Source organism: Arachis ipaensis, chromosome B2 (genome assembly GCF_059453495.1).
Source record: "Arachis ipaensis isolate K30076 ecotype BB chromosome B2, ASM5945349v1, whole genome shotgun sequence".
Taxonomy (NCBI): domain Eukaryota; kingdom Viridiplantae; phylum Streptophyta; class Magnoliopsida; order Fabales; family Fabaceae; genus Arachis; species Arachis ipaensis.
Window position 1 is genome coordinate 79,915,838 of NC_142437.1, and position 72,089 is coordinate 79,987,926.

At 35.7% G+C, this 72,089-nt stretch overlaps 4 protein-coding genes and 2 non-coding genes across 6 annotated transcripts; 1 reads left to right on the plus strand and 5 right to left on the minus strand.

The window, feature by feature from the left end:
- Positions 1-21,972: 21,972 nt before the first annotated feature.
- LOC148574546 (small nucleolar RNA R71) lies at positions 21,973-22,080 on the plus strand. The gene has a single exon (XR_015905956.1). It is a non-coding gene; the product is annotated as a small nucleolar RNA R71 (small nucleolar RNA).
- Positions 22,081-30,549: 8,469 nt separating this feature from the next.
- LOC148574547 (small nucleolar RNA R71) lies at positions 30,550-30,657 on the minus strand. Its single transcript, XR_015906457.1, has one exon. It is a non-coding gene; the product is annotated as a small nucleolar RNA R71 (small nucleolar RNA).
- A 7,627-nt stretch (positions 30,658-38,284) lies between these two features.
- LOC110268881 (uncharacterized) lies at positions 38,285-40,353 on the minus strand. The gene is made up of 4 exons (XM_021115931.2): positions 40,220-40,353; positions 40,033-40,123; positions 39,747-39,946; positions 38,285-39,648 (listed from the first exon to the last, which is right to left on the minus strand). Exons 2-4 carry the CDS (start codon positions 40,072-40,074, stop codon positions 39,330-39,332), a joined length of 561 nt encoding a protein of 186 aa, XP_020971590.1. The 5' UTR covers positions 40,075-40,123; positions 40,220-40,353; the 3' UTR covers positions 38,285-39,329.
- LOC148574548 (serine/threonine-protein phosphatase 7 long form homolog) lies at positions 40,279-40,674 on the minus strand. The gene has a single exon (XM_088505912.1). It carries the CDS (start codon positions 40,672-40,674, stop codon positions 40,279-40,281), a length of 396 nt encoding a protein of 131 aa, XP_088362038.1.
- Positions 40,675-40,687: 13 nt separating this feature from the next.
- LOC107625431 (protein MIZU-KUSSEI 1) lies at positions 40,688-43,436 on the minus strand. Its single transcript, XM_088503692.1, has 3 exons — positions 42,411-43,436; positions 41,276-41,343; positions 40,688-40,968 (listed from the first exon to the last, which is right to left on the minus strand). The coding sequence occupies exons 1-3, from the start codon at positions 43,246-43,248 to the stop codon at positions 40,816-40,818; spliced, it is 1,059 nt and encodes a 352-aa protein (XP_088359818.1). The 5' UTR covers positions 43,249-43,436; the 3' UTR covers positions 40,688-40,815.
- Positions 43,437-47,162: 3,726 nt separating this feature from the next.
- Positions 47,163-49,460, minus strand: LOC107625432 (calmodulin-like). The gene is made up of 5 exons (XM_021115929.2): positions 49,388-49,460; positions 48,959-49,014; positions 48,234-48,324; positions 47,980-48,137; positions 47,163-47,240 (listed from the first exon to the last, which is right to left on the minus strand). The coding sequence occupies exons 1-5, from the start codon at positions 49,458-49,460 to the stop codon at positions 47,163-47,165; spliced, it is 456 nt and encodes a 151-aa protein (XP_020971588.1).
- Positions 49,461-72,089: the final 22,629 nt, after the last annotated feature.

The window sequence follows — 72,089 nt, forward strand, 5'->3', positions numbered from 1 at the left end:
GGAACATAGAATTTAAGCGTTGAACCCTCACTGGAAGTGTATATCACTCTAATCTCTCAAGTGTATAGGGTAATTCACTCTACTCTTCTCTAGTCATGCTTTCTAAACCTTGTTCTTCATCTAACCAATCAACAAAAATTTAATGTACCAATGCAAACATCATGAGGTCTTTTCAAGGTTGTAATGGGGCTAAGGTAAGAGTGAAGGTATATATATATATATAAGGCTAAGTGAGCTAACAAAGTGAATCCTTGATTAGTCTAAGATCTCACCTAACATATACATACTTTATATAATTTAAAAATACTTTACCTAGCTACCCAAAATTTTTCCACTTTTATATTACATGCTCATGTATCAAACTTATTTTTGAATTTTGTCCCATGTGCATTGATTTTTTTTATTTTGCATTTGGGGTATTTTTTTTTCATTTTTCTTTTCTTCTTTTTTTTTTCTCTTTTTTTTTTTTGTATCCCCTTATTTAATTACTTAATATATTTTTCTTCAATGCACATGGTAATTTAATTATTTTGATTTCACATGAGCATGCTTCCCAAATTTTCAAATAACTTATTCAATTTAATTTCCTACTTTTTCATATCATCCCATGTTCCCATAAAATTTCCCACACTTAAATTTTACACAATATCTATCTTAAGCTAACCAAGGATTCAACTTGGGATTCTTATTTTGTTTTTCTGCTTAAGGCTAGTAATGTGGTTATAAAAATAAAGGGGATTTAAAAGCTCAAGGGGGCTAACAAGGGTGATGTAAAAGGTAGGCTAATTTTGGGATAAGTGAGCTAAAATCAAACAATGGCCTCAATCATATGCAAACATGTAAATACACTAAATAATGGACATATAGATTGGAACAAAATATAGATTACAATTATAGAGAAGTAAACACACAAAAATAAAATATTTATGGTTAAATAATGTAACCATATAAATAAGCTCAAAATCTCACAGGTTGTGTGTTCTTTGGCTCAAAAACCATGTTTCAAATACAACTTCAAACAAGTTTTAACATAAATTTTTCAATTTAAATTAGTAAAATTTTTCAAAAATAGAGTCCTAAAAAGAAATTTATTACTTTAGCCAAGTAGTAACTAAATGCATAAAAATCAAACAAACATGCAAATGCAACAACTAACAAGGAAAATAAACCATTGGTGTTGATATAGAAGAGTGACTAACCCATGGAGATCGGTATCGACCTCCCCACACTTAAAGATTGCACCGTCCTCGGTGCATGCTGAGATGTGCAGGTGGACGGGTTGTTTCAACTGTTGCTTTTCTCTAAGGATTGTGCAGATGGACTTGTGTGTCTCTCCCATCCAAACGTCTTCCGGTTCTCTTCCTGGTGGCCATCCTGAAAGAAAAAGGGAAGGAAAGTAACCCAAAGCAAAGATAGAAAACAAATAAAACATGGGTTGGTTAATGCCAAAATTGAGGGTCTCAATTACATGGTAGCTACAACATGCAAATGAGAAAACAATAGAAGCCATGGCATACCAGTGGTGCAAAATTTGCAACCATGGAAAAAAAGGTGGGTAATGAAAGACAATGTAAATTCATGTCAATGCAAAAGAAATATCAGTAATATAAAAATTAGCATTGATTTAAATAATATTACCCAATCAGAATAAAACAAGTCATGAAGCACCAAGAAAATACCAGAAAAGATGTAACAGTTTGAATAAGAACATTTGAACACCAATAATAAATTTAGAAAAAAATAAAAATAAAAATATGCAATGAATGAGAGTATGTAAATAAATTAAATAAAATAAAATGAAAGTGAAAAAGGATGAGAAGAAGAAAAAGAAAGTGAGAAAGGAGAGAGAAGGAAGAAATTAGGATTAGAGAAGAAAAGATAAGAAAATTGGCACTAATCTGGATAGGTTGTGCGACGCTGGCGACGCGGTCGCGTGGGTGACGCGGTCGCATGGTGCGCAATAAGGTTAGGCGACGCGGACGCGTGGGGCACGCGATCGCGTGACTTGATTTGTGCTAGTGGCGCGAGTGCAGCCTCGCGGTCGCACAACTCTCTGTTCAAAACTTAGTATTGCCAAAATCCTGGGTGACGCGATCGCGTGGGGGACGCGATCGCGTGAGTGGCCATCATGGGGATATGACGCGGACGCGTGGGGCACGCGTTCGCGTGGTGAGGCTTGGGCTTTCAGCACGATTCCAGCCCAACTCCAGCTCAACTTTCGGCCATGCACCTTTTGACGTCGAAATCCAGGTCACGCGGCCGCGTGGGGCACGCGATCGCGTGGGAGGCTAGTGTTCCCCTGCGACGTGGACGCGTCAGCGATGCAGTTGCGTGGGACGAATTGTGCCACTGGCACACCTCCAGCCTTGCTCCAGCGTGACTCTCTGTTCGTTTTTATTTTCTCTTCTCTCCTTGCGACGCGGACGCGTCGCTGATGCGGTCGCGTCGCGTGCTCGCTCTTTTTTTTTCTGAAAAATGCAGAATGCAGTGTTAATATGAATGTGATGCAAAGCTCCAGGTTTAATATAACAAAATAAAATAAAATTCAAAAACAAATAAAACTAAATAAAAATGAAAAATGAACGATCATACCATGGTGGGTTGTCTCCCACCTAGCACTTTTAGTTAAAGTCCTTAAGTTGGACATTTGATGAGCTTCCTGTTACGGTGGCTTATGCATGTATTCATCCAGGAATCTCCACCAATGTTTGTATCTCCAGTAACCTCCGGGGTCCCAAACTAGGCGTAGAAAGCCTTCAAGTAAGTTAAAGCAAGTGACTAGGCCCCAATAGTGGTGATTGATAGAATGGATTCCGGGGTCCCAGACCTTGCCTTTGCACCCGTTCTTGTCTCGATCTGCACTTTTCCAGCCGGGTGAAAGGTGATCTGAATTCTCACTGCAGCGACCAAACAGCTTCCTAGACCCATTCAGTTGAGCTTTATACCAACCTTTGCGTTTAAACTTAAAGCTTCCAACCATGATGAACCTTGCTTGACAATTCTTATCACTGGCCATCTTCCTCTTACTCTTAATGCCATAAAAAGCTCTAAGTTGACCATCCGTCTCCAGTAGCCCATATTCAAGTGGGATTAGAAAGCTATGGGATATGAATTTTACCCACTTGAATGTTGTGAAGGATGATGGCAACTTAGGGGGAGGTGTTTTTAATGAAATTGCAAGCTCCACTCCCTTGTGCTCTTCTCTAATAATTACCACCTCTTTGCAAGCTTCTTCAATTTTAACCTCTTCCTCTTGGTAGCTTTCTTTCCATTCAATCTCCTCTTCATTGCTTTCCAAGGGCATGGGAGGTTGTGCTTCTTCTTCTTGAATCTCCATCTCTTGATCAACCTCTTCCAAGTCTTCAACTATGATATGCTTTGGAGGTTGTACACCCTCCTCAGCATCAATTACAACCGTCTTGGAAGGAGGCTCTATGTCTTGACTTTCCCATGGAGGTTCTGCATCTCCTAAGTCTTCAACCACTTCTTCTTCTTCTTGAACAATGACAGTTTCTTCTATTTGTTCTAGTACGAATTCATTCTCTGTCTTGTCCACTGGGGTTTTTGGTATCTCCTTCATGCTATGCTCTTCACTAGACTGTCCACATGGGGCTGTGGCTGATCCTTGTGTATTTAAGCGTCTAGAAGCCCATTGAATTAATACTTGCCCCAGTTGTTGAACGGTTGCCTGAAATTTAATTACTATTTTCCTTAGGCGATCCTCTGCTTCTCGGGTTGCCGAACTTAGACATGCTACAAAAGAAAGTGGTGGTGGTTGGGAGTGATTGGATTGGAATTGGGGTGGTTCTATATATGGTTCATATGGCTCATAAGGTGGTTGGTATGGTGGTTGAGGGTTAGGGTCATATGGAGGTGAATGGTGGTAGTTGGCTTGTGAGTTTGGTGGTCCAAAGTTATATTGAGGAAAGGGTTCATAGGCATATGGTGGTGGTTGTTGATAGTCCATTGGAGGTGGTTGTTGCCATGAGGGTTGATCAAATCCTTGTGGCTCCTCCCATCTTTGATTGTTCCAACCTTGATGCCTGTTCTCATTGTAATTTCTTCTTCCTGCAACATAATTGTAACCAGACTCATAGTCAAAGGGGTGAGAGTTCATAGTAGTAAAATAAAAATTAAAAATGAAAATAAAAATAAATTTAAATTAAAAGGTTATTTAAATTTTGAATTTGAAAATTAAATTTTGAAATTTGAAATTTGAAATTTTGAAATTTGAATTTTTAGTTTTGAATTTTAAAATTTTGAAATTTGAATTTTTGAAATTTGAAATTTGAAAATTTTTAAATTTAAATTTTGAAAATTTTTAAATTTGAATTTTGAAATTTTGATTTTTTAAATAAGATAAGATAAGATAAAAATTTTAAAATTTTTTTTTTCGAAAATATTAATTAAAAATATTTTTGAATTTAATGAGGAAAGAGAAAAACAATAAAATGACACCAAATTTCAAATTTTTAGATCAAAACGAAGAAAACAACTAAGAACAGCTTGAAGGTCAAGATGAACGCGAAGAACAAACTTTTGAAAAAATTTTTGTAATAACTAAATAAAAACCAATAACCTCTTAATTTATGAAAAAGCAAAAATAAAAACAAAAATAGAAACAAATAAACAAGTAAAAAGCAAATATTTACAATAACCAATAATAAGGCACACGTTTGCAATTCCCCGGCAACGGCGCCATTTTGACGTTAGGATTTTTGCCAGTAAAGAATGTCATAAAAACAGTCACGTTGTAGATATAGTCTCTAAACCGACAAAAATCCCTTCGTACAAACGTTTTGGTTGTCACAAGTAACAAACCCCTTTGAAATTGATAACCGAGTATTCAAACATCGGGTCGTCTTCTCAAGGAATTGCAGGGAAGTATGTTCTTATTATTGGTTATGAAGATTGTAAATTGGGGGTTTTGGAAGTAAGGAAGCAATATGTTGCACAAAAAGAATAAAATAAAATAGTAATAATAAAATAGACTCTTGGCAAGGTATGAAGAATTGGAGGTCCTATCCTAGTTATCCTTATCAATTGTGATGAGAATTGGATTCTTCCCCCACCTTATTAACCTCTAACTATGAAGGTAAGTTAAGTGGACAAATTAATTCCAATTTTCAATCAACAATGAGTTTGATAACTCAAGAGTTACCAATGTCTCAACCAAAGCCAAAAGAGAAAAATCCAAATTATTTATATAATAAAAAGGGGCAATCATAAGTCTGAAATACCTCAAGAAATATATTAAATAGAAAATTAATCTAAACATAGAGAGTCATAAACAAAATTGAGAAAAGCAATAAAAGAACATTGAACCTGGGATTGAGAGTCACTCTAAAACTAAGAGAAATCCTAAATCCTAATCCTAAGAGAGAGGATAGAACCTCTCTCTCTAAAAACTACATCTACTCCTAAAATTGTGAATATGAGAGCCTTCTCATAAATGGATGCATTCCTCCACTTTATAGCCACTAATCTGTGTTTTTTGGGCCGCAAACTGGGTCAGAAACAGCCCAGAATTCGCTGGTTGCGAATTCAGATTCGCTGATTTTCGTCACTTGCGACGCGGCCGCATGGAGCACGCGGTCGCGTCGCCTAGCGTCAGAGCAACTATGGCATATTATATATCAAATCAAATCTCCGGATGTTAGCTTTCCAACGCAACTGGAACCGCGTCATTTGGACCTCTGTAGCAAAAGTTATAGCCGTTTGAGTGTGAAGAGGTCAGGCTGGACAGCTTAGCAATTTCTCCAACTTCTTGTATTCCTTCCACTTTTGCATGCTTCCTTTCTATCCTCCAAGCCATTCCTGCCTTATAATATCTGAAAACACTTAACACACATATCTAGGCATCTAATGGTAATAAGAGAGGATTAATAATAAGCAAATATAAGATCAAAGAAGCATGTTTTCAATCAAAGCACATAATTAGGAAGGCAAATATAAAACCATGCAAATAGTATGAATAAGTGGGTAAAGTGTTGATAAAAACCACTCAGTTGAGCACAAGATAAACCATGAAATAGTGGTTTATCAATATTTAACGGTAATTTTTATCGTAATTAGAATAAAAATATTAAATGTGTATTAAAATTAGTCATTATATATTTATAAATAAATATATATTAGTTAATTTATTTTTAATATATATTGTATATCTTAACATATATTTTATATTAATAATTAATTTTAATAGTTGCTTTTAGTATAAATCTAACATAGCCAATTCTATAATACTTATGAATTAGTGTCAAAATACAAAAAATTCATCGAATACCATCGGATTTACCAGCAGATTTAGTGGTGAAATAAATGTGTCGGTATAAACCTCACCGGAAAATACTTACCGGCAGATTTTTAGAGTCTGACACTAATTTCTATCGGAATTAGTGACGGAATATAGGTGGTAGTATAACACAATCTGTTGAAAGTTGCCATTGGATTAATCTAACAGTCATGTTGGCGCCATGTTATAAGTATTTGCACCATTTTACCGTCAAATTAATCCGATAGAAATGCCAACGGAAAGTTTTTTGGAGTTTTTTTCTAAAATAGGTTGTTACCCTCGGTAAATTTCGATGGTAACGCCAACGAAAGTATTTTTTATTTTTTTAAAATAGTCATTTTCCATCCATTTGTAGCGTAACCTAATAACAAACATAATTGAAACAGTGCTTTAAACCTAAAGTGAAATATCAAGTATACAACGTAAAAATACGGAATGATGATAATTGATATATCTGAAACAATGTTAATTACATTACATTTTTCTCAAAATTTGGTAAAGAATTTTAAATATCATAGAACTATATTTACATTAACTCTATTCAAATTCATCATCTTCTTCCTGTGGTTCACCATCTTCCTCTTCCGAGGTAGATTCTTGATCATCAAACTCGTCTTCCTCTTCTTCATCTATGTCGACTCCATCTTCTTCTTGAAGATCGTTATCCTATTGTGGTAGTGCGTTGTCATGTAATCATGGTCAACGATATAATCATTCGTAACAGTCGAGCTGAGGATAATCAGCTCACCGATATCAACCACCGTTTTTGAAGGAGTTGGGTCATCAATCTTGTAAGGTTCCTGACCCTCTATCCTATCATGAGACTCGATACGGCCTCTTAGTTTAGTCTTAACCACAACCACCCAACTAGACTTTCATGAACCCGGATAAGGCAAAAAGTACATCTATCATGCATTTTAAGGTAGAATAAAAGGATTGTAGTGCTTATATTTCTTGGTTAAATTAACTTCATTGATATCGTAGTCCTTATGAACATGAACTAGGATAACACCATTCACATTTAAACACCACACCTTGTACGTAGTGCGAAAGAAATATTCTAATTTAATTATGTTGTACAACACACCAAACCAATTAGAATGACCACCACCTGACTTCCTACGAACCCAAACTCTAGTATTGTATGTTTTCTTCAATATCGACCACTGTAAGGTATGGAACTGATATCTGTTAATATCGGGTAGCTAGTGCCCTTATTCATTGAGCCCCAACTAAGTGCACCTAGTTCTGAATCTGTTGTGTCTGATAAATGCACGCTAACGTATTCTCTTATCCAATGTGGAAAGTTGTTCGATGAGGTATCAGGATTTGCCTCTTGAAATAACCTATATGATAGAATAGGATAAAGAAATTTTGGTTAGATTAAGAAGTTATAATGTTATTGATTACAATATTTACGAGGACTTAATAAACTCACATGAGGTATGGTAAAATCTAGTCACAGTTAAGCAACACATGCATATGTGCAGTATCGACTTCCTTTTGCTCAAACCAGTAGTCACTGTCCGCATCAATTACAGCTCCTTTCGGAGCAAAGATTGGGTATGTTCCACCCGACAATGATTTTTCCCTCTCATTGTTCCTTGCAACCCTTGTTCTACGTGACTCAACATAAGGCTGAAATAGAATGAGCAAAATGCGGATGTTTCCTTAACTAGGAATGCCAATTTGCAGATACTGCCCTCAATTCGAGTCATGTTCTTCACAATGCACTTGAATGAATCAATCATCCTCTCAAATGGGTACATCCACTGAAATTGGACCGGCCCACACAGTAGTGCTTTGAATAATAGGTGGATTGTTAAGTGTTCCAAAACATCAAAAAAGGATGGAGGGAATATCTTTTCTAGCTTACAAAGTATGATGGAAATGTTCTTATCCAAGACTGTGAGATCATTAATGCTAAGTTTGGTAGCACATAACTCTCTAAAGAACTCACTTATTTCTGTGTTGGGTTTCTGAATGTTGGTTGAAAATTCTCTGAACATGACCGGAAGCAAAGGCTCCATGAAAATGTGACAATCATGACTCTTAAACCCAACAAGCCTATCTTGTGACACGTTTACACACTTGCTCAAGTTAGAGGCATAACTATTAGGAAACCTCAATCTCCTAATCCACCTACAAACATTTTGCCTTTGATCATTTGTTAGAGCAAACACCGCCTTTAATTTAGCCCACCGCCTGTTATTAAGTCTCTTTTAAGTTTAGATATGGCCGCCTGTAAATATCCATCAAGTCTAACCGTGTCTTATCATTATCCTTTGTTCCTCATCATCCATTACTATGTGTATGATATTATCGAACACGTGTTCCTCAATGTGCATCACATCAAGACAATGTCGAACCAAGTTATCTCTCCAATAAGGGAACTCCCAAAATATACTCTGTTTAGTCCAATTATGCTCCTTGCCATATCCGGAAGGTCTCAGACCTGCCCTGTTTTCGACGATCTTTGGGATTCTACTGATACGATGCCAAACTTTCCTACCACTCAACTTTGCAGGTGCCTCTTGGTGTTCAGTTATATTCTTTTTGAACAAGTCCTTGTTGTGCCAAAAAGGATGATCCATGTCGAGGAATCTTCGATGGTAATCAAACTATGAATTCTTACCACCATTCGACAACCAAAATGCCTTTGTATTCTCCATACAAATGGGACATGCCAGTCTGCCCTGAGTGGACTAACCTGACAACATCCCGTACGCAAAAAAATTGTTAATGGTCCACATCAACGCAACACACAGTTGGAAGTTTGTCTTTGTCGAAATATCAAATATTTTGACACCATGGATCCATATGTCCTTTAACTCATCCACCAAATGCTGCAAAAAGATATCTATTTTGGCCTTTGGATTGTTGGGACCAAGTATGATACAAGTTAAGAACATTTACAATCCTTTATGCATATTTTGGGACTCATGTTATACGGTGTCACAAGAGTACGCGTTGCCGAAATTGAAACTCAGTGCGAACCCGTCAGAGCACAAAACTTGTCTAACATTTCTCGGCTCGCTCGTAAATGTAGGATGGACCTGATCAAAATGCTTCCAGGCTTGTTTGTGAGATGGGTACATCACGATTTCTTCATCTTTCTTGTTACTATGCCAGGTCATGTGAGGGGCCTAACTCATTGATGCATACAATCATTTCATCCTAGAGATCAAGGACAAGTAGTGCATCTGTTTTATTAAAACTCTCTTTAGTCAGCATTTACTAATCTGTTCTTTCTCGACTTGGAACCTTAGTGATTTACAAAATCTATATTCAGTTAGGTCTGCATCCCTCTTGTAATTCAGCATACATCCATTCAAACAACAATCAATTTTCAACAAATTCAGACCTAATTTTAAAACTAACTTCTTTGCTGTGTAGTGGTTGCGAGGGATGCCAAAGGTCCCGACAGATACTAGTTCGTTGCAGAGGGTGGCCCACTTATCAAAAGACTCTTGCAAATAATTTGTCTCTGACTTAATAGTCATTATTTTAACACATGCAAACAACTGCGAATGAACGCAACCCTCAAACAACGGTCTCATAGCAGATTCTAACGGATGATAAAAATATATTTGCCTTCGGGTTAAGCTCTTGTTTAGACTTTTCTAATTCCGTAACACTTGTTGCATAAAATACCATCATGTTGTATCTCTCTTGGTTATCCTCCCAAGTCATGTCTTCCATGTTTAGTTCTCTTTCTACCCGAACTCTCGTTGATCGATAGCCGGACCTATTCAAATTCGAGGCAGACCTATTAATTCCTTGTTCATCCACCTCTCCATGCTCTGTCCACATCCAATACTCATCATTGTACCCATTACGGTAAAGGTAAAGCATAATATCCGCAGGTTCTAACCACTTAGTCAGCCAACACTTTTCACATGGACACCTAGATACCCCCTTCAGACCTAAACGGTTCCATGCTAAATACATGTTCAACAAACATGTCAACGCCTTCAACCAATTCAAGTTTTAATCCCCCCCGGTCCACTGTAATCCCTATCATACATACATAGACGATGACTTTGAATCATATTGAATCATACACCCTAGAATTTGACGAACAAGACAAAATTATTACATTTTTTACAAAATATAGTAGAGCATACCCTATAATTAGAATCTTCTGTAAACCAAGAAAGTTTTAAAATAAATCACACAAAATTTTGGCAGAACTTTTTCTTAATTCAGAGACATCCATCAAATAAATATAATAATTTTCACGGTAAAAACAACTGCAAGGATATATTAGAACAAACATAAATTCAATAACATATCAAATCCTAACCATTATAGTGTGCAACCCGTTATAACCACAATTTTCCAACAAACAAGGGTTTCGAGAAGGCGCCTCTACGCAATCTTCTCCCACTTCTGTCTTAAAATACTATTCTAGAAAAAGTAAGTCGAACATAAAACTTAGACAATTAATTATAATTAGAGATAGAAAACTTACCTGAAACACAGATGCATAGAATACGAAAGAAGCAAAATCTAATTAATCTCAGAGAAATACCACCGTCCTAATAAAAAAGAAAATTTATTAAACTCACAAAGTGAAACTAACTACTTCAACAAACTACACAAAGTCATCCACCAACAATGTCGACCACCCTTAATCTCATCCTACTTAACCTACATTAACTTAATTATAATGTCTATTTATGATAAATTAACATAAGAAATCCTAATCACAAACTTCATTACCCTATTTTAATCAATAATTTGATAATAAATTACAAAACAAAATCCTAGACTCACAAAAAGAATTTGAAAAAAATAAAAATCACAATCCAAACCCTAATCACAAACTCCATTACCATAATATAATCAATAATTTCGTAAAATACCTAACCAAACCCTAAAGTCACACAAAAAATCTGAAAAATAGTAAAAAAAAAATATTTCAAATTATAATCACAAACTTCATTACACTAATTTAATCAATAATTTCATAAACTATTTAGCAAGAACTCTAAACTCACATAAAAATATTAATAAAATTAAAAAACTATGTTAAAATTATCTTTGATAGTGGCTGCAGGATGCTGGAAGCGTGGTGGTACTCGTAGTGACTGTGACACCGATGGCAATGGCCACCGAAAACAGCGGTGGCGTTCCCAACTTTCCCAAAAGTGACCAACAGCTCCAGCGGCGAAAACGTCTAGTGGCGGCGGCACTAGAGGCTTTGGCAAGTGATGGCAATGCTGACAGTACCTCCTCCAACAAGAAAACACGAGAGGAGAGAGAGTCAACTCGGACAAGTAAGGGTGGAAGGTTCGCGTTTGAATTTTAAACCAGTCTTGTCGTTAGAATACTCTGACGGTAAATTAGTCAAACGCAGTATTTTACTAAAGCGATTTACTGTCAAAAATATTCGACGGTAAAGTTGGCACCAAAAAATTATATTTCGTGCCACTAATCACCGTCGGATTTAGCGTTAGAATATAAAATTCGATGGTAAATAAACATTTTGGGAAATCCAACCTGCCTTGTATCCGACGCAAAACCTGACGCTAAATCCGCCAGTAATCATTGCCGCTAAATCCGATGGTAACTCCAACGGTACTCAGCATTTTTCTTGTAGTAAGGACAGTGTACTCAAGATACGTATATTATTTAATAATTTAACTACAATATTACGTACTCATATTATTCTACTCGTACGATTAATTTAATATTTAATTTAAAAATATAGTTTGTAAGTATAAAAATATAATTTTTAAAATAATAAAAAATTAATAATTTTATTTGAATTGATTTAAAAATAAAAATTAATATATTTTGTTAATTGTTAGTATGTGCGTGATTTGAAATCACTAATTTTAAATTAGTGGAAGACACAATTTACATCGATATAATGGTATTTATAAATATAAAATATTTAATCCCAAAATAAAAAAATATTTATAAATAATTTAGATCAATTTATAAAATAAAAATTGGTATAATTTATTATTATTTATATTGAAATAGATCGATTTATCTGTAATTTTTTTCTATTACTACTTATGAATCATCAGAACCTTTTATTTTATCTGACTGACTTACGTTCCTAACATGAGTTAAAAGTGTACACGTTGAAAAGTAGTGGATAATTGGAATTAGAAAAAGGCGTTATCAATTTCACCTTAATTCTAAGTGCTAACGGTTTGGAGTAGAATTCGTTAATACTAAACCAATTCAAATTTTAACTGTCTATTAATTTTAATATTTTTAAAATTAATATAATTTATTATGATTTAAATAGTATTCATTTAATTTTATTTATCAATTTAATTAATTTTTATTCAAAAATATCAATTTAAAATTATTTTTGTATTTGGTCTAATTTAAAATTTAAGGTAATTTACATAAATAAATTGTTTGGCTCCTAAATTTACACAATTACAACTTTATAAAGAAGAAGACGCAAATACATTTTTTCATATCTCTATAGAAATTACTACTGGCAGTAGCGGTTTACAGAGATATGTAATCCGCTACAGGTAGCCGCAGATTATGTGGTTGGAGTGCAATACAGAAACCGGTAGAGGCAGTAGCGATTTGTGTGTGTGAGATGCGTGCGTAAACCGGCAGTAGCGGTTTACAGAGATACGTAATCCGCTACAGGTAGCCGCAGATTACGTGGTTAGAGTACAATACAGAAACTGCTAGAGGCAGTAGCGGTTTATGTGTGTGGGGATGCGTGCGTAAACCGCTGGAGGCAGCAGCGGTTTACGTTGAGTATGTGTGAGCGTGGCTGCCTATATAAACCCCTCAAATGCATTGAGGTGGAGGAAGAGTGTTATTTCTCACAAATGGATGGTGAGAAAAGTTTTGTGGCTCTAGTGCATCGCTCTGGAAAAATTCAGAAGAGCAAAAGGCATGGTGTAAAATTTACGGATAGAGAACCGCTTAGTATTTTTATCCGGTCGTCGAGTACGTTGGCAGAGATTAAGCTCAGCATATTATGGAAGCTCGGTGCGTGTGGGACGAAGTGGGTAAAAAAGTTGTATTACAAAATTTTCATTGTCGTTATGTCAGCTGGTGTGAGATATGAGACCTTTGTGATAGGGTCTGATGAAGACTTGCAGGTCTTGTTTCACTACGTGCGGAGTTTTTCCGAGGTCAGAATACCCGAGCTGCTTGTGAAGTTGGAAGATGGTGTCGACAGCTCCGAGGCATCGGCGCCGAATCCTCAGTCGACGATGATCGGTGGTGCCTCGACATCGATGCCTGTGGTAGCAGCGACAGTTCTGATTCTTGATCCTCAACGTGTGCGGTTGTCCATGTTGATGTGCCTCCTGGTGTTCCTGATTTTGAATTTGAGGCTGGACCGGATCGAGTTGAGAATGCATCGATACAACCTTTCCAAAGCGGCCGACCCCCAGCTATACCTCCCCATGTCATCAAGATTCGCCAAATATGGCAACCACTGTATATGTACCCGGTTCGCACTCTTGTCCCCAAATAACTGAGTGGATAACAGCATCATGATGTAGGCACGTGCGTAAATACGAACAGTGTCCTCGGTCGCATCTGCTGGTAACATTCTAAACCTCTCATGGAACAATATAAAGTGGACTGTCATCTGCTTGACCTTATTCGATGGTGGAAGCTCACCGAATAGATCCTGAAACCACTCCTGCGCTGGTCGGCCACCCTCTATGAATTTCTCAAACTCTCCAAGGCAACCACTCAAGGCCTCCCCATCGACAGGTAACCCAATCTGAAACACCACATCTTGCAATGTCACTATGCACTCTCCAAAAGGCATATTAAAGGTGTGCGTCTCAGGGCGCCACCTCTCAATGAATGCACTGACCAAGGACTCGTCCAACAAGAACCAGTGACTGTTTAACCTGGCCAAGTGGTACAATCCAGCCCTCTCTAAATACAGGATGATCCTGTGATGCATGGACATATTTTGTTGCCGTCTCACACTATAGATACACCTAGTTGGCTGCACACAATATGAAAGATATACACGAAACAATTAAATTCTACTATCTATAACAAATCCCCCTATCTAATAACAACAAATTGCTTATACCATCACCAAACAAGGAAACAAATTAAACAATTAAACAATTAAACTATTAACCTATTAGTCAATCGTCAAATCAAATTGCGAAAAACATCTTTTTTTGGACTAATACAAAAACAGGTTGCACAATTAGATTAGCAGTTTCCGGTCCCCAAAATCGGTTGCTTTTAAAGAAGCCTTTCACGAAAATCGATTTAACCCAAAAAGAATGTAAAAAAAATTCTTATAAAAGTTAACATTCGGAAATTAACGGAACAAAAATTGCGATTCAAACCGATTCTCAAGTACAGCCCCACTACATTCTACATCCTAACATGCAAGGTCTAATTTCAAACTATAACGGTTAAATTATAAATTCTAATTCCTCTACCCTACATACCATTTTTCTAATTAATAAATGATAATTTTAAAAAAATAAAATAAAATATAACTGACCTCATCGGCAATGGCACCGGCAATATGGGCAACACCGTTCAGTCGGTACAAGCTCCGTTCTTCTGCCATGATATCCAGCTAGAGGTCACACTCAGATACCTCGGACTCACTCTCAAATTGCTCTGCCGAAGCTCTAGAATTTACTCTCTCTAGCCAAACGCAAGATCCACTCCAAATGAGGAATCCACGGTTGCCTTCCACAGTTTATATAGGCAACCACGCTCAACGTAAACCGCTGCTGCCTCCAGCGATTTACACACGCATCCCCACACACACAAACCGTTATTACCAGTAGCGGTTTATGCACAAGCGACCTTCAACAAAAGTCGCTACTGCCTCTAGCGGTCACTCCAACAATGTAATCCGCGGATACCTGTAGCGGATTACGTATCTCTGTAAAAATATATTTGTGTCTTATTCTTTGTAAAGTTGTAATTGTGTAAATTTGGGAGCCAAACAATTTATTTATATAAATTTTCCTAAAATTTAGGTGAAATTGTGTCCCACCACTAATTTAAAATTAGTGATTTAAAATTGCATACGTATTATTAAATAATAGTAACAAAATATATCCACTTTTATTTTTTAAATTGGTCTAAATAAAATTATTAATTTATATTATTTTTATAAATTAAATTTTTATACTTTTAAATTATATTTTTAAATTAAATATTTAATTAATCATACAAGTAGAATAACACAAATACATAATATTATAGTTAAATCGCTAAATAAAATACGTATCCGGACTACACTAACATTAAATGCATTTTGGTTATATCTCGATTATTGAGTATTCGTTTTATGCACAACTGCGGTGACTAAGTACCCAAGATAAATTGTTTAATGTAATTTAGATACAGTACTCCATATATATAAAATTATGTACATCAATAAATATTATGTGTATTACGAATTTTAGTAAATAACATATTGAATTCATTTAAATAAAAAAAATTTCCTAATTTTTGATTAACTTATCTGTTATAATAAAATTTTAAATATTTAATAATTATTTATTTTATATTTTACATTAAATATTAATTTTCAATCTTTTTTATAGGATAGACACCACTTTTTTAAGAATTAAAACATGTAAAAACTCTTCATATGAAATTAGGATTTTTTATTTAAATAAATAAAATAAAATTAATAATTTTCGAAATAAATATTTTTAAAAATATTTATCGATTTGCATTTTCCAGTCATATCTCATTTATACTGTAAACGAGATGTATCTCGTTTACAGTATAAATAAGATATGACACATCAGCTGTAACATGGCTATTTCGTTTACACTGTAAATGAGATACATGTAATGTCCATTTCGTTTACAGTGTAAACAAGATACATGGAGTGTTATCCCAACAGCTATAAAAGGATGTGTAACCTTTGGTATTCTTCACAAACTTTTTTTTTTCTTTTTGTGTCTCTTATTTCTCACAAATATAAGTCATTAATGGCCAGTAGTCCATACATAGTTGTGCTTGTTTATCCCAACTATCGTTGAGAAACGGCGACAACGGGTGACATTTGAGTGTGAGTGATATGCGAAATTGTTACTCTGAGGTTGTAACATTTGTTGTTCGTTCTCTCCCTGGCAATGGCGCCAATAACTGGTGCACAATACCATGGTCCAAACATAACTTCACAACTTCGCACAACTAACCAGTAAGTGCAATGGGTCATCCAAGTAATAAAACCTTACGTGAGTAAGGGTCGATCCCACGGAGATTGTTGGTATGAAGCAAGCTATGGTCACCTTGTAAATCTCAGTCAGGTGGATATCAAATGGTTATAGTATTTTCGAATAATAATAATAAATAAACAGAAAATAAAGATAAAAAGACTTATGTAAATCATTGGTGAGAATTTCAGATAAGCGTATAGAGATGCTTTCGTTCCTCTGAATCTCTGCTTTCCCGCTGTCTTCATTCAATCAGTCTTACTCCTTTCCATGACAAGCTTTCTGTAAGGGCATCACCGTTGTCAATGGCTACATCCCATCCTCTCTGTGAAAATGGTCCAAATGCTCTGTCACGGCATGGCTAATCATCTGGAGGTTCTCGATCATGCTGGAATAGGATTTACTATCCTTTTGCATCTGTCACTATGCCCAGCACTCGCGAGTTTGAAGTTCGTCACAGCCATCCCTTCCCAGATCCTACTCGAAATACCACAGACAAGGTTTAGACTTTCCGGATCTCAGGAATGGCCATCCATGGGTTCTAACTTATACCACGAAGATACTAATAACTTGGACTCGGTCCCCTGTATTAGATATCTAAGAGATACTCATTCTAGCTTGGTTGCATGTAGAACGGAAGTGTTTGTCAGGCACGCGTTCATAAGTGAGAATGATGATGAGCATCACATAATCATCACATTCATCATGTTCTTGGGTGCGAATGGATATCTTAGAAGCGGAATAAGTTGAATTGAATAGAAAATAGTAGTATTTTGCATTAAATCATGAGGAATAGCAGAGCTCCACACCTTAATCTATGGAGTGCATAAACTCTACCGTTTGAAAATACATAAGTGATAATGGTCCAGGCATGGCCGAATGGCCAGCCCCATGAAAGTCTATGATAGCATAAAACTGATCAAAGATGATCCAAAGATGTAAATACAATAGTAAAAAGTCCTATTTATACTAAACTAGTTACTAGGGTTTACAGAAGTAAGTAATTGATGCATAAATCCACTTCCGGGGCCCACTTGGTGTGTGCTTGGGCTGAGCTTGAAGTTTACACGTGCAGAGGCTTCTTTTGGAGTTGAACGCCAAGTTGTAACGTGTTTTTGGCGTTCAACTCTGGTTCGTGACGTGTTTCTGCCGTTTAACTCCAGACTGCAGCGTAGAACTGGCGTTCAACGCCCTTTTGCGTCATCTAAACTCGGGCAAAGTATAGACTATTATTCATTTCTGGAAAGCTCGGGATGTCTACTTTCCAACGCAATTGGAAGCGCGCCATTTGGAGTTCTGTAGCTCTAGAAAATCCACTTTGAGTGCAGGGAGGTTAGAATCCAACAGCATCAGCAGTCTTTCTTCAACCTCTGAATCTGATTTTTGCTCAAGTCCCTCAATTTCAGCCAGAAAATACCTGAAATCACAGAAAAATACACAAACTCATAGTAAAGTCCAGAAATGTGAATTTAACATAAAAACTAATAAAAACATCCCTAAAAGTAACTAGATCCTACTAAAAACATACTAAAAACAATGCCAAAAAGCGTATAAATTATCGGCTCATCACAACACCAAACTTAAATTGTTGCTTGTCCCCAAGCAACTGAAAATCAAATAGGATAAAAAAGAAGAGAATATACTATAAATTCCAAAATATCAATGAAACATAGCTCCAATCAGATGAGCGGGACTTGTAGCTTTTTGCCTCTTGAATAGTTTTGGCATCTCACTTTATCCATTGAGGTTCAGAATGATTGGCATCTATAGGAACTCATAGTTCAGATAGTGTTATTGATTCTCCTAGTTCAGTATGTTGATTCTTGAACACAGCTACTTTATGAGTCTTGGCCGTGGCCCTAAGCACTTTGTTTTCCAATAGTACCACCGGATACATAAATGCCACAGACACATAATTGAGTGAACCTTTTCAGATTGTGACTCAGCTTTGCTAAAGTCCCCAATTAGAGGTGTCCAGGGTTCTTAAGCACACTCTTCTTTTGCTTTGGACCTTGACTTTAACCGCTCAGTCTCAAGTTTTCACTTGACACCTTCACGCCACAAGCACATGGTTAGGGACAGCTTGGTTTAGCCGCTTAGGCCAGGATTTTATTCCTTTAGGCCCTCCTATCCACTGATACTCAAAGCCTTGGGATCCTTTTTATTTATCCTTGCCTTTTGGTTTTAAGGGTTATTGGCTTTTTGCTCTTGCCTTTTGGTTTTAAGAGCTTTTGGTTTTTTCTGCTTGCTTTTTTTTTTCTTTTTTTTGCCATTTTTTTTTTCTGCAAGCTTTTGTATTCACTGCTTTTTCTTGCTTCAAGAATCATTTTTATGATTTTTTAGATTATCAAATAACATGTCTCCTGTTCATCATTCTTTCAAGAGCCAACATATTTAACATTCTAAAACATCAACTTCAAAAGACATATGCACTGTTCAAGTATTCATTCAGAAAACAAAAAGTATTGTCTCCACATCAAAATAATTAAACTAAGTTCAAGGATAAATTCGAAACTCATGTACTTCTTGTTCTTTTGAATTAAAAACATTTTTCATTTAAGAGAGGTGATGGATTCATATTCACTACTTTAAGGCATAGACACTTAGACACTAATGATCATGTAATAAAGACACAAACATAGATAAACATTTAATAGAAAGAAAATGAAAAACAGAAAATTTGAGAACAAGGAATGAGTCCACCTTAGTGATGGTGGTGTTTTCTTCTTGAGGAACCAATGATGTCCTTGAGCTCTTCTATGTCTCTTCCTTGTCTTTGTTGCTCCTCCCTCATAGCTCTTTGATCTTCTCTAATTTCATGGAGGATGATGGAGTGCCCTTGATGTTCCACCCTTAGTTGCTCCCAATAATTGTGTGGAGGAAAATGTATCCCCTGAGGTGTCTCAGGGATCTCTTGATTTGCAGTCAAATGTTCTACCACTGAGCTATAGACCCTTGATGGAAGCTTTTGTCTTCCCTTTCCTCTTTCTAGAGGTTTCTCTGGCTTTAGGTGCCATCAGTGGTTATGGAAAAATAAAAAAAGCAATGCTTTTTCCACACCAAACTTAGAATGTTTGCTCGCCCTCGAGCAAAAGAAGAAAGAATAGTAGAAGAAGAAGAAGATATGGAGGTGAGTTGATGGTTTGAATTTGAGTGGGTGGGTGTAGGTGGGTTGTATGATGGTTTTAGGGGAGTAATGGATGTGAGTGGTGAAGGGTTCTTGGGAAAGGGTGATATAGGATTATGAGGAGGTAAGGTGAGTGGAGGTATGTGGGGATCCTGTGGGGTCCACAGATCCTGACGTGTCAAGGATTTGCATCCCTGCACCAATTAGGCATGTAAAACACCTTTGCATGCAATTCTGGCATTTAAACGCCGAACTGATGCTTGTTCTGGGCGTTCAGCGCCCAGAGGCAGCATGTTTCTGGCGTTGAACGCCAGTTCTATGCTTGTTTCTGGCGTTCAGCGCCAGCTTTCCTCAGTGTGCATTCCTAGCGTCTGAACGCCAGGATGCTGCTTGTTTTGGGCGTTCAACGCCATATCCATGCTCTGTTCTGGCGTTGAACGCCAGCCAGATGCTCCTTACTGGCGTTTAAACGCCAGTAAGTCCTTCCTCCAGGGTGTGATTTTTCTTCTGCTGTTTTTGATTCTGTTTTTTATTTTTCTATTTATTTTGTGACTCCACATGATCATGAACCTAATAAAACATGAAAGAACAATAAAAATAAAAATAAAATTAGATAAATAAAAATTGAGTTGCCTCCCAACAAGCGCTTCTTTAATGTCAATAGCTTGACAGTGGGCTCTCATGGAGCCACACAGGTGATCAGGTCAATTTTATAGACTCCCAACACCAAACTTAGAGTTTGGATATGGGAGTTCAAAACCAAACTTAGAGTTTGGTTGTGGCCTCCCAACACCAAACTTAGAGTTTGATTGTGGGGGCTCTGTATGACTCTGTACTGAGAGAAGCTTACTGTGCCTCTTTTCCATGTTTACAGAAGGATGACCTTGAGTTTTAAACACAAGGGAGTCCTCGTTCAATTGAAGGACTAGTTCACCTCTGTCAACATCAATCACAACTCTTGCTGTGGCTAGGAAGGGTCTTCCAAGAATGACGGATTCATCCTCATCCTTCCCAGTATCCAGGATTATGAAATCAGCAGGAATGTAAAGGCCTTCAACCTTTACTAACACGTCCTCTACTTGTCCATAAGCCTCCTTTCTTGAGTTGTCTGCCATCTCTAATGAGATTTTAGTAGCTTGCACCTCAAAGATTCCCAGTTTCTCCATTACAGAGAGTGGCATGAGGTTTCTTCCTGATCCAAGGTCACATAGAGCCTTCTCAAAGGTTATGGTGCCTATGGTGCAAGGTATTAGGAACTTTCCAAGATCCTGTTTCTTCTGAGGCAATCTTAGTTGATCCAATGCATTTAGTTCATTGGTGAACAGGGGAGGTTCATCTCCCCAAGTTTTATTACCAAATAAATTGGCATTCAGCTTCATGATTGCACCAAGGAACTTGGCAACTTGCTCTTTAGTAACATCCTCATTCTTTTCAGAAGAAGAATACTCATCAGAGCTCATGAAGGGCATAAGGAGGTTCAATGGAATCTCTATGATCTCTAGATGAGTCTCAGATTCCTTTGGTTCCTCAGAGGGAAACTCCTTGTTGATCACTGGACGTCCCAGAAGGTCTTCCTCCTTGGGATTCACGTCCTCCCCTTCCTCCTTGGATTCGGCCATGATGGTTATATCAATGGCCTTGCACTTTCCTTTTGGATTTTCTTCTGTATTGCTTGGGAGAGTACTAGGAGGGATTTCAGTGATCTTCTTACTCAGCTAGCCTACTTGTGCCTCCAAATTTCTAATGGATGACCTTGTTTCAATCATGAAACTCAGAGTGGCCTTAGATAGATCAGAGACTAAGTTTGCTAAATTAGAGGTATTTTGCTCAGAGTTTTCTGTCTGTTGCTGAGTGGATGATAGAAAAGGCTTGCTATTGCTAAACCTGTTTCTTCCACCATTATTAAAGCCTTGTTGAGGCTTTTGTTGATCCTTCCATGAGAAATTTGGGTGATTTCTCCATGAGGGGTTATAGGTGTTTCCATAAGGTTCACCCATATAATTTGCCTCTGATATTGCAGGGTTCTCAGGATCATAAGCTTCTTCTTCAGAAGATGCCTCTTTAGTACTGTTGGATGCAGCTTGCATTCCATTCAGACTCTGAGAAATCATATTGACTTGCTGAGTCAATATTTTATTCTGAGCCAATATAGCATTCAGAGTATCAATTTCAAGAACTCCCTTCTTCTGAGGCGTCCCATTATTCACAGGATTCCTCTCAGAAGTGTACATGAACTGGTTGTTAGCAACCATGTCAATGAGTTCTTGAGCTTCTGCTGGCGTTTTCTTTAGGTGAATGGATCCACCTGCAGAAGTATCCAATGACATCTTAGCTAATTCAGACAGACCATCATAGAATATATCCAGGATGGTCCATTCTGAAAGCATGTCAGAAGGACACTTTTTGGTCAGTTCCTTGTATCTCTCCCAAACTTTATAGAGGGATTCACCTTCTTTCTGTCTGAAGGTTTGAACATCCACTCTAAGCTTACTCAGCTTTTGAGGAGGAAAGAACTTGGCTAAGAAAGTCTTAACCAGCTTATCCCAAGAGTTCAAGCTATCCTTAGGTTGAGAGTCCAACTATATTCTAGCTTTGTCTCTCACAGCAAAAGGGAAAAGCATGAGCCTGTAGACTTCAAGATCTACTCTATTAGTCTTAACAGTATCATATATCTGCAAGAATTCAGTTAAGAACTGAAAGGGATCTTCAGATGAAAGTCCATGAAACTTGCAGTTTTGTTGTCAGAGAAACTAATTGAGTTTTAAGCTCAAAATTATTTGCTCCAATGGTGGGGATGGAGATGCTTCTTCCATGTAAATTAGAATTAGGTGCAGTAAAGTCACCAAGCATCCTCCTTGCATTATTATTATTTTCGGCTGCCATCTCCTCTTCTTATTCGAAAATTCCTGTAAGGTTGTCTCTGGATTGTTGTATTTTAGCTTCTCTTAGTTTCTTTTTCAGAGTCCTTTTAGGTTCAGGATCTGCTTCAACAAGAATGTTCTTGTCCTTGCTCCTGCTCAATTGACAAAGAAGGGGATAACGAAGAAAATATGGAATCCTCTATGTCACAATATAGAGATTCTTTTGGGTGAGTAGAAGAAGGAAAGAATGTAATGTAAGGAAAGAGAAGGGAGGAGAATCCAAACACAAGGGTGAGGATAACAGAGATATGAGATGAAGAGAAGTATAAGTAAGTAATGAATAAATAGAAGGAGATGGGAGAGAGGGAATTTCGAAAATTGATTTTGAAAAATAGTTAATGATTTTCGAAAATTAAAGAAAAATTGAAATTAAAATTAAAATTTAAACAATTAATTAATTAAAAAGAATTTTTGAAAAAGAGGGAGGTATTTTCAAAAATTAGAGAGGCGTAGTTAGTTAGGTAGTTTTGAAAGAGATAAGAAACAAACAAAAAGTTAATTAGTTAGTTGAAACAAATTTGAAAATCAATTTTTAGAAGATAAGAAGATAAGAAGTTAGAAAAGATATTTGAAAAAGATAAGATAAAAAGATATTTTTGAAAAGATATGATTGAAATTAGTTTTGAAAAACATTTGATTTTTAAAATCACAATTAACGACTTGATTCACAAGAAATCACAAGATATGATTCTAGAACTTAAAGCTTGAATCTTTCTTAACAAGTAAGTAACAAACTTGAAATTTTTGAATCAAAACATTAATTGTTGATGATATTTTCGAAAATTATGAGATAAAATTAAGAAAAAGATTTTTTTTGAAAAATATTTTTAAAATTTTTGAAAATAAATAAGAAAAATGAAAAAGATTTGATTTTTGAAAATGATTTTTAGAAAGATAAGATTTTTAAATTGAAAATTTGATTTGACTCATAAGAAACAATTGAATTTTAAAAATTTTTGAAAAAGTCAATCCAAATTTTCGAAATTTATGAGAGAAAAAAGGAAAGATATTTTTTTATTTTTGAATTTTTAATGATGAGAGAGAAAAACATGAAAAATGATGCAATGCATGAAAATTTTAGATCAAAACATGTGATGCATGCAAGAACACTATGAATGTCAAGATGAACACCAAGAACACTTTGAATGTCAAGATGAACATCAAGAACTTATTTTTGAAAAATTTTCAAGAAAAGAAAATATGCAAGACACCAAACTTAGAAAATTTTCATGTATAGACACTATAAATGCAAGAATGCATATGAAAAACAAGAAAAGACACAAAACACGAAAATATGAAGATCAAACAAGAAGACTGGCCAAGAACAACTTGAAGATCGTGAAGAACACTATGAATGCATGAATTTTCGAAAAATGCATAAATTTTTTAGAAAAAAATGCAATTGACACCAAACTTAAAAATTGACTCAAGACTCAAACAAGAAACACAATATTTTTTATTTTTATGATTTTATAAATTTTTTGTATTTTCTTTTAGATTTTTTTTTCAAAAAACATATAGGAAAAAGAAAATAAGAAATTCAAAATTTTTAATAAGAATCCCAGGAATCTTTCAATGTTGGCCTAAAGATCCAATCCATGGGTTGGGCATGGCTTAATAGCCAGCCAGCTTTAGGATATAAATCAGGCATGCAACAGCTGATATTCCAATTAACTTGCCTCTATGCTGATGGTTGGAAGCCACAGTCCAAAAGAATTAGACATGGCTTTACAGCCAGCCAGGCTTCAACATGCTTCATGAAACACTAGAATTCATTCTTAAAAATTTAGAATAATTTTTTGAAAATAGATGAGAAATTTTTGAAAGATTTTTGAAAAATTTTTGAAGAAATATTTTTTTTTCGAATATTAATTGGGAAAAACGAAAAAGAAGAAAATATTTTTGAAAAATTTTTGAAAATTTTTTGAAAATAAGAAGAAAATTACCCAATCTGGGCAACACGATGAACCGTCAGTTGTCCAAACTCGAACAAACCCCGGCAACGGTGCCAAAAACTTGTTATGCGAAATTGTTACTCTGAGGTTGTAAAATTTGTTGTTCGTTCTCTCCCTGGCAATGGCGCCAATAACTGGTGCACAATACCATGGTCCAAACATAACTTCACAACTTCGCACAACTAACCAGCAAGTGCATTGGGTCGTCCAAGTAATAAAACCTTACGTGAGTAAGGGTCGATCCCACGGAGATTGTTGGTATGAAGCAAGCTATGGCCACCTTGTAAATCTCAGTCAGGCGGATATCAAATGGTTATAGTATTTTCGAATAATAATAATAAATAAACAGAAAATAAAGATAAAAAGACTTATGTAAATCATTGGTGAGAATTTCAGATAAGCGTATAGAGATGCTTTCGTTCCTCTGAATCTCTGCTTTTCCGCTGTCTTCATTCAATCAGTCTTACTCCTTTCCATGGCAAGCTTTCTGTAAGGGCATCACCGTTGTCAATGGCTACATCCCATCCTCTCTGTGAAAATGGTCCAAATACTCTGTCACGGCATGGCTAATCATCTGGAGGTTCTCGATCATACTGGAATAGGATTTACTATCCTTTTGCATCTGTCACTACGCCCAGCACTCGCGAGTTTGAAGTTCGTCACAGTCATCCCTTCCCAGATCCTACTCGGAATACCACAGAAAAGGTTTAGACTTTTCGGATCTCAGGAATGGCCATCCATGGGTTCTAACTTATACCACGAAGATACTAATAACTCGGACTCGGTCCCCTGTATTAGATATCTAAGAGATACTCATTCTAGCTTGGTTGCATCTAGAACGGAAGTGTTTGTCAGGCACGCGTTCATAAGTGAGAATGATGATGAGCGTCACATAATCATCACATTCATCATGTTCTTGGGTGCGAATGGATATCTTAGAAGCGGAATAAGTTGAATTGAATAGAAAATAGTAGTATTTTGCATTAAATCATGAGGAATAGCAGAGCTCCACACCTTAATCTATGGAGTGCAGAAACTCTACCGTTTGAAAATACATAAGTGATAATGGTCCATGCATGGCCGAATTGCCAGCCCCCATGAAAGTCTATGATAGCATAAAACTGATCAAAGATGATCCAAAGATGTAAATACAATAGTAAAAAGTCCTATTTATACTAAACTAGTTACTAGGGTTTACAAAAGTAAGTAATTGATGCATAAATCCACTTCCGGGGCCCACTTGGTGTGTGCTTGGGCTGAGCTTGAAGTTTACACGTGCAGAGGCTTCTTTTGGAGTTGAACGCCAAGTTGTAACGTGTTTTTGGCGTTCAACTTTGGTTCGTGACGTGTTTCTAGCGTTTAACTCCAGACTGCAGTGTAGAACTGGCGTTCAACGCCCTTTTGCGTCATCTAAACTCGGGCAAAGTATGGACTATTATATATTTCTGAAAAGTCCTGGATGTCTACTTTCCAACGCAATTGGAAGCGCGCCATTTGAAGTTCTGTAGCTCCAGAAAATCCACTTTGAGTGCAGGGAGGTCAGAATCCAACAGCATCAGCAGTCCTTCTTCAACCTCTGAATCTGATTTTTGCTCAAGTCTCTCAATTTCAGCCAGAAAATATCTGAAATCACAGAAAAACACACAAACTCATAGTAAAGTCCAGAAATGTGAATTTAACATAAAAACTAATATAAATATCCTTAAAAGTAACTAGATCCTACTAAAAACAATGCCAAAAAGCGTATAAATTATCCGCTCATCAGTGAGGATCCGATATTGTTTCGCACTCAGTGTGTGGAGACGTTGTCCGATTTGAGGAGTTTGATATTGAGCAAACTCGGTGGTACAGAAACGAGGGAAATCGGAAGGGTGGCATATAGGTTGCTGGCACCCATGGGTAACGGAGTCTTCCGGTTTCGACTATTCCAACTTCTAGGGGACGAGCATGTGCAAGTGATGTTCGACATCCATGGGAGGATCATGGTGGAGCAAGTAATGGATCTTTTTGCAGAGGTGGGACACGGTGGCGGTGGTCCTTCTATACACTCGACCTATGTGCAGGACGACCGATCCCTCGCACCACCGCCCATTCATGTCGCCATTCCAGTGGATGAGGCAGAGGAGGGCGAGGAGGAGTCGGACGAGGATTGCGTGAGGAACAGTGGTGACAGCGACTTGTTTGATAGTGGGGATGAAGATAAGTGTGTTCTGGAGACATCCAAAGTGGATTTTCTGGAGCTACAGGAGTCCAAATGGCGCGCTCTCAATTGCGTTGGAAAGTAGACATCCAGGGCTTTCCAGCAATATATAATAGTCCATACTTTTCCCGAGTTTAGATGAAGTAAACTGGCATTCAACGCCAGCTTTCTGCCATATTCTGGAGTTAAACGCCAGAAACAGGTTGCAAAGCAGAGTTAAACACCAGAAATAGGTTACAAACTGGCGTTCAACTCCAAGAGAAGCCTCTACACGTGTAAAACTCAATGCTCAGCCCAAGCACACACTAAGTGGGCCCCGGAAATGGATTTCTGTATCATTTACTCATTTCTGTAAACCCTAGTAACTAGTCTGATATAAATAGGACCTTTTACTATTGTATTAGACATCTTTGATCAGTTTTATGCTATCTTAGACCTTTATGGGGGCTGGCCATTCGGCCATGCCTGGACCATTATCACTTATGTATTTTCAACGGTAGAGTTTCTACACACCATAGATTAAGGTGTGGAGCTCTGCTATTCCTCATGAATTAATGCGAAGTACTATTGTTTTTCTATACACTTGTTCTTCAACTTGAGGAAGGTGATGATCTATGACACTCATCATCATTCTCACCTATGAACGCGTGCCTGACAACCACTACCGTTCTACTTGCAATCGCTTAAGTGCATATCTCTTAGCCTCATGGTTCATGACGCATGGTTGCCTCGCCTGACAACCGAGCCTTCCATTCCATGAGATCAGAGTCTTCGTGGTATAGGCTAGAATTATTGGCGGCCATTCTTGAGATCCGAAAAGTCTAAACCTTGTCTGTGGTATTCCGAGTAGGATCTGGGAAGGGATGGCTGTGACGAGCTTCAAACTCGCGAGTGCTGGGCGTAGTGATAGACGCAAAAGGATTACTGAATCCTATTCCAGTATGATCGAGAACCGACAGATGAATAGCCGTGCGGTGACAGCGCATTTTGGACCATTTTCACTGTGAGGATGGGATGTAGCCATTGACGATTGTGATGCGCTACATAACGCTTGCCATGGAAAGGAGTAGGAATGATTGGATGAAGACAGCAGGAAAGCAGAGGTTCAGGAGGAACAAAAGCATCTCCATACGCTTATCTGAAATTCTCACCAATGAATTACATAAGTATTTCTATCTTATTTTATGTTTTATTTATCTTTTAATTATTAAAACTCTATAACCATTTGAATCTGCCTGACTGAGATTTACAAGGTGACCATAGCTTGCTTCAAGCCGACAATCTCCGTGGGATCGACCCTTACTCACGTAAGGTTTATTACTTGGACGACCCAGTGCACTTGCTGGTTAGTTGTGCAAAGTTGTGACAAAGAATTAAGATTATGAACGTGCGTATAAAGTTTTTGACGCCGTTACCAAGGAATGAACGATCACGATTTTGCATACCAAGTTTTTGGCGCCGTTGCCGGGGATTGTTCGAGTTTGGACAACTGAAGGTTCATCTTGTTGCTCAGATTAGGTAATTTTATTTTAATTTTAAGCTTTTTATTTCTTATTTTCAAAAAATACCAAAAAAAATTCTTCAAAAAATAAATTATTCTATGGCTTCAGAATTTTTAAGAATGAATTTTAGAGTTTCATGAAACATATTGAAGCCTGACTGGCTGTAAAGCCATGTCTAACTCTTTTGGATCGAGGCTTCCACTCATTAGCACAGAAGCAAGTTGAATGAAGTATCAGCTGTTGTATGTCTGATTGGTATCTGCTAAAGCTTGGCTGGCCATTGGTCATGTCTAGTATTCTGGACCGGAGCTTTCACTGAAAGCTTGGCTGGCTAGTGAGCCATGTCTAATTCCTGGACCGGACTTTTAGACTAACATTACAAGATTCCTGGAATTCCTATTAAAAATTTTGAAATCCTTATTTTCCTTTTCAAAATAATTTTCGAAAAATATACAAAAAAAAAATTAATAAAATCATAAAACCAAAAAAAAAATTATGTTTCTTGTTTGAGTCTTGTGTCAGTTTTTAAGTTTGGTGTCAATTGCATGCTTTTATAATTTTCTTTAATTTTCAAAAATTCATCATGTGTTCTTCATGGATCTTTAAATTGTTCTTGATGATTTTTCTTGTTTTGATCTTTGCATTTTCTTGTTGTGCATCTTTTCTTGTTTCTCATATGCATTTTCAATTTGTTAGTGTCTTAACATTAAAAATTTTTAAGTTTGGTGTCTTGCATGTTTTTCTTTTCTTAAAAATTTTCAAAAATAAGTTCTTGGTGTCCATCTTGACATTCAAAGTGTTCTTGGTGTTCATCTTGACATTCAAAGTGTTCTTGCATGCATTAGTTGTTTTGATTCATGATTTATATGTCTTGTGTCTTTTTTGTGTTTTTCTCTTTCATCATTAAAAATTCAAAAATAAAAAAAATATATCTTTCCCTTATTCACTCATAATCTTTCGAAAATTTGAGTTGACTTTTTCAAAAAATTTTCAAAATTTAGTTGTTTCTTATGAGTCAAATCAAATTTTCAATTTAAAAATTCTATCTTTTTCAAAAATCAAATATTTTTCATTTTGCTTTTATGATTTTCGAAAATTTTAAAATGATTTTCAAAATATTTTTCTTAATTTCATTTCATAATTTCAAAATCTTTACTAACAATTAATGTGATTGATTCTAAAATTTTTAAGTTTGTTACTTACCTATTAAGAAAGGTTCAATCTTTAAATTTTAAATTCATATCTTTTTGTTTCTTGTTAGTCAAGTAATCAACTTTAATTTTCAAAATCAAATATCTTAAAATTTCTTTTTCAAATCTTTTTCAAAATAAGTTTCAATCACATCTTTTTCAAAATCAATCTCAAAATCTTTTCTAACCTCTTATCTTTTCAAATTGATTTTCAAATCTTTTTCAAATTAATCCTATCTTTTTGTTTGATTCTTATCTTTTTCAAAACTACCTAACTAATTCTCTCTCTCTCTAATTTTCGAAAATCACCTTCCTCTTTTTCAAAATTCCTTTTTAATTAACTAATTATTTTGAATTTTAATTTAATTTAATTTTATTTTTCTTTTTTATTTTTGAATTTCAACTTTAAATTTAAATTAAAAACAAAAATATTCTTCTTTTCTTTTCAATTATTTTCGAAATTTTTCTCTCTCTCATCTCCTTCTAATTATTTATTTATTCACTAACACTTCTCTTCATCTCAAAAATTCGAACCCTCTCTTCTCCTTGGTGTTCGAATTTCTCTTCTTCTATTCTTTTCTTCTTCTACTCACATAAAGGAATCTCTATACTGTGACATAGAGGATTCCATATTTTCTTTTCTGTTTTCTTCTTTTTCATATGAGCAGGAACAAGGACAAGAACATTCTTGTTGAGGCTGATCCTGAACCTGAAAGGACTCTGAAGAGGAAGCTAAGGGAAGCTAAAACACAACTCTCTAGAGAAAATCTGACAAAAATTTTTGAAAAAGAAGGAGACATGGCCGAAAATAATAACAATGCAAGGAAGATGCTTGGTGACTTTACTGCACCAAATTCCAATTTATATGGAAGAAGCATCTCAATCCCTGCCATTGGAGCAAACAATTTTGAGCTAAAGCCTCAATTAGTTTCTCTGATGCAACAGAACTGCAAGTTTCATGGACTTCCATCAGAAGATCCTTTTTAGTTCTTAACTGAATTCTTGCAGATCTATGATACTGTTAAGACCAATGGGGTTGACTCCGAGGTCTACAAGCTTATTCTTTTCCCGTTTGCTATAAGAGACAGAGCTAGAATATGGTTGGACTCTCAACCTAAAGATAGCCTGAACTCTTGGGATAAGCTGGTCACGGCTTTCTTAGCCAAGTTTTTCCTCCTCAAAAGCTTATCAAGCTTAGAGTGGATGTCCAAACCTTCAAACAGAAAGAAGGTGAATCCCTCTATAAAGCTTGGGAGAGATATAAGCAACTGACCAAAAAGTGTCCTTCTGACATGCTTTCAGAATGGACCATCCTGGATATATTCTATGATGGTCTGTCTGAATTATCAAAGATGTCATTGGACCATTCTGCAGGTGGATCCATTCACCTAAAGAAAACGCCTGCAGAAGCTTAAGAACTCATTGACATGGTTGCAAATAACCAATTCATGTACACTTCTGAAAGGAATCCTGTGAGTAATGGGACGCCTCAGAGGAAGGGAGTTCTTGAAATTGATACTCTGAATGCCATATTGGCTCAGAATAAAATATTGACTCAGCAAGTCAATATGATTTCTCAGAGTCTTAATGGATTGCAAGATGCATCCAACAGTACTCAAAAGGCATCTTCTGAAGAAGAAGCTTATGATCCTGAGAACCCTGGAATAGCAGAGGTGAATTATATGGGGGAATCCTATGGAAATACCTATAATCCCTCATGGAGAAATCATCCAAATTTCTCATGGAAGGATCAACAAAAGCCTCAACAAGGCTTTAATAATGGTGGAAGAAACAGGTTTAGCAATAGCAAGCCTTTTCCATCATCCACTCAGCAACAGATAGAGAATTCTGAGCAGAATACATCTAGCTTAGCAAATATAGTCTCTGATCTATCTAAGGCCACTCTAAGTTTCATGAATGAAACAAGGTCCTCCATTAGAAATTTGGAGGCACAAGTGGGCCAGCTGAGTAAAAGGGTCACTGAAACTCCTCCTAGTACTCTCCTAAGCAATACAGAAGAGAATCCAAAAAGAGAGTACAAGGCCATTACCTTACTTGGTATGGCCGAACCCAAAATGGAGGAGGAGGACGTGAATCCTAGTGAGGAAGACCTCCTGGGATGCTCAGTAACCAATAAGGAGTTTCCCTCTGAGGAACCAAAGGAATCTGAAGCTCATCTAGAGACCATAGAGATTCCATTGAACCTCATTCTGCCCTTCATGAGCTCTGATGAGTATTCATCCTCTGAAGAGGATGAAGACATTACTGAAGAGCAAGTTGCTAAGTACCTTGGTACAATCATGAAGCTGAATGCCAAATTATTTGGTAATGAGACTTGGAAAGATGAAACTCCCTTGCTCACCAATGAACTAAATGCATTGGATAGGCAGAAAATACCTCAAAAGAAACAGGATCCTGGTAAATTCCTAATTCCCTGTAACATAGGCACCATGACCTTTGAGAAGGCTCTGTGTGACCTGGGGTCAGGAATAAACTTAATGCCACTATCTGTAGTGGAGAAACTTGGGATCTTTGAGGTGCAAGCTGCCAGAATCTCTTTAGAGATGACAGACAACTCAAGAAAACAGGCTTATGGACAAGTAGAGGACGTGTTAGTAAAGGTTGAAGGCCTTTACATCCCTGCTGATTTCATAATCCTTGACACTGGGAAGGATGAGGATGAATCCATCATCCTTGGAAGACCCTTCCTAGCCATAGCAAGAGCTGTGATTGATGTGGACAGAGGAGAATTGGTCCTTCAACTGAATGAGGACAACCTTGTGTTTAAAACTCAAGGATCTCCTTCTGTACCCATGGAGAGGAAGCATGAAAAGCTTCTCTCACTGCAGAGTCAACCAAAGCCCCCACAGTCAAACTCTAAGTTTGGTGTTGAACCCCCACATTCAAACTCTATGTTTGGTGTTGGGAGGTCCCAAAAATGCTCTGAACATCTGTGAGGCTCCATGAGAGCTCACTATCAAGCTATTGACATTAAAGAAGCGCTTGTTGGGAGGCAACCCAATGTTATTTAACTATATTTATTTTATTTTTATCTCTATTTCGTGTTTTATTAGGTTGATGATCATATGGAGTCAAAAAAACTACAAAAAAAAAAATCAAAAACAAAACAAAAAAATAGCATTAAAAACAGCACAGCCTGGATAAACGCCAGAAACAAGCACCAAGCTGGCGTTTAACGCCAGAAACAAACATCTACCTGGCGTTAAACGCCAGAAACAGGCAACATTTGAGCGTTTAACGCCAAAAACAGGCAGCAAGCTGGCGTTTAATGCCAAAACATGCATGCTAAGGGCGTTTTACACGCCTAATTGGAACAGGGATGTTAAGTCATTGACCCCACTGGATCTGTGGATCCCACAGGATCCCCTCAGGATCTGTGGACCCCACAGGATCCCCACATTTTCTTCTCTCCTCTTCACACCTTTTCATAACTCTCTTCCCCATAAACTCCACCTACCTCCAAAATTCAAACCATTTTTCCTCCCAAACCCAACCCTAATGGACGAACCCTAAACTTCCTCCCACTCCTATATAAACCCCTCATTCCTTCTTCATTTTCACACAACACAACCCTCTCTTTTTCCCCTTGACCGAATGCACCTTCTCCCTCCATCTCCTCCATTTTCTTCCTCTTCTCCTTCTTTCTTTCTTCTTTTGCTCGAGGACGAGCAAACCCTCTAAGTTTGGTGTGGTAAAAGTATTACTTTTTGTTTTTTCATAACCATTTATGGAACCTAAGGCCGGAGAAACCTCTAGAAAGAGGAAAGGGAAGACAAAAGCTTCCACCTCCAAGTCATGGGAGATGGAGAGATTCATCTCAAGGGTCCATAGCTCAGTAGTAGAGCATTTGACTGCAAAACAAGAAATTATGGACCTCAACAAGAGCATGAGGAATTCCCTCACCATGAAATCCTTGAGATGCCTCAGGGGATGCACTTTCCTCCACAAAACTATTAGGAGCAAATCAACACCTCCCTAGAAGAATTAAGCTCTAACATGGGACAACTAAGGATGGAACACCAAGAGCACTCCATCATTCTCCATGAGATTAGAGAAGATCAAAGAGCTATGAGGGAGGAGTAACAAAGGCAAGGAAGAGACATAGAGGAGCTCAAAATCACCATTGGTTCTTCAAGAAGAGGAAGACGCCACCCTTACTAAGGTGGACCCGTTCCTTAATCTCCTTGTTCTTATTTTCTATTTTTCGTTTATTATGCTTTATGTTTTATTTATGTTTGTGTCTTTACTATATGATCATTAGTGTTTAAGTGTCTATGTCTTAAAGCTATGAATGTCCTATGACTCCATCACCTCTCTTAAACGAAAACTGTTCTAAAAACAAAAGAACAAGAAGTACATGGTTTCAAATTCATCCTTGAAACTAGTCTAATTATTTTGATATGGTGACAATACTTTTTGTTTTCTGAATGAATGCTTGAACAATGCATATGTCTTTTGATATTGTGGTTTATGAATGTTAAATATGTTGGCTCTTGAAAGAATGACGAAAAAGGAGAAATGTTATTGATAATCTGAAAAATCATAAAATTGATTCTTGAAGCAAGAAAAAGCAGTGAATACAAAAGCTTGATAAAAAAAAGAAAAGAAAATTGGTAAAAAAAATAAAAAGAAAAAGAAAAAGCAAGCAGAAAAAGCCAAGAGCTCTTTAAACCAAAAGGCAAGAGCAAAAAGCCAGTAACCCTTTAAACCAAAAGGCAAGGGTAATAAAAAGGATCCAAGGCATTGAGCATCAGTGGATAGGAGGGCCCAAAGGAATAAAATGCTGGCCTAAGCGGCTAAACCAAGCTGTCCCTAACCATGTACTTGTGGCGTGAAGGTGTCAAGCGAAAACTTGAGACTGAGCGGTTAAAGTCGAGGTCCAAAGCAAAAAGAAGAGTGTGCTTAAGAACCCTGGACACCTCTAATTGGGGACTCTAGCAAAGCTGAGTCACAATCTGAAAAGGTTCACCAAGTTATGTGTCTGTGGCATTTATGTATCCGGTGGTAATACTGGAAAACAAAGTGCTTAGGGCCACGGCCAAGACTCATAAAGTAGATGTGTTCAAGAATCAACATACTGAACTAGGAGAATCAATAACACTATCTAAATTCTAAGTTCCTATAGATGCCAATCATTCTGAACTTCAATGGATTAAGTGAGATGCCAAAACTGTTCAGAGGCAAAAAGCTACTAGTCCCGCTCATCTAATTAGAGCTAAGTTTCATTGATATTTTGGAATTTATAGTATATTCTCTTCTTTTTATCCTATTTGATTTTCAGTTGCTTGGGGACAAGCAACAATTTAAGTTTGGTGTTGTGATGAGCGGATAATCTATACGCTTTTGGCATTATTTTTACATAGTTTTTAGTATGATTTAGTTAGTTTTTAGTATGTTTTTTTATTAGTTTTTAAATAAAAATCACATTTCTGGATTTTACTATGAGTTTGTGTATTTTTTTGTGATTTTAGGTATTTTTTGGCTGAAATTGAGGAACTTGAGCAAAAATCTTATTCAGAGGCTGAAGAAGGAGTGCAGATGCTGTTGGATTCTGACCTCCCTGCACTCAAGTGGATTTTCTGGAGCTACATGAGTCCAAATGGCGCGCTCTCAATTGCGTTGGAAAGTAGACATCCAGGGCTTTCCAGCAATATATAATAGTCCATACTTTGCCCGAGTTTAGATGACTCAAACTGGCGTTCAACACCAGCTTTTTGCCTTATTCTGGAGTTAAACGCCAGAAACAGGTTGCAAAGCAGAGTTAAACGCCAGAAACAGGTTACAAACTGGCGTTCAACTCCAAGAGAAGCCTCTACACGTGTAAAGCTCAATGTTCAGCCCAAGCACACACGAAGTGGGCCCCGGAAGTGGATTTCTGCATCATTTACTCATTTCTGTAAACCCTAGTAACTAGTCTGATATAAATAGGACCTTTTACTATTGTATTAGACATCTTTGATCAGTTTTATGCTATCTTAGACCTTTATGGGGGCTGGCCATTCAGCCATGCCCGGACCATTATCACTTATGTATTTTCAACGGTAGAGTTTCTACACACCATAGATTAAGGTGTGGAGCTCTGCTGTTCCTCATGAATTAATGCGAAGTACTATTGTTTTTCTATTCAATTCAAGCCTATTTCTTATATAAGATATACACTTGTTCTTCAAGTTGAGGAAGGTGATGATCTGTGACACTCATCATCATTCTCACCTATGAACGTGTGCCTGACAACCACTTCCGTTCTACTTGCAATCGCTTAAGTGCATATCTCTTAGCCTCCTGGTTCATGATGCATGGTTGCCTCGCCTGACAATTGAGCCTTCCATTCCATGAGATCAGAGTCTTCGTGGTATAGGCTAGAATTATTGGTGGCCATTCTTGAGATCCGAAAAGTCTAAACCTTGTCTGTGGTATTCCGAGTAGGATCTGGGAAGGGATGGCTGTGACGAGCTTCAAACTCACGAGTGCTGGCATAGTGACAGACGCAAAAGGATTACTGAATCCTATTCCAGTATGATTGAGAACCGACAGATGAATAGCCGTGCGGTGACAGCGCATTTTGGACCATTTTTACTGTGAGGATGGGATGTAGCCATTGACGACGGTGATGCCCTATATAACGCTTGTCATGGAAAGGAGTAGGAATGATTGGATGAAGATAGCAGGAAAGCAGAAGTTCAGGAGGAACAAAAGCATCTCCATACTCTTATCTGAAATTCTCACCAATGAATTACATAAGTATTTCTATCTTATTTTACGTTTTATTTATCTTTTAATTATTAAAACTCTATAACCATTTGAATCCGCCTGACTGAGATTTACAAGGTGACCATAGCTTGCTTCAAGCCGACAATTTCCGTGGGATCGACCCTTACTCACGTAAGGTTTATTACTTGGACGACCCAGTGCACTTGCTGGTTAGTTGTGCGAAGTTGTGACAAAGAATTAAGATTATGAACGTGCGTATAAAGTTTTTGACGCCGTTACCAAGGAATGAACGATCACGATTTTGCATACCAATCGGACCTGTTAAAGTACTACGTGCAGTGCCGCCAAGCTAAGAATGGGTGTCAATGGAGCCTCCGTGTAGCCCTTCAGCGGAACCTCGGATACTGGTAAGCTTAAGTTTACTTGTGCTTTTCATTACTTCTATACGATATACTAATAAGTAGGTGTACGACATAGCTGAAGTAATCCTGTTTTATTGTGTCCAGGGAAGTTCGGAGGGTGGGTGGAGTGCATAGTTGTCTAGCAACCACCATGTCTCAAGACCATCGTCAATTAGACAGCAGTCTGATTTGCAGAGTCATCTTGCCGTTGATTCAGTCGAACCCCTCTGTAAGCATTCCGGTTTTGCAAGGTGTGGTCCGAGCAAGCTATCACTTTAAACCATCCTATAGAAAGGTGTGGACGGCCAAGCAGAAGGAAATTGTACAAATCTATGTAGATTGGGAAGAGTCGTACAATAAGGCTTCGAAGTTGCTTCAGGCACTGCAGAGCTGTTTTCCTGGTACCATTTGTGACCTACGTGTCAAACCATTCTACGATGGACACCTCCTGGTACGTGACTGCAGTATGTTCGACAATGTATTTTGGTCTTTCTCGTCATGTGTCGAAGCCTTCAAGCATTGCAAGTCCTTTGTCTATGTAGATGGTATGCATCTGTATGGCAGGTATGGTGGTGTGTTGCTTATTGCGGTGGCGCAAGATGGGAATAACAACATCCTGCCGATTGCTTTTGCCATTGTAGGATCCGAGAGCACCGAGTCATGGTCGTTCTTCCTAACTAATCTGAGACGCCACGTCATCCCACAAGACGGCCTTCTGGAAATCTCTAACAGATCTCAGGCTATAAAGGCCGCGCTTAGCTCCAATGACAATGGGTGGCATCCTCTAAGAGCCTACCATGCTTACTGCATAAGATACATGGCTACAAATTTCATGACTCGGTTCAAGTCAGCGAGGGCAAGAGATACCTCATTAACGCTGCTTATAGTCCAAGCAGGGCCGATTACGAGTGGTACATGGATGCGTTGAGAGGAGTCTCGCCGGCGATGGTTGACTAGGCTGGTCATTTCAGGAAGGAGATTTGGCTACAACATTGCGATAGCGGGCGTTGGTTTGGCCACATGACGACTGATTTAATGAAAATTGTCATGTCGGTATAGAATTTCACACAAAATGAATTCTCGTTGCAAGTATAGTTCTACACCAACAAACAATCCTCCCAATCAAAAATTTTGGTTGTCACAATTAACAAACCCCAAATAAGAATTAACCGAAGTATTTAAACTCCAGGTCGTCTCACAAGGAATTGCAATGAAGTGATCAATTATTGGCTATGAGATATTTTGGGGTTTTTGGGATAAGAGACATGAAATGTAAATATCAATGAAAATAAACTAACAACTAGAAAAGCTCTTGGCTAGATATGAGAACTAGAAGTCACATCCTAGTTATCCTCCTCAATTGTGACCACAAATTGTCCACTGCTACTACTTAGTTAACCTCTAACCATGGAGAAAAGTCAAGTGGATGAATCAACTTGATTCCACAAGTCCTAGCCAACTCCCAAGGGAAAGGCTAGCGTTAGTGGTATCCAAATTAATTAGCAACTTTCAATTGTCAATCAATTAAAGGAATTAGATAACTCAAGCGTCACTAATTACTCCACTTAGGCCAAGAGGAACAAAATCTACACTAAAATCCAACCAAACATTTCATCAAATACTTGGAAGGCATAAAAAGAAAGCATGGTAAAAGTGCAAGAATAATAAATCTACCAACTACTAATTGCAAGGAAAGTAAATTCACAACTCAAATCAACAATTAAAAAAACATCAAACATAAATTTCATAAAAGAAAATATCCAATTCCAACAAGAGTTCATGAACATAAAAAAGGTATAAAAGTAAAATTAACACTAAAAATCTTGAGAATGAAAGAGTAGAAGCAAGAAATCATAAAGGAAACAAGATGAAAACATGTAATTGAACCAAAATCTAGAAGAAATTAACCTAACCTAATTCTAGAGAGAAGAGGGAGCTTCTCTCTTTAGAAACTAACCTACATGATGCTATACTACCAAACAATTTCTCCCCCCCTGCCCAAGCTTGAATTCTGCATGAAATAGCATTAGAAATGAGTTGGGTTGGGCCCAAAGTGCTTCAGAAATCGCTGGGGGCAATTTCACTTTAGTGGGCCACGAGCAGCATCGGCGGGCACGCGTACATGGCGCGTGCGTGCCCCTATACGTGAAAAAACATATGGCAAATTTTATATCATTTCGAATCCCCGGATGTTAGCTTTCCAATGCAACTAGAACCGCCTCATTTGGACCTCTGTAGCTCAAGTTATGGTCGATTGAGTGCAAAGAGGTCAGGCTTGACAACTTTACGATTCCTTCATTTCTTCATGAGTTTTCCCACTTTGCATGCTTTTCTCCTCACTTCTTCCATCCAATACTTGCCTTATGAATCTGAAATCACTCAACAAATACATCAAGGCATCAAATGGAATTAAAGTGAGCTAAATTTAGCTATTTTAAGACCTAAAAGGCATGTTTTCACATTTAGACACAAATCAAGGGAGAATTGCAAAACCATGCTATTTCATTGAATAAATGTGAGAAAAGTTGATAAAATCCCCCAAATTAAGCACAAGATAAACCACAAAATCGGAGGTTTATCAACGACAAATCTGTCCGAGTGTATCAATGCAGTGTTGAAGGGCACCCAGTACTTGCCGATTTCTGCCATTGTGCACATCACGTACGAGAGATTACAGAATTTGTTCGTGACGAAGGAGAGAAAGGCACAATCACAGTTGGCTGCTGGATGCCGATTCTCACAGAGACTCTTGGCCGCCATTGAGAAGAACAGAGAAGGGATACCGAAGATGCGTGTCACTCACTGCGACAGTGGGCTAGCTGGCTCCTCCGACAGTGTCACTCCCTCGCACGTCTCCTCCGATCTGGCATGCCCCTCGGAAGAGTCCGATCGTCTCTCGGCTGGCTGGCAGTGGGCTGGACGTCGGGGGGCAACTCTACCAGCTTGGGGTCCTCCAAAACCTCCTGCCCCGATAGATGCCTCACACGGCAAGCCACACACCACCAATCGTAGTACTCACTGGTAGGCCTAGTGTCAAACATATGGTGGACGGTAATGCTGCGATCGGGCTCGAACTTCTGCCTCCAACCGTCGTACCACTGTTGGAGTCGCTCCGGCCACCAGACGTCCTCACCACGTCCAGTGGTGGTCAGATACCTATTGTTAAACATATTACGTAAATAAAGTAGTATCACTATCAGAATAACAAACAACTACAAACGTATAACTTTGAAGAAATTAACCACTATTCATACCTGTCAAGGTTCACCGGAATGCCTGGCACTGACTGCTCCCCGTTGAACTGCCGTTTCACCCAATCAACGTGATGAAACCGGACAATGTTGAAGCACACCAGTGGAACGGCCGACAACCATGTACCCCACTCCTCCTCCTCATGGAACCAGTGCGGGCACAGGGCCTGCAGCACAGGGTCATCGTATACTCTCCATGCAAACTGAATAAAAATTTATGTAACAAAATAACAAGTATTACAACACAGCAAGTATTTAAAATAAAAAAATATTTAATTACATGACTAACCTCATCAAACCATAGCCGGTCAATCGATACCCTCCAGTACATGACACTGGCCTGATGCTGATCCGTACTCTGCTGCTGCAGTCTAACCAACCTGACAGTAACAGAGATATATACAATTCATTAATTAACAAACCATGCGAATTAACAATATTGTTTAACGCGAAATGAAAAAGTAATATTTGGTTACCTCGCAGCTAGCGGATACTGGTAGACTCCTCTATCTGGTGGACACCACTAAGGAAATCTCTAGTAAATCCAACTCATTAGCAGCGGAGGGCAACCGGCGATACTCGTGACGCCCTGCTGTGCCGCCAAACAGAGTGACTGGTAAGTCCAGGCCAGCACAGCAGAGCTCCAAGATAACACCCTATACTCCGCGAAGTCCCGGAGAAGTGGTAGCCACAGTACGTGAACCAAGTTGTTGGACTTTTCTGTCAACAGATACCCTCCGATCAATAACATAATATAGCATCGGACATAATGTCGGAGGGTCTCGGGATCGTCGGTCGGGGGCATCTGGCGGACACGAACATGCAACCAAACCAGCTTCAGCGTGAACGACTCCTTCCTCTGCACAGCCTGGTGTGCCGCCACCGGAGGCCTGTCACCAAGCAGCTGCTCAACCATGGCCCACGTCTCCATGTCGTACCACCTACCAAAGTCACGAAGGCATCCCCCAACGGGGTTCCCGTGTGCACGTAAGCCTAGGTGGTACGCCACGTCCTGCAGGGTGATAGTGACCTCACCCCACGGGAGATGAAACGTGTGCGTCTTAGGACGCCATCACTCCACGAGTGCCGAAATCAGGGAATTGTCAAATGTGAACTCCCTGAGGGGCACTGTGTCGCCGAATCCGGCCTCAACCAGATACAGGACGATGGCGTCCGGTGGAGGAAGGGTATGGCTAACTCGTCGGGGCAGTAGAAGGCGAGGCTTCTGCGGAACGGAAAAAAAAGATTTTTAACCTATAAAGAGATAATAATAAATTTTTGTAGCCTACTTAAGAACAAAGTACTACTACTACTTAGGAACATACTACCATGTGTCTACTCTACAGATGTCTCTAAATTACTTATGTCGGTAAGCTAATCTTAATTAAGTCATACCAATCTTACAGAAGCAAATATTGTTCCAAATTAATCCTACAGTCCAATCCCTAAAGCATTTTACTCAGTGCTTGTCACTATCAGACTACCCTAACAATATCTACATACTTAGATTAACCAAATATAATGCAACTAACCTCGAAGTCGGCTGCCTCGGCATAATGCGATGTCTCGTTTAGTGTATTGATGTCCCATCGTTTCCCACCTGGCGTGCCATCACCGTATCGGACTCAAATATGGTAGGAAATGGTAAAAAGAAGGGAGAAAGAGTTTGACTAAATCAAAATCGGGTCCAAGAACAGCATGTAAACGACTTATACTTATAGACGCTGTTCGCTTTATCTCGTTTACAGTGTAAACGAGATAGCCACGTTGCAGCTGGCGTATCATATCTCGTTTACACTGTAAACGAGATACATGCAATGTCATCTTGTTTACAATGTAAACGAAATATGACTAAGGAACGTAAATCGAAAAATATTTTTAAAAATATTTATTTCAGTAATTATTACTTTTATTTTATTTATTTAAATAAAAAATCCTATGAAATTAATAATTGAGAATCTATTAAATAATTTGATAAATTTAACTAAATTGTGGCTCTCAATTATCAACTTCATATGAAATTAATTGTACTAAATTTCTACCATTATAACAATTACCTTAAAAAATATTAGAATGTCAATAAAATTAATTGTTTATAGACGATAATTAACCATCAATATTTAAAAATATATTATTAAATTATTAACAAAAAATTGAATTAAAAAATAGAAAATATTAAAAATAATAAATTCTGAACAATTCCAACTCCTTTTATATATGCTTGGCGTGAAAATAAATCAAATCAATCTTCAATGTTATAGGGTCTTATCTTTATATATGAACAATTAAAATCAACAATAAAAGAAAAAACAAGTCATGATCCCTAAACAGCAATTAAGTAATTAACAATACATCAATCTTAGACTTTCTCCATGCTCATCCCCCCCCCCCCCCCCCCTTTTCTCCCTTTTTTTTTATCGCTTGAAACTACATATCAACAAACAAAACCTATGCCTAAGAAGAAAACAGACACGGATTATAAAGGTTCAGAACACACTGAAAAGAATGTAACTTTCGGTCCTCTTATATGTAACGATGCACCTAAACTTTGGTTAACTATTATAATAAAAAAAAAAAAAAAAAAAAACAATTATAACAGTTTTTATTTTCATATTTAAGATGATCATATTCTCAAAAGAAAAATACTGAGTTCAGGTCCTCCACTACCATCAGGATTCAACATGTAAAAAGCTTCCGAGTCACGGCTTCCAACGACTCGTTCAAACCTCGCTCTCATGTACATCAACTCGCCCTCTGACCCGCCGTTGCTCTCTTTCTCCCCGTCTTCCAGCAGCGGTATTACGCCCGCGCCAACGGACACACTCTGAACGGTTCTCAGCACGTGCCACTCACGCTCCCCGCACGTGCGCGACACCGCGTAACCGCACTTCCTACCGTTGCAGTACATAGTCCAGGCCGGCTCCTGGAAGAGCTTCCTGTGCCGGCCGCCGTGAGAGGCGGCGGCGTGGACCTTCTCGCACTCGAGCGCGATGCGGACGAGGCCGGAGGACATCTCCTTGACGAGAGAGGTGGTGGAGATGGCGAGCTCGAGGAGGAGGAGAGGCTCCTCCCGCGGGTCGAGCTGGACGGCGAAGGAGATGTGGCCGCGGCGGTGGCCGAAGAGTGTTCCGGTGACTTTTCGACCAGTGGAAGGGGTTATGGAGAAGTTGGAAGGTATAGTGAAAAATTTGCATGCTGGGATCATTGTAGGGAAGGTGAAGATGCACAGGAAAGAGCGCATTAGAACTGAGAGTTTGTTGTTGTTGTTGGTTCTTGTTCTTGTTGTTGGTGGTGGTGATGATTGGTTATTCTTGAAGGAGGAGGAGGAGGAGATGGAGGGGGAGGAACCTCGCCGTACGAGGAGCTTTTCGGCAACGTCGTCGGGGTCGGAGAGGCGGAAGAGGGCGTGGTGGTTGGAAGGGGTTATTCTTCTGGTGCTTGTTAATCTTGTGGTGATGGTGCTGGTGCTTATTTGGAGGATGAGGTTTTGTTCTTGTTTTCTCATGATGTATACGTGACTGTTAATTACTTTAGTTTGTTATGGAAATGGAGAAGGTTGAAGTTCTAAAGAGAATGAAGGTATTGAGTTTTTTGGGAAAGAAAGGTGTTGGTTAGGAAGAGTGTGATTGAAGCTTCTAACGAAGAGAGAGAGATCAGAGAACGAGAGAAAAGAGGAGAGAGGGGGGAGGGGTTTAAAAGGGGGCCGACAAGGGTGATAATAGTGTTGGCGTCGGGAGCAGGAGGGGAGGAATATAAAGGGGGATGTGGAAGCTTGTGCTTCATCATCATCATTTTTGTTGGACTTTAGTTTTGTTGCTTGACGAGTGATTTTTTTTCCACCTTCTTTTAAGGGTCCTACTCTACAGTCCAACATTATTATAATATATGAGTAAACGGTTATTATTTGTTCTTTAAATTGGTCTGGAAGATTTTTTTAATAAAATTTATTGTTTAAAAATTTTAAATTAATTATGTTATTATGTTAGTCTTTTTGTCATTTTGTCGTGTGAAAATTTATTAATATAACACGTTGAGTGACATCCCAACACACCTAAAAATTTTAATTGAGTATTAATATGATTAGTTTATAAAATTAGAACAAATTAACTCTAAATTGAAGAATTTCAATGTCTCAAGTTCTCTCCCCAATTAAGTTTTGATTTGATCTAATTTTATAAACTTATTATATTGATAGTTAATTAAAAATCTTAGATGTGTATTGGGATGTCACTTAACGTGTTACATTAGCAAATTTTGACGCCATCAACAAACAAAATGACGAAAGAACTAACATGACTAATTTAAAATTTTTAAAAAATAAATTTGATTAAAAAGATTTTGAAGACCAATTTAAAAGACGAATAATATTTTAAGGATTAATTTGACTATTTATTTTATAATATATAGATTTTGTGAAAATTTAAGTAAAACCATTTGGGTCTATATGCTAAATGTTAGAAGTTAACGGAAAAAATAAATGGGAGAGAGAACATTTTATGATTGACATTTATGTGAGACTAATATAGATATGAAAAATTTTAGAGAACTAACTATACTCCATTATAAGGTATTTGTTTATTTGTGACAGTTTTTTTTTTTTTTTATTTGTGGAGGTTTATAATCCTCACCGAATGATTTGTGGAGGTTTTTGAAACTCCCAAAATTTGAGGTGCCACGAGATCTTTTATGGGGTTTTTAAAAACCTCCACAATCTATTCAGTAGAGGTTTTGTGTGTGTTTAGTGGGAGTTTAATATTGAATTTTTGTGGCGATTTTAAATCACTTTTGTGGCAGTTAAAAATCCCTACAAATTAATTTTTTAAATAAAGAAATTAACTATTTTGTGAGATTTTCAAACCCCCACAAATTCTGTAATTATTTATTTATTTTTAATTTCACATCATTCATTAATCTCATCTCATTTACATACTATCAAATTAAAAATTTATTTTTTAATATCAAAATTTAAAAATTAAATCTTTTATAATAATTTCTCAATATAAGACATAACTCTATATATAAAAAAAATTCTCAATGTCAATAGTTCCAAACATAATTGCATATGGTATTGTTCTACACAACTATTACTATTTTTCTTTAAAAATTAAATAAAACAACAATTTCAATATCATCTAATTATATAAAAGTCTCTAGTAATCACTAAAACAATACACTTCTTACTATATCAAATAAAAATGCTTAAATATCATTAATATTAAGTTATCCTTCTAGTGTAGTGATATCAATCAGAGTCAATTACCAATTGCTCTACAAGTAGTTATAATACTAAACTAAACAAATGTATAAATGTCAATGGTGGCACTAACCATGAAATAAGTGCTGAATCCAGAGCTAGCTAATAGCAACAACGACAGCAACTTTGAGCTGAGACTTCATTTATTCCAACAAATACACTACAAGGAGAGTCCAACAGTGTTTTAGCACAATGTGTAAAGGAGTTTCTAACTCTTTCCGAGACTCTTCCTTTTTGGTTTTAAGTGCATCTCTTACAGTTAACTGCAAATCCCTTGCTTTACTCTGCAACATAAAAATAACTAATATTATATTTATGGTTATTTGATATAGCATTTACACCATTAGGTTTTTGTAAAAATATAGACTTTCAGGTGAGATTATTCGTATAACGATGCAGTACAGATTTTAGTTCCATAAGTAGTTCCATAAAGTATAAACAAATAAAACAATATTCAGTAACTTATTAATATGTGGAATTTATCAACCAATACTTCTACTTGAGAAGAAAAACGAAAACGGAAGCAAAGGTCATATTACCATTTCATTGTTGGGAGTTTCTTCCTTCAAAAGACAAGGATCATTCAAGACATCATGACTGCTCTTAATCTTTTGCTTCACTAATGCCAATTCCTTTTCTTCTTCTTCAGCTTCATCCCAAACAAAAGCAAGTTCAATTTTCTGCATTATGAAATTTCTGCATTATGAAATTATTAAAATCAAGCAACAATTGACTCAGATACTTGCCAACACAAACAATGCATTGGGTTCTACAAAGTCGACTCTTAGGTAGCGTTTGTTTTCGAGGGCAGGACACGGAGACATAGACAACACTTGTTTAAAAAGTGTTTGGAAGCAGAGACATGGACAGTGGACATATTGTCTCCGAGACAGTTTTATACTTTTGTGTCCATTCTTTTACGAAGGACAATGATGAACACAAAATTTGAAAGAGTGGACACGAACAATTTTATAAATTTTGTTTTCCTTTTTTTCCACTGTTACCCCTTCTTATTTTCCTATTGCGTTGTTCAGAGATACTTTTTTCTTCTTGTTCTTCCTCTATCACTTTCTTTTCCAGGTACTCTCTCCTTTCTGTATAATTTTTTTTGGGGGTAGATAATTCTTTTCTTTTTATCGTTTTACTTCAATATCATTTTAACCTTATATTATATTATTTGATTTGTAATAAAAATAATAACAAAAATAATTAATCTTGAAACTTTTGAAAGATAAATATTAGCAAAAGTAAAATTGATCTTTTAAAATGCTAAAAAATAATTTATAAATTGTAATTGATTTTATATAATTTAAAGAAAAATCAGTTTTTTATAAAGAAAAATCAGTTTTAAATAAAAAAATAATTTTTTTAAATAAAAATAGATTTTTATATGTAAAAACTAATTGTTTTTTCATGTAAAAATGGATTTTTTTTAAAAATTAATTTTTTATTTAAAATTAATTTGGCTTATTAACTTAAACAAATTTTTTTATTAATCAAACTCAAATTTATTTTTTTTGTTAATCTTAACCATATGTATTCCTACATATTAATAATAAATTTTAAAATAAAATAATTATATTTATAAATTTTATTTTAATATAAATACTAATATATTTTTTTATTAAAATTTTTTGCCTCTTCAAATATTTTTTTTCAAGTTCCGTCTGTACTCCTACGTACTCTTATTTTTTATTAAATTAATTTGTATTGATGTAGAAAATTTGGAATCACAGGACTATTTTAGTCATTTCATATAATATTTTAGTCTTGTCCATGTGTATCCAAACATAATACTAGACATTACATTAGTGTCTTGTTCATCGTATCCAAACACAATACACAAAAGATAATTTTTAGTGTCTCCGTTCTATTGTCTCCGTTTCAGTGTCATGTTCTGTCCTGTCTCTAAAAACAAACGCAGCCTTAGGTATGAGACAGGACTTACTCCACACCCTTTGTCTTCAAACCCTTAAAAAAAAGATAAAATTTTAGTTGTGATAAAATTTCTGGCAGATAATTTTAGTTGTGCAACAATATTCTTCACCCAAATCTCTAGTAAAACTTTGCTTATAAACCGTTATGAACACAAAATAAGCTAATCCAAACACAGGCATAATATCAAACCAACTAACAATGACAAATCTTACCAATCAAACTTTTAATTATAGCATTGTAATATAATCAGCTGCAATGTGTAAAGGAGTTGTTCCACCAGCACTAATATTTACTTTCGCACCCGCCTGCATGCAATAAAATTCAAATATCAGGATACAGAAAAAGAAAAAGAAAAAAAAATTGGTTCGAAGGATCGAGGCTCATAAACAGTGCCTCTGTTCTGAGGGATTCAGTGTCTGAGACTGATGAAAAAGAAAAAAGATCACATTACTATAATAACTGAGTTGATTTTCTGTGGTCGATAAAGATTTTGGATCAGCTTATTTTTTAAGCAAACTACATCAGAATGATAGTTGTAACTTAAAAACCAAAAGACTTGGGGAAATTGACTTCTACATGCACTTCATAATTGATCAACTATTTACGTTATGAATTAGGATGTTCTACCTTCTTGGCCTTGTATATGCAGGAGAAGGAGGCCAGAATAATTAATAGCTGCTTTACAGTACTTTTCTAGGTTCTGTTTAAGGTGAAATTTTGGATTTGGACACTTATTTAGGACCTGTGGTAGTGCTTTAATTTGGAATTTGCTGTAAGTTCATGAAGTGTGTAAAATAATGATCTTTCCTTGCTGACTTGCTCTATAAAAGCTAAACTTGAACCGTTCTATGGAGAGCCTCATTTTCATTAAACTTGCTTCCCTGTGTCCCTGTTGATCCTTCTTGACGAGGAGCAAATAGTTATTTATAAAATTTAAATAGAATTCTTCTTTTAGCTCCTCAGCCAAATTTTCCTGCCAAATCCATCCAACATTAAGTAACCAATTTTAGTTTCCAAATTCCAAGACAGATTAGGCATGTTTACCTTCATTTTTGTAGCCATGATATTGATGAACTCTTCAAAATCTATGCTCCCACTTCCGTCAATATCAACTTCACTAATCATATGTTGGATTTCTTCTTTTGTTGCATTACCTTCCAATGATTTAATAATGGTTGCCAATTCATCCACGCTAATAAATCCTATATACATACACTTTCATTCAAATCAGTTTAAAAAACAAATGAAACTCTTTAATCCAAGAAAGAGTTTGGGATAAAAAAGAAAAATATACACACCATCATGGTCCTTGTCAATGAAGCTAAAAGCTTCTCGGAATTCAGCAACTTGATCTTCTGTCAATGCATCTGGTGCCATGAAATTAAATTTCTGTTTGGAAATGGAATAATAAATGAAAACACAAACACGATATATATTATATAATGATAAATGTGTTGTTCATTGTGTTTATATAAAATGGCACAAGAAGATTCAATAAATTACTACAAACATGTAGCTGAAGTAAAAATAAAGGACATGCCATTGCTGAAACAAAATGATTCTTCAGCCTGGCTTAGACTCTGCAAGCATCAAAATGGAAAGCCCAACTTTCAAGGAAGCTCACCAAAAAAGCATACAATATTGAAGCACATTATATTTTTTTTCTTTCTTCTGTAGTGTTGATTATTATAGTGATTGATTGTTACTATGACGGGCATAATAATATATTTTGTCTAAAAATGCAAAATACATGATACTCAACTTAAGAGAGACTTTTGAAGTTTGAACGCATACTAATTTTGACCAAAATTACAGACACTAAAATACTAGACTACAGTTTAAGAAGCAACAACCAACCTCAGAAACAAATGATTAAAAGTAATAAAAAAAAAGGAGACCATACTTTATAATATCCATATTCATATATAAAATGTTTTGCAATTGATGAGTATGAGCAGGATTAGAAAGAAAAGTAGTACATAGCTATTTCTAAGCAGAAATACATTATGAAATGAAAGCTTACTGCCTCCAAATTCCAGCACCAATGCAAAAACATCCACAGTTGTCTTGGGGAAAAACCTAAGCATCATGTGATAATTATCTTCATTCAGCAGAGGAGGTGCAGTTTATGTGATCATAGAAATAGCCAATTTGAGATTTAACAAACACCTCATGCAACATAGCTATTTCTAAATAAAATCAATATATCAGGATTTCAAATGTATCAAAATAAAAGAGTGTCACAAAATCAAATTTAAAAAATTAGCAAATTAATTTATCAGGATTTCAATTAAGAGAATAAACAATTCATCAAACACTTGGAATGCTTGAGAATTTGAAACAATGTTATCCATTAAGAGATAATAAAACTCATCGAATGTTATATCACATAACAAAGCATTCAAAATCTGCGAATGAAAAACAAAAAAACAAGGAAAAAGAGAAGGAGAACCATCAAATTGAGAATGAGTGGAAAGAAGAGTGTACAAAAGGGATAGAATGCCGATGGAGAACACGAGCGTCATTGGCGGAGAAAAGTTGACCGAAGAGGCACTTTCTCTTGATCTCAAATGCTTGTTATGATTAGATCTGTAAACGCGCTGATGAAGGAGGAGCCTTGGCTCGATCTCAGTAGCTTTATGGTAGAAGCAGAAAAGAGATGAACTCTAGCGGCAGCGATGACGGCAATAGCGGCGGAGGCGGCGGCAGAGATGGCGATGGAGATGCCTATAGCGAGCTTAGGGATTCTCTGAGCTCTCACTCTTCCGTTCCCTCTCGTCAGTGTTTCATTGGATTTTTAAGGAGTTTTAATTATGTGGTAATTATAACAGTGGAGTTTATTGTTAATCTGTGGAGGTTTATTAAAATGTCACATATAAAACGTACTGTGGAGGTTTTCAAAACTCCCCTTTAAAAAATACCCACAAATATATTAAAGTCTTGTAGTGATATAATCCAACTCAATTCAGTTAACTTTTTTTGTTTCTAATTTTAAAATTTCAGAAAATAGAAGTAATGGGAAGTTATTTTTATTTTTATTTTTTTTATGTAACTAGTATGTTTTTTAACTAGTTGACTATAATTAGTTATACTTCAAGTTGGTTCCTAGTAAAATTAGATACAATTTAACTAGGTGTCCTTTAAATTAGTCCTTCATTCAGCCTTTTTATTACATTAATTTAAAAAAAATTAAAACAAACACGTCAAAATAGATTTATTATTTTTTTTAATTTAAATACAAATCTACACAAACAGATTAACTAAAATTCAAATTCAAAATTTAAATTTAAAACTTATAAATCCTAACAAATCCCAAATAAGATCCTAAATATCCCAAATCAAATTTTTATCACTACTAAAATCTTCCTTCCGTAAAGATCTAGAACTGCAGCGCTTCCCCCTCCTCATATGTGACCGCTTCCGTCTTCTCCCGCGTTGCACACCTCCTCTGCGACGATCTCCTCCTTCGACGACGCATTCCTCCTCGCGACGCGCACCTCCCTCGCGACGCACGCACATCCCCACACCTCCTCCATCGATGGGCTCCTCCCCGTCCATAGTATCCTCCCTCGCACCACGCACAACCGCCTCTTCCTCCGCACTTCTTCTCTGTTTCTGGTAGTTCTGCTTGCAAAATTCTAAAAAAATTTGGTTAAGTTCATTCATGGAGATATGTTATCTCTTTTTTCATTTAATAAAAGGTTCTATTTTTTTCAATTTATGTATAATATTGCATATGTTTGTGTTTTATTTTTTTTAAATGTGTTTGTGATTTTAATTTTTTTCACTGATATATTTGATTTGGGACTTGTAATGTTAACTTAATTTAGATGTGTCAATACTTAATTTTGGATGTGTTTATGTTGTTTATTATGTTCTTATGTATATATATAAATTTTTTTACATGAATTTTGAATGTGTTGATAACATATTTAGAGTGCATTCTTATAATATTAGATGTGTTTATGTTGTTTATCATGTTCTTATGTACATATATAAGTTTTTTTACATGAATTTTGGATGTGTTAATAAAATATTTAGAGTACATTCTTATAATTTTGGATGTGTATTTGAGTTTAATTTTGTCTGTGTTCAATATGTAATTTAGAACTACAATAACAATGTGTTAATACATAATTTTAAATGTGTTTATATCGCTTATTTAATTTTAGATGTGTTTTTGACATGAGTTTTGAATGTTTTGAATAAAAAAAATTTGAAGTGAGTTTAATTGATTTTGAAAACTTCACTGATTTTTTAAAAATTAGTATACGAAAAATTGTTACAAGTTTTATGGTTTGCTTTGCAAAAAATCAATGTATTGCAAGTGGTTACAAATTTTACGGTGATAAGTATTAAAAATAAAAGTAATTCCTTAAAAATAGAAAATATGATTAATTAAAAACTTAAAATAATAAAATATTAGATTTAAAGGCTTAATAAAGGCTGAATTTTATTGTACAACTAACATTTTCCAATTAGATAGGAGAAACATATGGAAGATTAACCACATATGTGTGACGTGTAATTATATTGGGGATTATGTTATTAGTGGGTTCTCGCTACCATGTATCACTGTATTTTAATTCTGAAAATATGGTAGGTATGGTCAAATAATTTGAATTTTTAAGAATGGTTAAGCTAATTTAAAGAGAGTATTGTACTCTACTATTGTGCCCTGAGTGATTTGAAACCTTTGTTCCGCCAGGACCTTTATAGAGAAACCGGAATCAAACAACAAGAAGCAACGAATGGCATTGAAAGAAGTAATTAAGAAAAACTCAAAATTCTAATCTAATAAGTTTTGAGAAAGAGGATATTGTTTTTCTTAAAGAGGTGGATGTGAATGTGATTTATTAGAAAACTGCCACAGAAGTCTAATCGGGAGACTTATGGCAAATAGAGATTTAGAGGTGGAACAATGGAGACTACCTTTGGTGCAATATGGAACCATCCAAAAAAATTGCTTGTTAAAACTGATGGAGATAGAAATGCATTCAGTTATGATGACAAATTGAAATTGATTGTATAACAAAATTTGTATAACAAATTCTGTTAGAAATTAGTGTTGCTAAGTCAGCATATCATTATCTTAATTGATTAATTGCTTTAAATTAAGTTAGGAATTAGGGATAAGTTAGTAATATAAATAGTAGGCAATCTGTAACTTATTTTACTTAATTTTTTCTTTCTGAATCAATATACAGAAACTATTCTCTCTCTTCTTCTTCTCTTCTCAAACTATTCTCTCTCTCTCTCTCTCTCTTCTTCCCCAATTCTTCTCCCAAAATCTCGATCCAGAACTTGGTTTTATCATGGTGCGGTGAGCATGAAAAATCGAGATTGAAGAAAGGGTGTCGTTGATGCAATTGGAACTGTGGTTTGGTCACAATGGCAAACAACCCCAGTTCAGATCCTGAGATAAATCAAACTCCAGATTCAGAGTTTTCTCCAGTGGAACTTCAAAGCTTAGCACGGATTTTGAGCAAACTCTCAAATATGCAACTATCAAGAGCAAAATCAAGTGCTAATTTCTTATCAGATCCATCAAGTGTTTATTACTTACATCCAGGTGAGAATCTAGGAATCTCTATTGTTACTATTACTTTGAACACTCAGAACTATAATTCCTGGTCTAGAGCTATGAGGTTAGCCTTGAAATCAAAGAACAAACTAGGATTCATTGATGAAACTATACAAAAATCGAATAAGAATGATCCAACTTTTATAGCTTGGGATAAATGCAACACATATGTTGTAGCCTGGATTAATTTGTCATTGAGTACTGAAATTGCACAGAGTGTAGCTTGGAATGAGATTGCTGTAGATCTGTGGGTTGATTTAAAGCACAGGTATTATCATGGAGATTTGTTTAAGATTGCTGAGTTAGAAGAAAAATTATACACAATGAATCTGGGAGATCTAACCATCACAGGATACTACACGAAGATGAAGGCAGTTTGGGAAGAAATTGAAAGTTTCCAGCCAGTTCCTAAATGCAAGGATTGCAATAAAGAGTGTGATTGTGGTCTTCAAATAATGAGGAATTACAGAAGAGAGAATTATGCGGTAAGATTCTTGAGAGGCTTGAATGAGCAATATGGGATTGTGAGATCCCAAATAATGCTTATGAGACCTCTTCCTACTATCAATGAAGTGTTCTCTTTGCTTACTCAACAAGAAAGGTAGCTTCATGGTCCATATTAGGAGGTTAGAAATTTGCTACAGTGGCCAATTCAGTGCACAATTTTAACAACTATGTTCCTAGAGGATGAGGACGAGGAGGACGAGCAGGGAGAACTGGAAGAGGTGGTGGAAGGAGCTCATCTAAGACATGTTCATATTGTCATAAGGTAGGACACCTTATGGATACTTGTTACCACAAACATGGGTTCTCACCCCACCTCCAAAGACAAAAATTATCACGAAAAGTGAACAATGCAGCTGTGACAAATCAGATAGCTACTGAAATTGAAGGAAATAGTGGTTGTACAGAGAAAGAAGAGAAGGAGAGTGATGTTCAATCTTTGTCTAATCAAAATTTGAGAAACGCACTGCTTACTTTTCTTCAACAGGAGTGTACACAGCCTTGTCAATGATCAAATATGAGAGAAACCTGCCACACCAATGCAGAAAAGAGAGGTATAATTTTAGAGACTTATACACTTTGCATGAGCTCCCATATTGCACATTTATTGTCAGTAAAAACTTTTTTTTCAAACTCTTGGGTGCTAGACATAGGTGCCACAGATCATGTGTCACACTCAATGCATTTTTTTACTACTTTTAGGCATATTAGGCCAATTCTGGTCAAGTTACCAAATGGGACACAAACAATAGCACGAATAAGTGGAACTATGGTATTTTCAAACACATTTTATCTCAATGATGTGCTGTATATACCAAGTTTCAACTTTAATTTAATTTCCATATCCAAAATTACAAAAAGCTTGCATTGTCAATGTGTTTTTACTAACCAATATTGTGAGATACAGAGCCAGAATTCCTTGAAGATGATTGGCACAGTTAGAGCAAAAAGAGGGTTGTACATGATGCATTCACCATCTCAATTAGGCATTCCAACATTGGAGACAGTAGATACAAAGCATTTAGGACATTCATTGCATACAGTAAATAACTCTGCCTATGTTACACTTGCAGTACATAGCCGGTCCCAAGCCCGGATAAAGGAGGATGGTTGTGTTAGGTCTTCGGCAACTAACATAAAAATATAGCCGAACCCCCATGACATGAATCAAAGACATTATTGCGCTAAATCTAGGTCGTTGCCCGGAAGCAACGCGCCGTATGGGTCGAGTACGGTGTCAAAGCAAGAGCCGCTGCATCAGTGCCCGGATGTAGTGTTAAATGAGCAAGGGTTCTCGCGTTTTCGTGAACGGACGAGGGTAAATAAGCTAGTTCACAAAGTAAAAGGTAAAGGTCGAAGCGACAGAAGGTTGAGATTTGGGACATGGAACATAGGCACTCTAACAGAAAAATCCATGAAGGTGGTGAACACCATGACAAGGAGGAAGATTAACATTATGTGCCTACAAGAAACGAAATGGGTTGGTGCAAAGGCTAGGGAGTTGGATACTTTTGGTTTCAAACTTTGGTATACTGGAAAGGTGAAGAATAGGAATGGGGTTGGAATAATTGTGGATAAGCAGTGGAAGAAGGACGTAGTGGATGTCAAGAGGGTGGGAGATCGGATCATCTCTATCAAACTTGTGGTGGAGGGAGGTGCTTTCCATGTGATTAGCGCCTATGCACCGCAAGTGGGTTCGGACAAACAACACAAGATAAGGTTTTGGGAGGATCTTGAGAGTTTGGTTCAAGGCATACCTTTGAGAGATAAAATTTTCTTAGGAGGAGATTTAAATGGCCATGTTGGGAGAGAAGTGACTGGATATGGGAGTATTCACGGAGGCCATGGTTTCGGGGTGATCAATGCCGAGGGTAAAACTATTTTGGACTTTTCCTCAACCTTTAATCTTCTCATCGCAAATACATGTTTTAAAAAGAGAGACGAACATCTTATAACCTATAAGAGTGGCATGACAAGCTCTCAAATTGACTACTTCTTGTTGAGGAGAGTCGATCGAAAATTTTGCATTAACTGTAAAATTATCCCGGGAGAGAGTTTGACAACACAACATAGGGTGCTCGTCATGGATTTTTGCGTTGAGCAAAAGTTGAGGAAAAGACATCATACGAAGAACCCAAGGACGAGGTGGTGGCGGATGAAAGGTGAGGAACAAAGAAGCTTCCTAAGACAGGTAGGAGAAGAGGCAAAGTGGGATGGGAATGGAAGCGCGGAAAAGATGTAGAGGGAGATGGCAGAAGTTATTAGAAGAACAGCAAAAGAAAGTTTTGGTGAATCTAAAGGAATAGGACCAAGAGACAAGGAGTCCTGGTGGTGGAATACGAGTATACAAGAAAAGATAAAGATAAAAAGGGAATGCTTTAAAGAGTGGTCTTTATGCCGCAATGCAGATAATTGGGAAAAATATAAGGCGGCTAAGAAAGAGACAAAAGTAGCTGTAAGTGAAGCAAGAACAAGAGCATATGAGGGTCTCTACCAGTCTTTGGGCATGAAAGAAGGAGAAAAAGGTATATATAAAATCGCAAAGAGCCGGGAAAGAAGAACGAGAGATTTGGATCAGGTTAAGTGCATAAAGGATAAGGATGGAGAGGTATTGGCTCAAGAGGAGAAGATTAATGAAAGGTGGAATAGCTACTTCTACGAGTTATTTAATGAGGGACAGAAGACTCTTCCGAGCCTTGGTCGATTATGCACAAGGGAAGAAGATCAAAACTTTGACTACTATCGAAGGATTCGAGACTTCGAGGTAAAAGAGGCTCTAAAGCAGATGAAAAATGGCAGGGCAGCAGGATCTGATAATATCCCGATTGAGGTTTGGAAGGGTCTTGGAGAAAAAGGCATCAACTGGTTAACCATGCTTTTTAATGAGATTTTAAGGTCAAAGAAGATACCTGATGAGTGGAGAAAGAGCACCTTGGTACCTATCTACAAGAATAAGGGGGATATACAAAGTTGCGAAAACTATAGAGGGATTAAGCTTATGAGTCATACTATGAAGTTCTGGGAAAGAGTGATAGAACGGAGGTTGAGAAAAGAGACACAAGTAACAGAGAACCAATTTGGATTTATGCCAGGCAGATCTACCACTGAAGCGATATACTTATTAAGAAGGATGATGGAGAGGTATCATAGTAATAAAAAGGATCTACATATGGTGTTTATTGATTTGGAAAAAGCGTATGATATGGTACCAAGGGAGGTCTTATGGAAGGTTTTAGAAAAGAGGAGAGTAAGGATCGCATATATTCGGGCAATTAAAGACATGTATGATGAGGCCACAACTAGTGTGAAGACTCAAGGTGGTGTGATAGAGGAATTTCCTATTGGTATAGGATTACACCAGGGATCATCCTTAAGTTCATACCTTTTCACATTAGTCTTGGAAGTACTCACAGAGCACATCCAAGAGCCTATGCCATGGTGCATGCTTTTTGCCGATGATATCGTCCTTATGGGAGAGTCAAGGAAAGACCTAAATAAGAAGTTGGAGTTATGGAGAGAAGCTCTAGAAGTGTATGGTTTGCGCATAAGCCATAGCAAGACGGAATATATGGAATGTAAGTTCAGTCGGAGAAGGGAAAACCCCATTATAGAGGTGAAGATTGGAGAAAACATCCTACGAAAAGTTAAAAGTTTTAAGTATCTTGGGTGCATCATACAGGATAATGGAGAGATTGAACAGGATGTAAATCATAGGATCCAAGCAGGTTGGTCAAAATGGCGGAGTGCATCTGGTTTTATATGCGACAAAAAAGTGCCTTTAAAACTTAAAGGTAAATTCTATCGCACCGCTATAAGACCGGCTATGCTGTATGGTACGGAGTTTTGGGCGGCTAAAGGGGAGCACGAACATAAGCTGAGTGTGGCAGAGATGAAGATGTTGAGATGGATGAGTGGTCATACGCGATTGGATAAAATAAGGAATGAAGATATAAGGGAGAGAGTTGGAGTAGCACCCATTGTGGAAAAAATGGTTGAATCGCGTCTCAAGTGGTTTGGACATGTGAGAAGAAGACCGATAGAACATCCAGTCAGGAGGGTGGATGAGATGGAAGATGGATAAAGGGCGAAAGGCAGAGGAAGACCTAAGAAGACCATCCATGAGGTGGTCAAACGAGATCTACATGTAAACAGTCTCTCTGTAGACATGATACATGACAGAGCACAATGGCGTCGTTTGATTCATGTAGCCGACCCCACTTAGTGGGACAAGGCTTTGTTGTTGTTTGTATTGCATACAGTAAATTCAGGAAATTGCAGCAAAAGTATAGCACTTAGCTTGAAAACTAGGTTTGCAGATACAATTGCACAAAATCAATATTTTTCAAATTTTTCAAATAATGATTTGTGGCATTATAGGCTAGGCCATGTACCACAAAGCAAATTAGAAATAATAAAACAAATTTATCCTTCTATACAGTGCAATAAAATTGATTTTGATATACCTTGTGACTCTTGTCATTTTGCAAAGCAAAAGCATATGCCATTTCCTCTTAGTGAATCAAGAAGCCAAAATAATTTTGATCTTTTGCATATGGATATTTGAGATCCTATAGCATCAGTTTTTTACAAGGTTTTAAATATTTTTTAACAATTGTGGATGATAAAATAAGATTTGTTTGGGTTTATTTCATGAAGTTAAAATCAGAGGCAAGCACTTTGATACAAAATTTTATAACCTATGTTAAAACTCAGTTTCAAACCCAAGTTAAGACCATTCGCTCGGATAATGATCCTGAGTTTAAAATCACTTCTTTTTACAATTTACATGGCATCATTCATCAAACTTCTTGTGTTGAAACGCCCCAACAAAATGGTATTGTTGAGAGAAAACATCAACACATACTAAATGTTGCAAGGCATTGTTTTTTCAATCTGGTTTACCAAAGTGTTTTTGGAATTATGCCATTAGTCAAGCTGTACATTTAATAAATAGATTACCAAGTCCAGTTTTGAAGAATCAAACCCTCTTTGCAGTTTTATTTAACAAAAATGCTGACATAAATCATATTAAAATTTTTGGTTGTTTGGCTTATGCATCCACCATTTCACAAGGAAGAAAAAAATTTGACTCAAGGGCACAAAAAAGTGTATTTCTTGGTTATCAAATCAGCATTAAAGGGTATGTTCTATTTGATCTTCACACTAGGGAAACATATTTGTCTAGAAATGTAGAATTTTATGAGCTTGTTTTCCATATAAATTCACTCAAACAATTCCTCAAAAAAGTCAAGCTGATTTTGCTCCCAAGCATAACGTTACTTATAATTTTGATGACATTGATCCTTTTGTTGATAATTCATTAAATTTGCATTATCCTTCATCCCCATTACATTCCTCTACATCTTGTCCGCTACAATTTCATGACTTAAGGTCTCAACATATACATCATGAGCCCACAAATGCATCTCATAGTACACCAATTTCACATCATCATGCATCTCAACCTAGTTCATCCCATTATATTCAGCCTAGAAGATCCACCCGCATTAGAAAGCCACCTAATTACCTACAAGACTATCATTGCATGTTGGTTGACACAGGTTGCTCAAATATCCAATCATGTTCAAGGAAATATGGACTATCTCAAATGGTGGATTATGGGTGGCTCTCCCCCATCCATAGAGCATTTTCCCTTGCTATAACTACTACAGTTGAGCCGAAGACTTATGAACAAGCTGTTGTGCACGAGTGTTGGAGAAATACAATTAGTGCGGAGTTACTCGCTCTTGAGAAGAACAAAACTTGGAAAATTACTTCTTTGCCTCCGGGAAAGCGTGCCATTGGTTGCAAGTGGGTCTTCAAGGTTAAATTCAATCCCGATGGAAGTGTTGAAAGGCATAAAGCTCGACTTGTGGCTCGAGGTTTTAGTCAACAAGCTGGCTATGATTACTTTGATACATTTAGTCCGGTTGTAAAGCTCACTACATTGAGACTTCTACTCACTTTGGTAGCAGCAAAAGGATGGGAATTACACCAGCTGGATGTGAATACCACCTTTTTGCATGGTGAGTTACAAGAAGTATATATGCTTCCTCCACAAGGCCTTGTTGTTCCCAATAGTGCAGTTTGTCGGCTTGACAAGTCTTTGTATGGTCTCAAACAGGCTAGTCGGCAGTGGAATTTGCGTCTCAGTGGCTTTCTTCAACAACATGACTTCATCAAATCAAGCCATGATCATTCTTTCTTCACCAAACACACTAATAATGGTCTGGCTGTAATTCTTGTATATGTGGATGATTTAATTTTATTTGGAGACAATATGGTTGAAATTGAGACTATCAAAAAAGCATTGGATGCTGAGTTTAGCATCAAAGACTTGGGAAAGCTAAAATTTTTTCTTGGTATGGAAGTGGCACGTAGTTCCCAAGGCATTGCCTTATATCAACGTAAGTACACACTTGACTTACTTGAGGAGTATGGGATGTTAGAGGCAAAACCAGCCAGTGTTCCTATGCTTTATAATGGTAAAATTTCTAAAGAGAATGGCACGAAACTTGTGGACCTAACATGTTTTCGGAGGTTACTTGGAAGGTTACTATATTTGACTAGTACACGGCCAGATATTGCATTTTCTGTGAGAAAGCTTAGCCAATTTCTTGATTGTGCTACTGATGAACACTACAAGGCTACTCTACATATCCTTCGTTACATCAAGCAAGCTCCTGCGAAAGGGTTGTTTTTCTCATGCCAAAATACTCTTCGTCTCTTTGGTTTTGTTGATTCGGATTAGGCAACCTGTGCTGATTCTAGAAAATCAGTGACAGGTTATTATTTTTTCTTGGGATCTTCTCTCATTTCTTGGAAGAGTAAGAAGCAAACGACTGTGGCTTGTTCTTCTTCGGAAGCAGAGTATCAAGCCATGGCTCAGGCAACAAAAGAGGGTCAATGGTTATTGTATTTGCTACAGGATTACCAACTTCCTCATCCGCAACCTATTAATTTCTATTGTGATAATCAATCAGCCATGTACATTGCTACCAATCTAGTGTTTCATGAGTGCACCAAACATATTGAAGTGGATTGTCACATTATAAGAGAAAAGGCACAAGCTGACATATTGAAGTTGCTGCCCATTAACTCAGCTAATCAAACAGCTGATCTTCTCACCAAAGCTTTGGCACCCGGTCCTTTTCAAGCACTCACTTCCAAGTTGGGCATGCTGGATTTGCATACCCCACTTGAGGGAGGATCTGAACAGATTTTAAATGTAGCCATAAGTTTAAGGGAGGATGATGAAGATGATAATGTTTTCAACTCTGGACAGGTTTCAAATACTTCTAACTTGAGGGAGGATGATGGAGATGAAAATACATTCAGTTATGATGGCAAGTTGAAATTGATTGTATAACAAAATTTGTATAACAAATTCTGTTAGAAATTAGTGTTGCTAAGTCAGCGTATCATTATCTTAATTGATTAATTGCTTTAAATTAAATTAGGAATTAGGGATAAGTTAGTAATATAAATAGTAGGCAATCTGTAACTTATTTTACTTAATTTTTTCTTTTTGAATCAATATACAGAAACTATTCTCTCTCTCTTCTTCTCTTTTCAAACTATTCTCTCTCTCTCTCTCTTCTTCCCCAATTCTCCCAAAATCTCAATCCAAAACTTGGTTTTATAAAAAACTTACAGAGTAAACATTTTTTAAATTTTCCTTATAAAGGATTTTAATGCATTTTTTGAAAAGTAAGAGGTATGGTGATCAAGAGCAGGCCTTAAAATTGATACAAGCAAAGCCTACGATCGGGTGTAATAGAAATTTGTTTGAACAGTTATGGAGAAATTTGAATTTTGTATAAGATGGCTAGATTGGATTAAAAAATGCATTATGACAGTCTCATATTCTGTTATTGTGAAAAGACAATCTCATAGTTACTTTAAACCATATAAAAAATTACGATAAGGTGATTCCTACTGTTCCTATCTATTTTTTCTATGTACAGAAGAATTTTTCCATATGCTCCACACAAAAAAAAATGAATAATGACTTGACAGGTCTTAAGCTGAATCGAAAGTGTTCCACTATTAACTATATTTTCTTTGTTGATGATTTCATTTTATTCAACAAAACCGATTAACAGAGTTGGAAAAATATTCTTAAGGTCTTTCAAAAATATGCATAAGTAAGTGGCCAGATTGTTAATGCACTTGACATAAAATTACAAAATTTTAAAAATAAAAAGATCTTATTTTTCTAATAACATTTTATAAAAATTGCTTTAAAATATTATTTCTATTATCTTTTTGTAGAATATTTAATATCTAATTCTTTTTGTAATATTTTTAAATTTTTAAAGACTTATCTATTGTTAATTTTTTTAAAATTATTTCATTAGCAATGTATATTTTAAGTACTATTTTAATAATTTACTCAAATTTTGTAATAAAAAAAGAGGCTACAAGAAAGGTTGAAGAAAAATTGGAAAAGATTACAAAAGTAATGGTCCCAACTATCTTTGGGACTAACGTTAGTCATTTAGTCTGACTTTTAATTTAAACTGTTATATCATTTTATTATTATATCTAATAATGTAGATTAAATACAAATTTATATGTTTAATTTTATTAAATGCTCCCTAATATTTAATATTTTTACAAATAATTTCGTTCTTCTTCTTCTTATTATTATTATTTGTTTTGCAGATGGGGTCTCTTCTTCTTCACCACCACAATGAAAACCAGCGCTAGCAGCAACTGGCAGGGTCTGAATCGAGACTACACATGAATGCATGCAACTGTCAGAGCCTGAATTGAGACTATCTCGCACCCTGCCCACCCTACCTCTAAAATTTGTGTTCTTCTCGTCATGTGGTGTTCTTCGAGGAGGAGATTTTTTCATCGAAGCTGTCACACATACATACACAGAGACACATACTTCACACTTGTGAGACAGAAAATCAAAAAAGAAGAAACAAAAGAAAAGAAAAGAAAAGAAAATCTTTGCAGAAGATGATGCCCAAAAATCTATTTCCCAAATTTTATTCACCAAAACAAATTCAGAATTTCATTCACCAAGTTTTATTGAATTACCAAATTCATCATAAAAATTCATACACAAAGTTCTACTACCCAAGTTTTATTCAATTAGCACATAATAAAAATTCATATAATATTATCCATGTCGGCACTTGCTTCAGAACCTCCTGCCCAAAATTCTTATTCTATATAATCTTCTTCAATATCACATGCCCAAGATACCTTCAATAAAAATATTGATCAATATCCACTTTTATTAATAAAAATTATATTATTAACATGTTGTGGTACGAAAATCATTAAACCAAATCATTAATCTCAACTCTTATCATTTTTGCATCTGCATCTAAACCTTCTTCAAAAGGGCTTCCATTTATGTCAGGAGAAGTTGCATTGGTCTGCTGAATGTCTTTTATTAATGGACAAGATTTTTTATTGTACCCTTTCATGCGACAAATAGTTTTTGTTTACCATCTCACCTGGACGACCCTTAAATCTACAATTTTGTGGATTCTTAGGAAAATACCATCCGAACTTCAGCACCAACTTGCTTTTCTTGCTCATCTTAAAAAAATTACTCTTTCTTTCATTTTATCATCCACTTCAAAATCCTACTCAACAATTTTATTTGTAACAAAAAATATAAAACAAATAGTATTCTAATAAATTAAAGTGCAGAGATTACTAACATGAAAATAATAATAATGTTCTGGTTCTATATATTTTTTTAAATTTATTAAATTCTAAAATACGTAAAATAGAAGAAAGCTTTGAAACGGTAGAAAACAATCTTCCTTATACTATCAAACCCAATATCAATTAAAAAAATAAAAGGAAGAAGAAACATTAATGTCCAAACAAAAAATAGCGACTAACTATGTGCAAGAAATATATTTAAATCTATGAAAAAATGAATAGAAAACCACACATAACTATTAATGTGAAAGGAAAAAGAAACTATGTAATAAAATGCAATATTCATTAGAAAGGACTTACTGATGATCACACTTTTCTTGTGCCACCATTTAAATTGTTATTGCTGTCTCTAGTAAAATCTGCGTGCTCCATATGAATCTTAAGAGGTCTTAGATTTTTGTTGTTTTATTATTTAGAAGATTAATTATTTTATTTAATATTTAAATTAATCATTAATATAATTTTAAATGACAATAAAAGAGTAGGAATATAATGGTAAATAAATAATATTAAATTATTTTTGTAATAAAAAAAGATATAGTACTGATATTATAATAATAAACTAAGGATATTTTTGTAAAAAAAAAATTAATTATGTTAGACAAAGATTATAAGGACCAACGTAAATGCCACATTGCCACCGATACTTTTACTATGAACAAAAAGGTTTCATATCATGAAAGTCATCAAATTAAGTATGAAATGAAAAAAAATTTTAAGGCAATCAATCAACACAAATAGCCGGCGCCTGATTTAATGCTCCCTTGAAGATTTAAACGTAAACTCTTTTTAAAGAGTTAAACAAAAATTAACACTTATATTTATTTTTTATTTTTTTATTTAAAATTTGTTTGGACTAAGATTATTATTTCAATTTGAGCTATTTCAAACCCATTATATTTTTAGATTAATATTACTCATATTAAATTATTATAACATTTTTTTTAAAAGATTATTATAACATTATTATGAAAAGTTTAAAAAATTGAAAAGTCAAACATATTTTTTGGTATTAATTTTAAATGGCTAAAATATTTTTTAAAATTAAAATTATTTAATTTGAATTAAAAATTTAATTTTAAAAAGATAAAATTATCTTTTTTAAAGATTAATTTAAAAATTATAAAATATTTATTCAAATATTAATAAAAAGGCAAAAATATCTTTTTGGTATTGAGGTTGTTTACATGCTTCCAAAAACTAGAAATTTAAACAAAAAAATTATTTTAGAATTAAATTTGTTTAAATGAATTAAAAAACATAATTTTAAATTTTAATTTATCAAATACTCTTATAGATAATTTTATAAAAATAAAAATGCTCTTATAAAAATTAACGATTGACTTAGAAGCTCGAACAACCAATCCGACAACAAATTATATAACTTTTATCTAACCCTAACTCACTTTAATTATCATTCATCTTTTTTTATTCATATTTTTTTTCGTTGTAAAAAATATTTTCTTTTATTTAAAAATCTAATTCTAATTTGGATTGATATCATTTGATAAATTTATAATGTTAAAATTTAAATTTGATTTTAAAAAACTAAAATGTACTTTTCATATAATTTTAAAAGATAAAAATACTCTTTAAATAATTAAAGTTATTTTATTAAATTAAAAAATTGAATTTGAATTTTTTTTTGGTAACTAAAAAAAACAACACGAGAATGTGAATTTGAATTTAATTAATAGAACCAAATATATTATTTAGTATTAAGTTTAAATATTAAGATATATTTTTAGGATTAGATTACTTAAATGAGCTAGAAAGTAAAATTTTGAATTTTAATTTAAAACACTAAAATAGGAGCAAAAATAGAAGATTAGAACAATTAAAATAGGGGCAAAAATTGAAGTCAATTTGGGAACTTATCCAAAATAGAAGAACAGAAAAATTAAAATAGGGGATAAAAATTATAAAATATCCTAAAAACATTCTATTTGAAACAAAAATTTGAAGAATAGGAACAAGAACATCTCTAGAATAAAAGAACATATCCAAAATACATGAATAGATTCAAGATAGACTAAACAGAATAACCAAAAGAAGGGAACATGACTCAGGTGAATGGAACGACAACAAAAAAGTAGAAGCAGAAGGGCAGTAGAGAAGCACAACAGGACGAGAATGGAGGATGCTGAAGGCGCCGAGAACAGAGGAGTACGACAGCATCACCACTCACACAACAGGGGAGAAGTTAGCGGCGAGTAACCACAGTGAAGAGAAGACAGCTACGACGAGAGTACGATTGCGGCCTACGGGACACTAAGCCAGTGAGGCGAAGTGGCCCCGAGACGGTGACGCGACGATAGAAATGATAAAGGAGATGTGACGTTGAAGGAGATACCGATGACGGTGGTGAATGACAGTGATGGATTTGGTTAAAAGTGAGATTTGAGAAAGAGATCTATGAGGAAAAATAAATATAAAGGGTTTTTTATAAAGCAGAAGAGGTAAAATAAATATAAAAAAATAATAAAAATTTTAACTGAAAAAAATTAATTTAAAAATATTTAAAAATAAAAATATATGGAGTATTGATTCATTAAATAATTAAAGACTTTATAGACGGTTGATTCACCAAAATATTAGGAAGTATTGTAAATTACTACAAGAATTTGACAAATTAGCAACGAATTTTTGCGAGAAATATTTTTTGTCACTAAGTCGTCACTAACTTGCGAGGAATTAGTGACGAACTAATGACAAAAATAATGAGCGGTCACAAAATATCCGAACTTTAGAAAAGCGACTGATTAGCGAGAGATTCACGAGTAAGTTTATTTCTCGCAAATTGACTTTTGTAGCTAAAAAAAGAGTGGGAAACATTTCCTTGCTAATTTGTCACAAATTAATTAGCGAGTGATAATGTTCTAGCAAATCAGTCACTTAGTGGTTCAATCGAATAAAAGTAAAGTAGCGAGGGATACTATTGTCACTGTTCTGTCGCAAATTTTTTATATACAATTAATGAGAAACAATTCACACACTAGTTCCTCGCTAATCTGTCACAAAGATTTGAAATGCATTTTGCGATGGACAATTTCCTAGCTAATTTGTCACCAAAGTTTTTATTTTTTAGCGAGCAACTAGTTTCTCGCTAATTTGTCGCATAATATTGTAAAAATCAAAATTAGGGTAGTGACAGAAAATATTCGTCGCTAATTCGTCGCAACAGATAAATCATCCAGCTAGGGAAGTGTTCCTTGCTAATTAGTCGCTAAAGTGGAAATATGGATATTGAACGCCTAGGACCTAAGTAGTGAGAAATTTGTGACCGTTTAACAACTGACACACTTCGTTTGCTGATTTCAAGTCACTGATTAGCGAGAGAAATACATTTGTCGCTAAGTTGTCGCAAGTTTAATTTAGCGAGCGACTTGACAACTGCAATCTTGTCGCAAAGCAAAAGCTATATCTTAGCTATTTTGTAGCAAATTACTCGCTAATCTCGTTAAAAATTCGTCGCAGAGTTATAACAAATTCAAAGCCAATCGAGAAAATTTTAGAAGTAACTGGTCGCAATTGAGTCACTAATCAAAAGCTTATTTAGTGAGGAATTAGCGACCATTTAACAACTGATAGAATTTTCTCGTTTATTTCATTTTGCTACTAATTTGTCAGAAAAAAACGGTTGTCTTATTTTGCCCTTATTTCATGTTGCTACTAATCACTAACTTCTATATAACTCCATGGAAAATTCATGAAAAGTTTGACACAATTTTGCCAACCACGCTAATATAATTTGTCACAATTTTGTCACTAATCTAAAGCAATTTTAAACGAAAGAATAATTAAAGTCCCAAAGTCGTGACTAATAATTAGCTAGCTAATTTTTAATAAATAATAATTACAATATTTTAGTAAGACGTCAATTCTCAAAAATTTTACAAACAACTCAAATAAAAAATTTTTCTTTAAAAATTTTTTTTTCCAATTAAAAAAAATTCTCAATTAATTCACAAACTATGGCAACTACAGTTTACGTGAAAGAGGTGCAAGCAGAAATTGCTATAGACAGTAATAGTTTCTGAAGGATGGAGATAATGCAAAAATCACTATAGATAACAGCAGTTTTTGTGAGATTTATGCAAAATTTTTTATTAAATATCTATCACTTATCTAAAACCTTTATCCATATAATTTTTTTTATATAATATTATCTTTTTTTAGTAGAATTTGAAAAATTTTATAATATGTTGACTACTGAAAGTAACCTTTATATCATTATATTATATATTGATCTTATGTTTATCTTGTTTTTTAGGGTTAAGTACTGAAATCGTCCCTAAGGTCTGGGGCGAAAATCAAATTCGTCCTCGACCTTTTTTTGTTATTAAAATCATCTTTAACGTTATAAAATTGTCCTTTTCCACTTCAATTTTTTTTACCATATTACTCTTCATTATTAATAAAAATAATATTTTAAAAAAAAGAGCAAAACACCACCCCACTCACTCTCCAGCATCTCTTCAGTCTCTCCCCCTACCCCTCCCCCAAACCCCTTCCTTCTACTCTTTACCATCACCCTCTTCTTCTCACCTTCGCCGTGGCAATTACTACTGTCGGAGGACACCCACCCCTCTTCCCCTTCCTCTTCTCACTCTTCCCCAATCTCTTTCCACCTCCTCCCTTTTCCTTTTCTCACCACCATCACCACTGCCACCATAGCCATTCATTACCCATAACAAAACAAATTAACAGCAACATTCACAAAATAAAATAAATCAACAAAAAAATCAGAGGCAGAAGAAGCATAACAATTTCAATAATCACATCAATTTCAATAAACAATAATTCAATAATCATCAACTACAATTTCAGTTTTCAGATCCAAAAACAGCAAAACAACAGAAATTAAAAAAAATTAAAAAATCACAGAAGAAGAAGCATAAACTCAAACAGAAGCAAAAGTTAAAGAAGAAGCAGAAGTTCAAGCAGAGCAGAAGAAGAAGCAGAGACAGTCACAGAAGAAGAAGCAAAGGCAGTCACAGAAGAAGCAGCGCCGGCGGAGTCCCCCTTCCGATGACCACGGGAGTGGGGTGACGGGAGTGGGGTGAGGGGGTGATGGGTGAGGGAGTGGGCTAAGGGGGTGAGGGAGTTACGGGAGTTGGGAGTGGGGTGAGGGGTGAGGGATGAGGGGTGGAGGGTGAGGGAGTGGGCTGAGGGGGTTACGGGAGGGTGAGTGAGGGAGTGAGGGAGGGGTGAGGGGTGAGGGTTGAGGGGTTTGGGGGGGGGGGGGAGTTTGTTTTAATTTTTTAATATTATTTTTAATTATTTTTATTAATAATGAAGGTTAATATGGTAAAAAATAAAATTGAAGTGGAAAAGGACGATTTTATAACGTTTTGTAACGTTGAGGATGATTTTAATAACAAAAAAAGGTCGGGGACAATTTTGATTTTCACCCCAAACCTTAGGGACGATTTTAGTACTTAACCCTGTTTTTTACTTTATCTTTTACATGAGACAAAATCAGCTAAGGCTTGGTTTGGTAAAACTTTCTGGAGAGGTGTTTGTACTTTTTAAAAGCTTAAACTCCTCGTTTTGTGTTTGGTAAATAAAAAAGACCATGTGCTGGCAGCTTTTAAAAGACCGGGATACTTTTGAATGCACCTAAGTTAGAGCTTTTCAAAGTTGGCTTGTACTTTTCAAAATTTAAAAGTGTAATATAACCTCGTAAACCTCGTATGTTAACTAATTTTTAAATTTAATGCTTACATTTATATCTTTTATAGTATTTTTAAATTTTAAAAGCTATTTTACCAAACGCAATTGATATTGTTTGTGTTTATTGAAAGCTATTTTTGATTTAATTTACCAAACATAAATACTACAACTTTTAAAAAGCCATCTTTTAAAAGTTAACTTTTATAAGCTACTTTTAAAAAGTAAAAATTTTACCAAACTAAGCCTAAGCCATATCAAAGCCATTCTCCCTAACCAAACAAAATAAAGCCAAAACCCCAATTCATAAGTAAGAAATACAAATAAAACACCATAAAAGATTATTACTAAACGTCTCAAAAAAGTTTTACGCACTCAACCTTTTATATATATAATAAAATGTTTAAACAATTCACATATGCATGGTGAGGAGAGTTTCCTAACTCTAATGTATTGTAACTTTCACATATCTATGTAAGTCGCGCTGCCTCCAGCAATTTACAACCATTCAATGCCTCACATAAATTCTTTTTAAAAAAATCAAAATAAAAATTAAAAAAATAATAATTCAAAAAATAAAATAAATTATATTAATTTAAAAAAGCGTTTAATGTCAAAAATTAAAAACACGTATAAGCGTCATTTCGAACCCTTCAAATAAAAACTTAAAAAAACTCATTATTTCTAATAATTTCCTCGTCAACACCCCCGAATATACCTAGCCGCACCCACTAGTAATCCTAACTCTAAGGCACTAACTCCAGAGTCTCCACTCTCTACTCTCTAGTGCTCCAATCCTCAATGCGAAACTCCTCATTTCCGCACACTCTCAAAACACCGAAACTCCACTCCTCCCTCTTCTTTGCCATTGACGCCACCAGACAGCACCATTGCGGAGGCGCAACCCTTTCCTCTTCCTCTCCCTTCCTCATAGTGTAATATCTCGCATTTTTTAAAATCGAAATATGAATAAATTATAATTTTATCTTATTAAGTTTAAACTTTATAATATTAGAAATTATGCTATTAGAAATAATTAAATAGATTCGGAGATAATTTTATTTTGAATCAATTAATATTCTTAAGTAATTTTATTATAATTAAATATTTTGTATAATTTTAATAGTTGAAAAATAAAAAAATGTACAATCTAATTTGAGTAACTTTTATTATGAAAAATTTATGACTTATTTTATTACCATGAACTCTTTATTTTTAGAAATTGATCAATTAAGAATAATTAAATTAGTTTTATTAATATTTTAAGTTAAGTTAATTACAATTCTTGTGTAATTTCTATAATTGATTATTTCATATAATTTGAAATTAAAATTCAGTAATAGAAGTATTATATAATTTAATTTGAGAAATTTGTATTATGATTGAATAACAGTTTATCTTATTAAATTGAGCTCTTAGAGATTAATTTATTAGGAATGATTAAATTGATTTTTATAAATACTTTAAGTTTAAGTTAATTAATATTTTTGTATAATTTTTATTATAATTAGTTATTTTACATAAAATGAAATTAAAGTTATGGTGATGGAAAAATAATGAAAAGTTATATTATTTAATTTGAATAATTAATATTTTGGGTTTAAAACTGTATTTTATATATAAAATGTGATTAATACGCTCAGTGTAAAACCCGGTTAAACCGTAATTAATTAAATAATAAATTAAATAGGAGCGAATATAGTTAGAAGACCTAGAAATCGAAATTTGATAATTTAAATATGATATTTGGACTCAGTAAATTTTTCTGAGTCGAAAAACATAATTTTTTGAATAAAAATGCGCACTGAAAATTTGACCGGCAGTACCGGCTGCAATCTGTCGGGTACTGTGGCTGAAAAAATTAATTAGAAGTGAATAATTTTAAGAAATAAGAATTTATAATTTGGGAAGATAGAAATATTTAAAATACGATTTAAAACTCTAATCTTAGAGGTTTTGCCCCAAAATTGGACCAACGGACCAAACCAAGTAAACCGGACCCAAGACCCAACATATATAAACATTAGTTATGAGCATTTGAGCTGATTTAGCCTAAAAGAAGGGGGTGTGGGGCGAATAGAGAGAAGAGAGAAAGAAAACCTAGCTTTCCAAACTTCAAATCACCATAACTTTTTCTCCGGAACTCCGATTGATGAGCTGTTTGCGACCACGCATCGCTCTTCTCATCCTCTTTGATTCTATCTAGTTATTATGGTGAGTATTTCATTCATCTCTATCCAAGTTTCGAAATTCTCCACTGTTATACATTTTTGGGTAGTTAGTGTTAAAATCTTGTGATTTTGGTTGTTTAGAAATACTCTAACATGGATTCTAAGTGAGTTCTATCCCTATTTCTTATAGGCTGAGGTAAGAAGTACTCAAATCCTTGTAATTTATCAATTTCATGAACCTTAGGTTGATTATAAGTGTGAAAATTGATTATGTTAGAGTATTGGGTGATTTTGGTGCACAATTGGGAGGTTGGTGTTACTTGAGGAGATTTGGTGAGGCTTGGAGCTAAGGGTTGGTAGAGACTTTCAAGAAGAAGCTTAATTATTTTGGCTACAAGAGGTACGGTTTAAGTTTCATTTAAATACCATGTGGTGTGATGAGAATTCCTAGGCTAGATGCCCTAGGATTAAGTTTGGATTGTGTAAATGGTTGGTACTAATATGCATAGTTGATATGTAATGTAAATTAATGATTGGATTGAGAATTATGTGAATTTGTATGTTTGATGTGTTGAGGATTTGACGAATTGGATAATGAATATTGGTTTGTGGAATATGCATTTAAATTGTGAATTTGGGCCGGAGGCTGTGAATCTTGGGCCGGAGGCTGGAAAGAGGTAAGGAAGGTAAGTTGATGTGTATATTGTGTGATGATATAAGAGATTGGATGGATTTTAGATGTTGAATGTATGAATAATTGGTTTGATTATTGAATAATAAGGTTTGAGGAATTGAGGTGTGGAATTTGATAGTTTTGGGTGAAATTGTGTAGATGAGGTAGGTTTGATTTTGGTTGAGTGTAATTATGTGAATGTGATTGGGTTGTGGTCATTTGGATAAGTGGAAATGAATTTGGCTTGTGAACATTGGAAAAATTGGTAAATTCTGTTGTTGGATAAAACTTATTTTTGACCAACTTCGATGGTTCGTAACTCGGTCCTCGGAGTTAGGAATTCTTCAAAACTAGATTTTTATGAAATTTTATTCAACGATCTTTCTAACGGTCTAGAAATGGTTGAAAAAGGAATTTTGTAGAAAAAGTTATGTGTGTCGGAAGTTTAGGTTTGAAAATGTAATCCTGCAGCTTTTTAACTTAGAAAAATTTTTGGTAAAATGTACTCCGACGCGCACGCGTCATTTACGATGTTTACCCCCCTCACACATGCGCTTGGCCGACGCGTACGCGTTGCTGTATTGATGCGAGTGCCCAGTAAGAAATCCAGAGAGTTGCATCGGTACTGTGCTGATTTTGTGCGAGGAGCACAAAACACACCCACGCATACGCGTGACTGAGGCGCACGTGTTACGCTACCTTTCTGCTTCCCATAAGTGTGCATGGACGACACTCACGTGTCACTTCCTTTTTCCGCTTTCCACGCGTGCGCGTGGGCGACGCGCATGCGTGACCCCGCTTTCAACAAAAGTTGATTTTGAGTTTTCTTAAAGCCGAATTTCAGACTTTTAAG

Coding starts and splice junctions, on each gene's coding strand:
- LOC148574548 (XM_088505912.1), bottom strand. CDS start 40,674: ATGGAGACGTGGGCCATGGTTGAGCAGCTGCTTGGTGACAGGCCTCCG.
- LOC107625432 (XM_021115929.2), bottom strand. CDS start 49,460: ATGACGCTCGTGTTCTCCATCGGCATTCTATCCCTTTTGTACACTCTT. Junction 49,015..49,387: donor CACTCATTCTCAATTTGATG/GTTCTCCTTCTC, acceptor CATGATGCTTAG/GTTTTTCCCCAAGACAACTG. Junction 48,325..48,958: donor GGTGCTGGAATTTGGAGGCA/GTAAGCTTTCAT, acceptor ATTTCCAAACAG/AAATTTAATTTCATGGCACC.
- LOC107625431 (XM_088503692.1), bottom strand. CDS start 43,248: ATGAGAAAACAAGAACAAAACCTCATCCTCCAAATAAGCACCAGCACC. Junction 41,344..42,410: donor TTACATGTTGAATCCTGATG/GTAGTGGAGGAC, acceptor ATGGCACGCCAG/GTGGGAAACGATGGGACATC. Junction 40,969..41,275: donor CCGAGGCAGCCGACTTCGAG/GTTAGTTGCATT, acceptor TCCGTTCCGCAG/AAGCCTCGCCTTCTACTGCC.
- LOC110268881 (XM_021115931.2), bottom strand. CDS start 40,074: ATGTACTGGAGGGTATCGATTGACCGGCTATGGTTTGATGAG. Junction 39,947..40,032: donor ACCGGCTATGGTTTGATGAG/GTTAGTCATGTA, acceptor ATTTTTATTCAG/TTTGCATGGAGAGTATACGA. Junction 39,649..39,746: donor ATTCCGGTGAACCTTGACAG/GTATGAATAGTG, acceptor GTTTAACAATAG/GTATCTGACCACCACTGGAC.